This window comes from Pteropus vampyrus, unplaced genomic scaffold (genome assembly GCF_000151845.1).
Source record: "Pteropus vampyrus isolate Shadow unplaced genomic scaffold, Pvam_2.0 Scaffold82, whole genome shotgun sequence".
Lineage (NCBI taxonomy): Eukaryota > Metazoa > Chordata > Mammalia > Chiroptera > Pteropodidae > Pteropus > Pteropus vampyrus.
Genome location: NW_011888863.1, coordinates 2,987,946 through 3,060,034, shown reverse-complemented (window position 1 = coordinate 3,060,034; position 72,089 = coordinate 2,987,946). Strand labels below are relative to the sequence as shown.

General features: G+C 32.9%; 3 protein-coding genes across 7 annotated transcripts in view; 2 read left to right on the top strand and 1 right to left on the bottom strand.

Moving 5' to 3' along the window:
- The window catches only part of TM7SF3 (transmembrane 7 superfamily member 3), a 30,179-nt gene extending 19,043 nt beyond the window's left edge, over positions 1–11,136 (top strand). For both annotated transcript variants that reach the window (XM_011363085.2, XM_011363086.2), the window contains exons 6-12: positions 528–705; positions 3,099–3,185; positions 4,508–4,588; positions 5,227–5,379; positions 8,462–8,559; positions 9,152–9,314; positions 10,528–11,136. In XM_011363085.2, the coding sequence (XP_011361387.1) occupies positions 528–705; positions 3,099–3,185; positions 4,508–4,588; positions 5,227–5,379; positions 8,462–8,559; positions 9,152–9,314; positions 10,528–10,790 (1,023 nt within the window). In that variant the 3' untranslated portion in view covers positions 10,791–11,136. The remainder of the gene's footprint in view (positions 1–527; positions 706–3,098; positions 3,186–4,507; positions 4,589–5,226; positions 5,380–8,461; positions 8,560–9,151; positions 9,315–10,527) is intronic.
- Positions 11,137–17,426: 6,290 nt separating this feature from the next.
- Positions 17,427–42,502, bottom strand: FGFR1OP2 (FGFR1 oncogene partner 2). Of its 3 annotated transcripts, XM_011363083.2 has the most exons (7): positions 42,235–42,502; positions 29,883–30,031; positions 27,497–27,614; positions 26,153–26,295; positions 23,452–23,565; positions 20,830–20,943; positions 17,427–19,458 (listed from the first exon to the last, which is right to left on the bottom strand). In XM_011363083.2, exons 2-7 carry the CDS (start codon positions 30,015–30,017, stop codon positions 19,321–19,323), a joined length of 762 nt encoding a protein of 253 aa, XP_011361385.1. In that variant the 5' UTR covers positions 30,018–30,031; positions 42,235–42,502; the 3' UTR covers positions 17,427–19,320. The 3 variants fall into 3 exon arrangements, with proteins under 3 accessions (XP_011361385.1, XP_011361386.1, XP_023388137.1); XM_011363084.2 differs by lacking the exon at positions 23,452–23,565; XM_023532369.1 differs by lacking the exon at positions 17,427–19,458 and having other exon boundaries at positions 23,422–23,565.
- A 136-nt stretch (positions 42,503–42,638) lies between these two features.
- On the top strand, positions 42,639–71,226 carry INTS13 (integrator complex subunit 13). Of its 2 annotated transcripts, none has more exons than XM_011363082.1 (17): positions 42,639–43,186; positions 44,133–44,368; positions 46,386–46,460; positions 51,902–52,104; positions 52,482–52,562; positions 53,713–53,803; positions 55,160–55,288; positions 56,809–56,893; positions 60,118–60,207; positions 60,403–60,492; positions 61,587–61,765; positions 62,856–63,026; positions 63,381–63,535; positions 63,843–64,073; positions 65,638–65,777; positions 70,004–70,139; positions 70,871–71,226. In XM_011363082.1, exons 2-17 carry the CDS (start codon positions 44,144–44,146, stop codon positions 70,908–70,910), a joined length of 2,121 nt encoding a protein of 706 aa, XP_011361384.1. In that variant the 5' UTR covers positions 42,639–43,186; positions 44,133–44,143; the 3' UTR covers positions 70,911–71,226. The 2 variants fall into 2 exon arrangements, with proteins under 2 accessions (XP_011361384.1, XP_011361383.1); XM_011363081.2 differs by having other exon boundaries at positions 42,674–43,186; positions 60,385–60,492.
- The last annotated feature ends 863 nt before the right edge of the window (positions 71,227–72,089 follow it).

Genomic DNA, 72,089 nt, shown 5'->3' with positions numbered 1-72,089 from the left:
ACAGCGTAACACAACTAAATGTAATATTTTCTGATTTCAGAGCCTGTTAAACAAATCAGTGGGTACTTTCTATGAGGTGTTAACACTTTGTCTATACCAGTTCTGTAGTTATTAGTAATAGCTACTACACACTGTGCCGGGCACTGTGTGCTGGGCATTGTGCTGACTACTGGGCAAGATAAATATGGTTCCTGCCCTTATGTTGTTTATAATCTAGCAAATAAAAACATTTTTTTTTTTTTGCTTTGTCCTAACTAGTCTTTACATATTATTTATATCTTATTTGACTTAATTATTAATATTTAATCCTATATAAAAGCTTTAGAAGCGTTTTGTGTAAGAGCTTATTTATATTAGTACATACAAACTGTGTGGGACAATCTTTAGACAAAGATAAATAGATTAGTGTATATTTTAAATAAGAATTACATTTTAATATTATTTAATATCACATGTAAGTGTCATTATGATAGAATAGCTTTTAGAAAAAAACCTAAACACTAATTACGCATTACTTTTGGCTTCAGGTGGTTACCCTGACAGCTAATGATAAGACAAGTGTTTCCTTCTCTTCCCTCCGGGGACAAGGTGTCATTTATAATGTCATTGTTTGGGACCCATTTCTAAACACATCTGCTGCTTATGTTCCTGTTCACACATATGCCTGCAGCTTTGAGGCAGCGGAGAGTAACTGTTCTTCTCTTGGTGAGTATACAGATTTAAATTTTGCAAATTCTTCTTTGGCTTTGAAGATCTATATCAACTAATACAGAACTTAAGACTATTAAAAGTGCTTTTGTATTCATTCATTCATTCAACAAATGCTTTTTAAACCCCTATGTTATTCCACTCTCTATTCTCAGCACTGGGATGTGTCATTGAACAAAACACAAAATACCTGCCCTCCTGGAGCTTATATTTTAGTGTGCGAGATGAGACAGACAAGATATATTTGTAAATACATGAGAAAGTGATGAGCACTGAGAAGCAAAAATGAAGTAGAAAAGGGAAATAACAAGTAGCAGTGAGAGAAGAATCTGAGAAAGCATGGCTAGGGAAGTCCTTGCTAGGAACGACCCAAGGTGAGGCAGGGAGCCATTTGTCTGGGGGTACCTGCCAGGCAGAGGGAACAGCCAGTGTGGGGGTCCTCAATTGGGAGCTTACTGGTGTGTTTGAAGAACTGCCTTGTGTACGGTGGCTGGAGGAGACTGAGGAGGGTGAGAGGTACAAGGGCAGGCAAGCTGTGTGGCCTTGTAGGTCATAGTATGGGCTTTAGCTTTTGTTGGGAGTGAAATGGAAAGGCATTGAAGGGTTTGAGCAGATAGTGCCATGATCGGACTCATATTTTAATGAGATCACTCTGGCTCTTTTTTTGAGAAAAATCAGGGGCAAGAGCAGACACATTGATTAGCAGGCCATTGTATTAATCCAAGTGAGAGATGGTGGTAGTTTAGATAGAATGGTGGCAGTGGAGATGTGGAAAGAGCATTCTGTGTGTGTGTTTAATATTTTATTTTGAAATAGTTTCACAGAAAAGATGCAGAAGTAGTATACAGAATTCTGCATCTGTTCACCCAGATACGTCATATGCTAGTTAACATATTATGCTGTTTTCATTTTATTCTATTTATAGCTATATAAAACTTTTTTTTTTTTTAATAAAGAAGAGCTTTATCTCATCAACTGGGGATGAATTACAGTTCTTTCTTTTAAAAAGGAAAGGTAAATTCCTTCCATTTATCAATTTTCAGCCACTGTCTGAATTAAGCAGAATGTGACATATCTTTCGTTTCCTTTTTCTTTTGGGCTCTTCGGTCTTAGAAAAGCTGATAGGTGGGTATATATTATGCCCTGAAAATTCTGGTCTTTTATCTTGTGTTTCTTTTTTAAATGTAGATCTTCATAGTGTTTCCATTTGAGTACTCTTAAATATTTTATGTTTTTTGATTGGTGGTGGGTTTGTAATGTTTTTCACATGAGTTTGTATAGGTGTTTTGTTTTGGTTTTAGTTCAGGGATCACTTTCTTGTGTTTATCTCAAAGGAGTCATGATGGTGGTGAATTTAGTGAGCATATTTTATTCTTCACTAAGCCCTTTCAAATCATGGTTTTGTTTTTAAGTTTGTGCCTACCAAGGATCACAGGATTTGGATTTTTTGGCATTATGAAGCATGTTGTGCTTTATTGTTAGTTATAACACTATCTTTTTTTTTTCCAAAGCAATACGTATGTTTAATAAGATTGGCAGTAAATCATGTGTCTTATAGTGCAGTATATGTTCTTTTATTTTAATGCGAATTTTGGTTAAATTTTTTTGTTATGAGAAACTTCATTCAGTCTTCATATACGATTATTCAGCCTTAATAATTTTGATTCATGACATTATCTTGTTTCAGCTATATACCCACCTGTGTGTCTGCCTCCTTACCCTCTTTTTATCACTGGATTCTTTTAGAACAAATCCCTGATTATCATTTTGCTCACAAGATTTCAGTCTGTGTATCTTAAAGATAAGCTCTGTCTTTAAAAAATATAGCCACACATATCATTAACACAAGTTTCAATCTAAAATATTGAAGATAACTTCTTAATGGCATAAAACAGGCAATGTTTACATTTCCCCAGTCATCCCAATTGCTTTTCACAGGTTTTTTTGTTGTTGTCATTTGAATCAGGTTTCAGATGAGATCTGAACATTTTGTTTAGTTTGATGTGCCTCTTAAATCTCTTTTAATCCAGTTCTTCCTCCTGCTCCTCCCTCTCCTTTTTTCTTGTAGTTTATTTGTGAAGAAACAATTATTTATTTTAGGCACTTTCTCTTTTTCCTCCTTTCCCATTTCCTCCCCATCCACCCCCTTACCCAAGAATATGTTACATATTTCTATCAGGAAGCATATAGTTTTTAATTTCTCTTTCTGTTATACTAGCAGCCATTGCCTATGGAGAAGAATTTGTTAGGAATGGCAGGGATATTTTAAAAATAAATTATATGTATATGGAATAAAGTATTGTCACTTTGCTTTTTTCATGAAGTTTTGTTCTGTTAAATAGTAAGTATCAAATTGGGTATATTATGCACTAAATTGTTATTATTTTTAGGAAGAGTATCAACCAAAGTGTTTTTCACTCTTTTTGCCGTGCTTGGTCTCTTCATCTGTTTCTTCGGACACAGATTCTGGAAAACAGGTATTATGTCTGATATAGTTGCTATTTACATGCCTCATGGTCTTTAATCTTAAATGCTGCTGGAGGAATTTCTGTCCTGTAAAAAGAGAAAGCAACTGCTTATCTCCACTATCTTCATAGATTTGTGTTTAGGTTCTTTTTAGTGAGGATTCTACTGAGTTTCTCTGCATTTTTATTTTTTCTCTTTTCTCATTAATGGGGTACAAGCTCCTTTTATTAAGAGAGGAATAAAATTTGATTTGTGCACCAACCTTGTCAGTTGCTAGATTGGCTAGTTGACTAAAGATAAGTTAGAAATCAGGACGTCAGTATAAAAATGTGTGGATTTGATGATGGCGATCAACATGGTTTTGTATAAATCAGGCTGTAGGCTCCATGTATTTGTTCAGTTCTGGGAGGTTCAGACAGCAAATGGGAGGTCCGCTCATTGAAACCTAGTGCAGGGAGTAGAATATAAATATGCTCATGAAAATGATTTGGATTCTTTGAGTTGCCTTTTATGTAACTAATGTTTACAATTACTTTAAAAAATCCTTATTTAGTTCATTAACAAAGTATAATGGAGTATAATGGAGCATCAGGGGAGAGTGAACATAATCTTGATCTCATAAAAGTCTTTAAACTTGCTTTAATAAATTGTTTGAAGTAGCAGCTCCTTTCTCTCCATTGCCAAATTTTTTTTCCTTGATTGAGAAGAGAATATTGTGAAGACTATTTAATTTCTCAAAGTGTAGAATGATTCTGTAACAAGGAATTTAATAGCTAAGCTGTATGCAAGGTTCCAAAGCTTTTACTAGGTATTTTAATGGATGAAGAAAATAGTTGCTTGCTCATCCTAAACAGGAAAGGATGAATTGAAAGAAGATATAAAAGTCATATTTTGCTTTGGAATATTTTGTTATATTTTTTTACCTTTCACATTTTATTTTTGCTCCTGTAACAAATTGAGACTTCGTCTGTAATTTCAGATCAGATACAATGGCAAAAGTACTATTTTTGTTTTAAGAAGGAAATATAAATATATGAAAATGAGCTATGAAATTAATAATTAACAACCTAGCAATTGAAACTGACTTGTACACAAGAAAGTGTTAATACTTTAATATTGTATGCATTTCAAAGTATTATTTGCTCCCAGTGAATTCTAAATTTATATTTATACCAATGAATTCTAAATTTTCCTGCCTTTGGATAGTTATTTCTCTTCTGTGAATGCCCTAATATATAAGCATGTATTTGAAGATGAGATATTTAAATTGCATTGTAAAATGAATACCTAACCATAGCTTGTGTTATTTTCCTTTCTGGTGGTTTGCTGCTAGAATTATTCTTCATAGGCTTTATCTTCATGGGATTCTTCTTTTATATCATGATTACAAGACTGACACCTATTGAATATGATGGTAAGTAAAAATAACATCGTTTAATTGGATGTTAAAAAAGGAAGATGCCATATTTACAGAGACCTTTCTTTCTATAGTTCGACTGGCATTATATGTAATATGATGTGTGTAAAGTAATGGGCCACCTATGTTCTAAACATCTTTTCTAAATTACTTATTCAGACCTTCTCTTCCAAGTTTTTAATCTGCATGGTGAATTCCTTGGTATTTAGGGAAATGAAAGGTCATATTGACTATAAACCTGTGTTCCAACTATGTGGTATATTGAACTATGAGATTTACAACAATCAAAATGTTAAGATTTTCTTTACCTTAAATATAACCACTCTTTTCTTGTCATGTTTAACAGAATACTTGTCACCGCTTCTTCTTCAGCCCCAAATTATGGGTTGTGCCAAGCCACTCCCGTGACCACTACTGGGAGGTTTAGCTCCCTGGCTAGTTTCCAGGGCTCAGACTGGCCCCTCCCTAGAGGGAGCCTGTGCTGGTTTCATGGCGCCACTAAAGACTTCACCAACCTTCTGTTGGTGCTTGAGCAACAGAAAAGCTAAGGATGACTCTGGCAATGGTATATTGTGTCTAAAGCATGCAGTTGGACAAGCTACCTCTGGTCAAACAGTTCATCTTCCTTTGTGCAGTTCGTCTGATTCTAACAGCCATCGCTGGAAGCATTGGTGGGATTTTCTTAGTAGCTGCTTGGTGGCGATTTGGAATCCTCATGCTCTGTATGCTGTGTGTTGGACTAGTACTGGGCTTCTTCATCTCATCAGTGACTTTCTTCACTCCACTGGGTAACGAATGTATAGCTAATGTTTTCTGTCTTTAGTTCATTGTTTGAAAAGTCTTATTTGGGCTCTGTAGGTACAAATACATGCCATCAAGGACTTGGGACCTTCTATAGAATTCTGCAAATTTGCATTAGAAGGCCAATACAAATAAGAATCTCTCTTTCCTCAAAGGCATCCTCTACTAGATGACTTACAGAATGTCTTTAGGGGTAGCTTTGTAATTATTTGTTGTGATGTGTGTGTGTGTGTGTGTGTGTGTGTGTGTGTGTGTGTGTGTGTGAGAGAGAGAGAGAGAGAGAGAGAGAGAGAGAGAGAGAGAGAGAGAGAGATTTAATGGAGGTAAAGGATTTTCTTAATATATGACAGAACGGTGGTTTTTGCTTATTTTTTTAAACCCTGCAATCCTTATTCAGTGAATCTTAAGCAGAAGCCGAATATCCCACAGATAAAATTGGCACTGTTCTGATGGCAGCTGAATTGGGCAACCTGGTGCTTTGTTTTTAGTCTTCTTTGGTACACCCAACCTTTTTTTTTAAATGATTTTAACTTTCTTTGCAGTTTTGCAATAACTTACATTTCCCGATTATTGCAAAAATGCAGAAAGAGTATCTACATTCCAAGGTACTCTATTAGGCTGTTTGCTTCTTGTGATAATGCTTATGTTACAACATCAGATTAAAGTTGATGGAAATGTTAGATATAAGTATAGCTGTCTCTTCAAGCTATCAGTTCTTGAGAAAATAGTATAACAGAATGCAGTTGGCTCTCTCTAAAGATTTTTTTTAAGGTCAGAGAGAATTGATAACCTGTATGTGTACCGACTGTTCTGAGGCCCTTGAGGCCCTTTGTCTGATTTTAGCAAACCTATAGCCAAGTTTATTTCCACAGCACCACCTGCAGGTAGCTTTTTATCTAGTCTTATGCTTGGAGAGTGGAGGGATGATAGTTTAGAATTTTTAGTAGTTAATGTGCTTTTGATGAGTAGAAATAACATAAATTTTGAAGTAAGGAAAAAAACCCAAAAACCTGTGTATGTATTCTAACTCTGTCGCTAATGTGTTACTAGCTTATAACCTTGGATAAGATACTGAAGCTTTGTTTCATCTTTTGTAAAACTATCTCAGGGTAGAAGTGTGGAGTAAATGGATAATACAAATAAGGAGAAAGGCCTTAGAATTTTCTTCTTATAAAAGTAACCTGAAGTAGTTGTCTCTATAAACTTTTTGACAAGATATTCCTACTGGTAAAAATAATTTTAGCATATACCATTTATATATATATATATGTTTCTTTATGTCATTGCTCAAAGACAGGGTGTTTCCTTAATGATAGTGGATGCAAACATTAACATTTGCAAATATTAAATTTGAAAAATATTTGGCCAACTTCATTAAATTACTGCTGTTTTCACATTATGTGGCCAGCAAAGAGTTTATACTCTGGAAGCGTCTGCCTTCACATGCCTGCATAACTACTATTTTTACACACACACACACACACACACACACTTATGGTTATACACTTTATTTTTTTTTATTAAGTTTATTGGGGTAACATTGGTTAATACAATTATATAATTTTCAGTTAAACTTTATAGTTTGACATCCTTATATTCTATTGTGTCATTACCACCCAAAGTCCAGTTTCCTTTAGCTACCATATATTTGATCCCCTTTACCCACTTCACTCTCCCTCTACCCCCCTATATTTGACCCCCTTTACTCCGTCTACCTCTCCCCTCCTCCCCCACTCCCTACCCTCTGGTAACCACTAGTCCATTGTCCATGTCCCTATGTCTCTGTTTGTCCTGTTCATTTGTTGCTTTTAGATTTATAACCCACATATAAGCGATATCATGTGATTTTCAACTTTTTCAGTCTTATTTCGCTTAGCATGATTATCTCAAGGTCCATCCATGTTGTCACAAATGGCAGTATTTCATCTCTTCTTATGGCTAAAATTCTAAACTATCATCCCTCCACTCTCCAAGTAATATTCCATTGTATATTTGGAATATACAAAGTTTCTTTAGCCAATCATCTATCGTAGGACACTTCGGTTGCTTCCATGTCCTGGCCACTGTGAATAATGCTGTTACGAACATTGGTATGCAAAAATCTTTTTGGATATGGGTTTATAACTACTATTTTTAATCCCTGATTCCTTGAAAGACTTTTTTTTAAAAACCATGTTTATATCGTGAAGGTTAGGATAATTAGAGAATGTGATCCATAAATTCACTCTAGCATGTTGTGGTTCACTTTCTGAGAATGTGGGTTCCAAGGTCAGATCCTCACTACAGAACTCCCACTCTTCCAGGATACATGGGTCTCAAGATATTGGACCGCCTCCGGTTGGACTGAGTGATGGTGCCAGTGTCAGTATAAATGATTGTCGGGCTTAGATCCTTGCTATTTAAAATTAACTTTTAAATAGGAGTTCTAATATATTTGTTCTGGGTTAACCCAAGGTGTGCCACATTTTGGAGAAAGTTTAGTAGGAGAAGTAAGCAGCTACTGTTATTTCCTGATGCATTAGGAAATCACATCTTCCAGGACAAAGTGGCTGGGCAGGAAATGCATTGATGCCAAAAATCTTTTAAATATATTTTGCTGCTTATATTGGGTGAGAGTTCATATGGTTAACTCTGAATGCCATTTACTTATATTTTTTACTCTACACTACAAAATCTTGGAATCATAGAAATTTAGAGCTAAAATGGATGATTTGGAGCTTGGAGATGAAGTGGTTCAATCTTCCAATATTAGGGGTTAGGGAATTGAGGCCCAGCATCACAGCTGGTGAATGGAAGAGCTTGGACTAGTCCACCTTCTAAATTATTCTAGTAATAAATGTAGAGCCTTTACCTTCTTGATTTTCCTCCCACCCTTGTACCTTCTAGGACACATCCTTCAAAGGTGATTGTGTTGACACTTAGATGACTAAAATCGTAATTTCTAATAGCCAGCATACTCCCTGGTTCTCATGTTAAACCTTTGGTGTCTGTCTGTGTTCAGATGTTGAGAAAATGAAATTTAACTTAGTGAACCTGTCTTTTACTCTTGATTTCTTTTTGCTTTTTCAGGAAACCTAACAGTATTTCGTAACGATGATGTGTTCTGGGTAACCTTCTCTTGTATAGCTATTCTCATTCCGGTAATTTTCATGGGCTGCCTAAGAATAGTAAGTGTTTCATCAGAAGTTAGATTTATTCATTATATTGTCCTGAGCCTTCAGTTTTTCACTTATCGCATCAGTTTGTGTGTTTTATTCACTAGGGAGAACTTTATGATAATCTGTATCAGATGATTGATTTTAAATAGCCTTGTTACTATGAAAGCAAGAGAAGTTGTAATTACGATTACATACAGTGTTTTTTTTTTAATTAAGTGGAGCATCTTATCACTGTTCATATGCTTTTAACAATGGGAGGCGAGACGATAGGGCTCACGATAATGCAACAACCTGATGGATCATTTGCTATCTCTGCAGAAGAATGGTTCTTCATCTAATTAAACTTTATTGTTGAAGTTCTTACACAGGGAAGATATTTTTCTATAAGGTAAACTGTGTTTTAAGAACTCACTATGGGTGTTGAAGGTTATTTTCAGTTTATATTTTTAGGTAAGCTTTTTCAGCTCTAAGACTTGATCCCTTGTCATGTACCCTGAAGAACAGAAGTGATTCCCTGTAATTGAGGCCAGTCATGAGAGTTAGAAACTATTCTTGTTCTACCAGAGGTGAAGCCTAAACTCTCTCTCTCTCTCTTCCACAGCTGAACATACTGACTTGTGGATTCATTGGCTCCTATTCGGTGGTTTTGGCCGTTGACAGTTACTTGTACACAAGCCTTTCTTATATCACTTTGAATGTACTCAAGAGAGCACTCAGCACTCATTTCCGTGGAGCTTTCACAAATGTGCCTTTTCAAACTAATGGTAAGACTCTGAATCCAAGATTAAGAATGATAGTCAACTAGGAATATTGGCCCACCTGTGCTAACTAGAGCACTAGGTAACTAGATTGAAAGAAGGTTAACTGGTTGGAAAGAAAGTTAACTGGATACAAGGAAAACTCACACCCTACAAATGCTATTAGAGTCCCCTGTTAATGATAACTTATGATCAGAGAAAGAATTTAAATTTGTAAAGTGGTTGAAGTTTATATTTCTAAAAATCTATTAATTAACTTTGTTAAGAAATTTGTAAACCAAGATTACTTAGGTGTACCTGGTTGTGAGAAAAATGCTGAGAATAAAGCTTGCCACCTCATGGGATGGAGTGGGATGAGGAATAAGAATGGCAACCTGATTTTTTAAACTTATTCTTGTTTCCCTCCCTTTAAAAAGCATGTAATTTACTAATTGGAAGTGAAAATGATTTTCAGTTAGTATTTTCTCATTTGTAACATTTCTACCCATTAAAGATTTTTCATTAACTTTTCAAAGGGAAAAAAATACTATAAATGTTCAAAAAGATTGTAAGATATGTTAGTTTCAGAAATGTTAAAATATTGAGGATAGTAAAGCATGTCTTAGAATTGAAGATGTGTAAGCACAATCGTCATTGTTATAAATATTTAAGCTAAATCTTTTCCTCTGCTATCCTGAGCCTGCCCTCATTGGATAAGAGGTTGATGGTAGAGATCTTGAAACCCATGTGTCTTGTTTTACATACAAGATAGTATTTTGCCAAGCCTTTACTCAAAGCTCAGTGTAAGTTGTTGAATCTTCTCGTGCATTTCTATACCCAGTCTATAGGTGTAGGGGGGTGGGGGAAGATAGCATACTGGTGTCTAATGTTCCGTGATATATATTTGTAAGGTATACCTAGAATGCTGCCTGCTGCTCACCCCCATCTATGCCTGTGGGCACTGGTTATAAAATATTGGAATGACAAAGATCCAGACAACTAGTTCCTTTACAACCAGTCTGGATTTTCAAGTGCCTATAATAGAAAATTCCTGTTTTGAAACGTAAGACTGCAGCTTCCTCATTCATTCCTTGATTTGCAAATGAGGAAATAACATATGTTTAGACAAAGTTAACAGAGAGTCTAATATTACTAAGAAAGGATGACACAGATTTAGTCTGTGAAAGGTTTTTTTTTTTAAAATGCAGAAGTTCAAACTGTGTTTTTTACTGTTTTTTAGACTTTATTATCCTGGCAGTATGGGGGATGCTGGCTGTAAGTGGAATTACATTACAAATGCGAAGAGAAGGAGGGCGACCACTTTTCCCTCCCCACCCATACAAACTATGGAAACGAGAGAGGGAGCGCAGAGTAACCAACATCTTGGATCCTAGCTACCACATCCCTCCATTGAGAGAGAGGCTGTATGGCCAGTTAACCCAGATCAGAGAGCTCTTCCAGAAGGAACAGCCAGCTGGAGAGAGAACACCCCTACTTCTATAAATGTCGAAGGGGGCCTTGGTCAGTGTGATCCTGAAGTACAAGGCAGGCACTGCCTCAGCTTTGGTGTTTATGCACAGCCTGCTTCAGCAGTCTCCAATGCAGGTCGTAAGAAAGCAGGTTTATGTGTCTGCTTTGTATGATATTGCGGTGTCCTCATTGATGTATGTATGGTACAGGTGTGCCAAGATTATGATAGTTCTGTTAGAGTGAGAAAGATGACCAAAAAAGTGGTGGTAGGGATGCATTTCCTTTTTTGAAATACTTAATAATTAATTACCTTTTGGTTTGTATGGTCAAGTTATTATATATACACAAAAAAATAAAAAATAAACGATTATTCTCTAAAGCTCTTGGTGTTTCTTTTTATAACTCCTTGAACAATTCTCTCGCCTCAGTCTGTCTAAACCTAGGTGGTGGGGAATGGAAGGTGGTTTGATTTCAGTGTTAGACTGAATCTTTATTGGCCATTATTTGAAGGTTTAGGGATTTGATACTGGGCCTTTGAACTTTAGAGTACAAAAGATGGAGAACTAATTTTCTTACTAAAAGCAGTCTGATATTTAGTTGCATCTTTTGTAGTGTATTAGGCACCCTTTTGCTTATTTTTAATTGTGATAAAATGTTTACCGTTTCAATCATTTTTAAGTGTATAGTTCAGTAGGTATTGTTTTTGCCTTTTATTGCTTAAAATGGTAAATATCAAAATTATTTCAGTTACTTGAAAATAGGTCAATTTATATAGATAATAGAACTTTTACATGGATGATTTATTTATATTCCAAATAATGGCCCGTTATTTTTTGTTTTTTCTTTTAAGGCTCTTTAAAATAGTTTGACAGCTGATCACTAATTTAAATTGCATTAGATGACGTGAATTGTTTTGTTTTTAGGATACAAATGGCTCCTACCTTAATTAATCTATAGTCCAATTAATAAGGTAACCTTTCAGAAATTTGCATTTTGTAATTCTTTTGGCTAAATTGTTATTAGCATCAATGTGAAATATAATCTCAGAAAATTTCTACATGAAGCTTTTGTACCTTCTGTTTTATTAAAGTGATGAGGGACTCAAAAAGGATTCAAGTATTTAATGGAGCTGCTTTTTAAAATTAGAACCTTGAAATCTAAGGAGTCCCTTCAGTTTTAACACTTTTTCTACCCCAAGAAAGTAACTGGATGCCTTGGGCTGCATACATATCTACTCCTAATGGTATTTTCTCTTAATTGTCAGAGCCTCTGCTACTGGCACTAACTTGGATTTTAAGTTGGTGACTTTAACATACCTGAGTGACAGTGTGGTTGTGGTGGTTGCATGCACATTTGTGAGTTAACCACTATTGAAATGATGCTGCTTTTAAGAGTTTTCAAAGTGTAATAGATTTTTGAAATTTCAAATAACTAGAAAATTTTTAACTTTTGCTTTTAAAAGTGTTTTGGAAAGGCCGAAACAAAATGAAAAGTATAAAACTAATCATTTGGTTTTGAAAAATACAAAACTTCATTTACTCTTCTGTAATCCTCACTGTTTAACTGCAGTAACACTTGAATAAAAATTTTTTCATAATTGTAGGAATTCTGGCTAATACTCTATCTTTGTACATTCGAACAAAGTGATATGGAATGTTTGTGAGTTATTTTCTATACCATCAAAAATCTGCCAGTGAAGACTGTAAAGACGGAATACACTTTTTTCGAGGATACAAATTGTTTAAAATTTTATAATTGGGGTGAGTAATAACAAGTTTGTACAATTTTTTAATAATAAATACCTATTTTGAAAAAAATGCTTAAAAGTCTCATTATAAAATTCATTATAAAATTTTTGGTTTATGTTCATATAACAACATAGCAACAAGACATAAGAGGACAGTTTCTTAGCTATAAAAGTAATTAGGATATTTTAACATTTTAAGCATAAATGAAATAGGAAATGAAATCTGGGGCAAGCTAATGTCTTTAATGCATTAATTTCTGTTGATGTCAGCACTTCAAGTGTGTCAAACTGAAGAATAGTAAGTGAAAAATTAGTTATATTGTTCTTTAAATGTTTTGGTTCTGATAACCTTTTAAAAGCTAGGTACCAGGTTCTAAAACCACAGCAGCTAGCTAATCAGTGCTGTAGAAGTGTTTTCTGTAGAAGATAGAAAACTGATTCTAACAAATTGTTAGAATATTAGACTAGGAATGGACTTTAGAGATTGTGTCACTTAACCTCTTTATTTTATACCTGAGGAGATTCTTGGTCAAGGAGTCAATTATATGAAGTCACAGTTATAAAATAGTGTCTGATCCAAAATTTGGGATGCCTGACTCCCTAACCAAATGTGCTTTAACATTCAACGTAATGAAAATGTAAATCTGAATATTTTCAGTTTTCCTGGGAGAAATTGGTAGGAAGCTCCTAATGTTAATATCGCCACAATCTCTTCTTTGGGGGGAATTATTTTTGCAGTGAAAACATGTTTTTCCAAGTTAATTCTCTGATGTCATGGGCCATTTCTCATTCGTTTCAAAGTACATAATGGTTACTCAAAATTTTCAATATCCATACATATTTCACAGCAGCATTCGTATGGAACTTTTTGGCATAAAGTTTACTCCTTGATTATGTATTTGATACATTAACTTTCATTAAAGCCCAAGTATTCTTGAATCTAATTTCCCAAGAACTAGGCCTCCCCCTCCAGAGTTTCCCTATGTGCTTTTTGTTAGGCACTGAATTGTGTCCCCCTTCAAATTCATGTTGAAACCCTACCCCCGCCCCTACTTCGAAATGTGACTGTGGAGAGAGGGCTTTAAAGAGGTAAATTAAGTTAAAATGAGGGCATTAGGATGGGCCCTAATCTAATCTAAGTGTCTTTATAAAAAGAGATTAAAACATACAGAACCCCCCGTGGAATCTCATACACCTAGCCAGTCATCACAGCCCTTTATTTTGGTACCCATTGGGATCAGTTATTCCATTCTCAGCTTTCAGCATTTTGAGCAGCTAATCCAGACAGGATGTTCAGTCTTCTTTTTCAAGTTGAGATATAATTGACATATAACATTTGTAAGTTTAAGGTATACATATGTTCATTTAATAGTTATAACAATATGACCACCATAACATTAGCTAACATGCCGATCGTATTTGTCATATAATTATTTCATTTTTGTGGCAAGAACAATTAAGATCTAGTCTCTTGGTGACTTTGAAGTTTCTAACAGTATTGTTGACTATAATCCTTATGGCTTAAAAGGTTTATTCTGTCTCACATAAATTCATGGCTCCTGCTAATGAATTCTCTACCGCCCACACTAATTTGAATGTGCTATGGCCTGCCTGAACTCATGGTGGGCACACAGGGAAGAGCATGGATGCCTATATCTGGGAGCTGTGAGGAAAGGGGTAGAAGATCAGAAAATGAATGAGCTGGAAGAAGCTAGACCCACTAAGTGTGCCTTTGCTCCCTAGTTCTCTATGGACTATGTTTTCAGCGACTGAACCAGACCTCAACTTTTTAAAAAACTTTAAAATAAATGAGCTGTCTCACTGGGAGCAGGAGACCACGTATAAGATTCCTTAAAATGACTAATATGTATTGTTAGGGCCAGACCTAGGATTCTGGAGGACTAATTTCAGGGACAAGATTGAAGGCTCCTTCTCTTGGAAAAAAAAAAAAAACTCATCTTGCTTAATGCCTGAAGGTTTTCAATGGAGTAGAGCTACAAAATTTTTCTTCCAAACCAGCTCTCCCACTGAATTCTTTCAATGATGTATACCAGTGATTTTACTGAATAAAGATGATGCTTTTAACCTCTTGTATGCTATATATGTCTACAGTCTACGTGCACTTGGAACAAAAACCTTATAATCATTGAGATAGGTCTTAAAATGAACATTCTAAGGGGAAGTTAACATTTGAGAAATTCATTCACTTGATCTCACATCAGCCTTTGATTTGGTAGGACTGAGCACTTGACCACTGAGTGATGCTGAAATTTGAGATGCAAGTGACAAATCCTCAGCATTTTAAAGTAGTCAAAGGCCAGTCCTATTCATCTTCAACTGCATGTACAAACAAGCAAGGTACTGAGGCTTGGGGGGTTACATACAGCCATGACAGAGACAAGATTTTGAGGAACACATTCTAACCAGCTTTGTTTTATAGAAAGCTCAAATGAAGCTTACCTATCAATGTCTGATACTCAAGAAATATATCCTGTGTTTCAAGATTCTACTTATTGATACTGATTTCAACATAGTTTTCTGAAAGCTTTGGTTACTCCAAAACAGAGAGTTTACTTTTTCCTTTTGCTCATATGGGGGGAAAAATAACTTGCAATGGATATCGTTAACTGAAAAAAAAAAAAAAAATCAAGGAACCAAGGTGTATGCTAAGATTCCAATTGCGCACATGTGTGTGTATGCTGAATTCTTAACCATGTACATTTATTTCTTCTGTATGTAAAGGATAAATTATAATAAAAATGAACATAACCAAACTTCTGGGAATTTATACACCAGAAATTAAAAGTACAGTGCATAAACTATGTATTATGGATATTTAATGCAGCACTATTTGGGGTTTTAAAAAAACTGCAAACAATCTGAAATATCCATCAATAGGGGAAATAGTTGAATAAATTATCATACATTTATGCAATGATAGTTAAAAAACTGGTTTGCAGGCAACAGAAACTTGCTAGTGTATACAAACAGAATTGGTTGGAAGTACAGCTGACTTTGAGCAATGAAGAGGTGAGGGGTGCCGACACCCATGCAGTCAAAAATCCACATGTAACTTTTCACTCCCCTAAGACTTTACAGTTGTGCCTCGGTATCGATAGGGGATTGGTTCCAGTACCCTCACAGGTACCATATTTTGTAGATGCTCCAATCCTCTACATATAGCTGATCCTCCACATCCTTGGACTCTGAAGCATGGATGAAAAAAACAGTACAGGTATCTATTGACAAAAATCCATGCATAAGTAGACCTGTGCAACTCACACCAATGTTTTTCAAGAGTCAAGTGTATACTGATGCTATTTGCTTCTGGACATTTCTCCTTATGCATTCGATTTTTACATAGTGTAATTATATATGCAATTTAGTATTGTTTTTATTATCCAAATTTAGTTATATTTAGTTATAAATTTTTCTTCTGTTGCTAGAATCAAGCCATAGCATATAAAAACTGCACTGAGTACATAATGATAATTTACTTTTAGACTATTAGCTTTAATTAAATTTACTATTTCCCTATTTGAGGATATTTAGGTTGAATCCAATCTGTTCCCTCTACACTATTATGTGGCTTTAACCAGGGGAAGCAGTGGAGATGGTGAGAAATAGTAGGATTCTGATATATTTAGAAAGGAGAGTCAACAATATTTGCTGATGAACTGGGTACGAGATATAAGAGGAAGTGGAGTCAGAGATATCACCAAGGTTTTTAGCCCTAGCAGGTGGAAAGATGGAGTTGTTATCAACTGAGATGCGGGAAAACATAGAGGGTTCTGGGAGTAAGATTGGGAGTTCAGCTTTGGATATCTTAAGTTTGAGGTATCTCTCGATAGTCACAGTTGGATGAGTCTGGAGTTAATGAAAAATCTAATGATAGCTGTAAATTTGGGAGTCATCCAGCATACAGGTGGTATTTAGAGTCATGAGACTGGGTGAGATCACCAAGGAAGTGAGTGTAGATACGTAATAGGAATAAGAACTGAGCCCTGTGGCTCTCTAATGTTAAGAAGTTAGAGAAAAGAAAGGAAGAAGTTGAGGGACAGCGAATGAGGTGAAAGAAAATGTGTAATTATATATGCAATTTAGTATTTCAATTAGAAATTATTCTTTTCTGATAGTTAAAAAAGATAGTGGTCACCGAAAATTAAATTCTTGGTCTACGATATTCTTTTCATCATTGAGGCAGACAAAATTTTAGAAGTCACCTTGATATTAAAGAATATCAATTTGAATAAAAACATTTTATCCTCAAGGTTGTATATAATTGGTTTTTTAGAATTGCATTCTCTATATAAGATTAAAAAATACAGTGCATAGATGATAAATAATAGATGTATTGGTTTCCTAGGGTTGCTACAAATTATCAAAGGCTGGGTAGCTTAACAGAAATTTATTCTCTCACAGTTCTGAAAATCAAGAAGTTCAGAAGTCTGAAATCAATCAGGGTGGTCCTTTCTGGAGGCTCCATGCCTCTCCCAGCTTCTGGTGGCCCCTCATATCCTTAGGGGTTCTTTGGCTTGCTTTACTCTCTGCATCTGTCTTCATATGTCCCTCTCTGTTTCAAATCTCCTCTCTTATAAGGACACAGTCATTGGATTTAGGGCTCAGATGAAAACCAGGACGATCTTATCTGAGATCTTTAAATCTACAAAGATTATATTTGCAAATATGGTCACATTTATAGCTATACTAGGTTAGGACCTGGATACACCTTTGGCGGGGACACTCTTAAGCCCACTACAGATAATAAAAAGGGTTGCAAGATTAGCAATAAATTTCTTGCCAATTCTTAAAATATACAGATAGAAGTTGTTGCTAAGTCCTAGTTTTGTGGTAAGAAGAGATAAAAAGCTCTAAAAATAAATGTAAGAAAGTATTTTTTTCAAATTAACTTGGAGAGCGTACCAATTTTATCACTCATTTTTATTGATAAAGTAGGCTCCTTTGCACTACATACTTTCAGACATAAATTTAAGGTTCTGCTTAAAAGTATGGGATGAAAAACTGTTGCTATATAATAAAGTAAATGTCTTTAAACACCAAGATCTTAAAATTATATCCAAGTAGGAAGACTATGAATAAATTAACTTATTTACAAAAATAATTATTTACCAAGTAATGTTTTATAATAGAGCTGCCTCAGTTAACTACCTCAGACTTAATCTCAACTGTATAGCTTATTTTCTTTAATTCTAACTTGGGATAAAAACTATATGAATGAATGTGCCATCAAATTAAGGGATACTTTCTGAAAAAAAAAAAAAAACAATAGAAAAGTTAAAAAATAAAAACTGCCATTTATTTATAAGATATTAAGGCCTCTGAATGAGAAAAAAAATTAACATAATGTTTGGGCCAATAGCCCTGTTCTATTTAATCAGCCCTATAAACCCCACTTACCCCAAACTTAAGATAGAAAAATTCTGAAAAGTAGTTCTGAATTTTACCAATACACAAAATTATACACAAAAATTTCCTTGTACATATTCAACAAATTATATATTCAAAAGTAAATTTTCTGTTGTGCTAATTTTAATCTGTATTTAATATAAATGAGTATATTTAATCATATGTGACACTCTTCTTTTAATCCTTCTATACTATAATCACAAAATAAGAAAAAATTAGATTTCAATTGATATTAAAGCACATTTCTATTTCTGGTGGCTTTAAAAAATTTACATACTGGATTTACATATTTTATAAAAAAATAAAACAAATACTTCTAACTCCATAGGCTTTTTTTATCCTGCTTTTGACTGAGAGGTTATAAGAAAAACCTTACAGGTTATGAGGACCAGATAGTGCTTAAGAATAGATCTAGAAAATTTTTTTGAAATTTTAATTTACTTTTTGTATCCCTTAAGAGTATGAGGGTCCTATGAGGCAGAGAATTTCCCAATTTATTTTGAAATAACCATACCTAGCTTGCTATATCAAACATTTCTACTGTTAGCTAAAGGATCTATATAATATCCTTAAAGATCAACCAGAGAAGAGAAAAATCTCATCTTCATTATTGATTTAGAACCAAAACTTATTTTTTCAAAGGAGTAGTTTAACCTACTAAATATGTCTCTTATAAGATCTTCTTTCTCAGAAAGTAGTATTCTTTCTCTTTCATTCCTGAAATGATATTTCATATATTTAGCAAGTTATAGACAATTGTTAGCTGAGTAGTAATTATGGTAAATCAGCTAAACTTACCTCTTTTTTTTTATGGTGCTTATAAAACATTTCTACAGCCTTTCAAACTGAATCTTCTTTGACAAAAATTTAAATTAATGGGAAGGCAGATAGGCAATCATTAAAGCTGAAGTCTCCTGGTACATAAGTTGTTTGCTAACTTTGACATCAAACAGGGAGGATAAAATTTAGTATGATGATCTTCCATTCACCAAACTGTGGCAAAATCTATATTTTAAAATTGAGATAATTTTATGAATTCCCAAACATTTATTGGGAATCACATTTATCCAAGTATCATCCAGAAAGGCAACAATACTACTGAAAGCTCTTAATATGTTCAGCAGTCACTGTGAAAATCTTCAATTTGTTCACCAATTAACAAAGGCTTAGTTTTTACCTTTCGATTACATTTTGGAACAAAGTCGTTAACCATGAACTATGCATTTTGGTTCCTATCTCTTAAAAATATCATTGCCAGTGCCCTGTATATGTTACAAAAAAATGGGGGAGGGAGTAGCTTTAGATTGATCTTTCTGTTAATTCATTCACTTTAGCAGTTCAGTCCCAGCAATGGGTTTGGAGCCTTGTAAAGAAGCTCACAGAAGCTCTTCAGTTCTTCCTCAGACTCAGGTCACTATTGGTCACTAATGCTGACAAAGATGTACTTTCTGACACATCGTCTTTTCTAAGGTTCAAAAATGATTCTCGAGTTATTTGAAGGATCTCTCTCAAGCCTTTGTTTTCTTGCTATAAAAAGGCAAACAAAAACAAAGATGCAGTCATCAAAGTAGGGACAAGAGTACAAACATACCTTAAGAAAAACCAAACATATGACAAAAACAAAGCAAGTTCTATAACCAGCAGAAATGGACTAAGTAATATATACAGTTGAAGTTTACAACTTGAATCCAGGAAACACTTTTTTAAAGAGGTAGGAATTGTGTTCAATTGTGGTCTTCCACCACTGCAAACCTTATTCTAAATTCACAGTATAGATGAAGAAAATAACATCTAGATTTATATTTTTATAAACTCAGAAAGTTTATGAATAATACCCTGGGACTAGAACTTCTTAGTTCTTTAGTACTTTTATTATTTAGTGTGGAATGCAGGACAAGCCATCTGGTTTGCTTCCCTCACTGGAATTTGACAGCAGCAGGGCTGGCTGAGTAGATGGTGATATTTTTCAAGAAGGAAAGTAAGTGAACAAATCTAGCACTGGTAAACAACTTTGCCTTTTTCTTCCCCCTAGATTAGTTACTGTAAGAAATTTGCAGACATTTAAAAATAACTTTCGTAATTTATTCTCTACTACTTTGTTTTTGGTCTTACTTTCTAAGTTTCAATGGTATAAAAAACAGGGATTAGCAAACTACGGCCTGGCTTGAGGTTTGTTATTGTAAATTAAATTTTACTGGAACATAGTTAAATCTACTTTTTTGTGTGTATGTCTTCTTTTGCATTACAATGGCAGAGTTGAGTAGCTGCAACAGAGACTACCTGGTTTGCAAAGCCTAGAAGATTTACTATCTAGCCCTTTAAAAATTTGCTTACTTCTGTTATAAAGAATGAAAGAACTCTGTACACTTAGAGAAACAATTTTTGGCCCTCTATAACTAATTTCTCCACCATGATTTCAAAATGAAGCTTTTAAAGCATAAAGGTCTATTCTACTGATTTGGATTATTATTCTTCTTGTGTGTTCACTACCACAAAATAAAGGATGGATGAGACAAAGATTTATATTCCTCAGAAAAATACTAGTGCTCAAAGAATATTATTTGTGGATTAAAAAAATTTTCCCTGCATTATTGTGATCTCTAATAGAATGAAGAAATTTTAAACATTACTAAATTGAAGAAGTATTTCACCTAAAAACAGAAGCAACATAGGATCAAATTTTCTCAAATACTGGTATAATTTACTGCTGATCCTGGACTCTGGCATTAGTATATAAATGGTCTTGTGTTATATAACCATATAACCAGTATCCAGATCAAGAAAAAGAACATTACCAGTATCCCGAAAAGTGCACATGCACACGTGCGCATGCACACACTTTAAAACAGGGTATAAATCTTTGGGCAATTTTCACCTAATTTGCAATTTTATACTTACTTCAAGTTGAAATATTCTTTCCTGTTCCTTGCAACCCTGTTGCTCATCAATTTCAATGGCTTTCTTCATTACTGCTGCCATTTCAGTTATCTGGTCAACATGAGCTTGTAATTCCTGAAAAAAAGAGATGGGAGTTGCAAATCAGTGAAATACTTTTTTTTTTTTTAAATTTTTGGATTGTCTCCTTTTTATAAAACCTGCATTGACACTTAATATGAATGTAATATTCTTACACTGTATTTAACATGACTGAAATATATCAAACAGATATTTACAAGAAAGCTGACTGACCATGAATGTGCTTTTGAAAGCAAATTTCTGTTAGGACTAGAATTAGAGAAAAGCAGCAAAGTGTTACTAAACCCACTAGCAGGAAGAGTAGTCATATTTCATATTCCTCTCACCACAAATAATCAGCAACTTTTTCTTTTTTGTATCTACATATACTATTGATCAAAGTAATGGGAAATATAAAAATTGTTGACATATTCAATCTCTTTTCCCCTCAAATTTAGAAATCTTTTTTGTATTTACCACACCTAAAAATTGATCTCAATTCAATCTAGGACATTTTCTGTCTTATAATCCTCTTTGAGAGCAGGAACTGTACCTTGTTTATATTTCTCTATTAGTGTTCAGTACAAAATAGATAGTAAATATTGAGTAAAATGAACAGTTCTGCTTTTAAGAATTAAAATATTAAATGATCTTCTTTGCAAACTGTTCAAATATAATTTCGGTATAAAATAGATATCCATTTTTTTTTTTTTTGCTTAACAAGTAATATAAATTTCTTCCAATCTCATTCTTTTTTTTTTTTTTTTTTTGGAATACCAACAGTGTGCCAGACATTGTGCTAGGCAATAGGAATATGAATCCTGTTAAGACATGTTCCCTGATTTCAAGGAGCTTACAGTAAAGTGAAAGAGACAGACAAAAGGTTTAAAATCAACAGAAACTTGAGAATAATTATTTTTTACTTTGCTTATAAAGACCATCATTCACTGGCAATCAAGGGTTATTTTATTATAGTAAGGACAAAAATTAAATGTAAGTTAATAACTCCGCAAATAAATATTGTCTCTTAAATAGCTGTATTCCCTATTTGTAAAAAGGATTTGAATGAGACACCAAAAAACCTATAAAACTAGTTAACTGTTAGAAATAAAGATGGAGAACAAAGGAATATCTTTAGCAAACACAAACTTAGCATCTTTCTAACCAATAAAAATGCAGGATCTTATATTATTTAATGAGGAAATTTATATAATGCTAGTATACAGGAAGAAGGCAAAATAAAGGACTAATTGACACTGTTGAATATGGTGCTATTTAAATTTATATTAATTAAAATCAAATACATTTAAAAACATTAAGAATTCAGTTCCTCAGTTGCACTAATGATACTTCAAGTACTCAATAGCCACATGTGGCTGGTAGCTTCCATATTGAACAGCACAGATTTAAAAAAATTTCCACCATTTCAGAAAGTTCTATTGGACAGCCTCGGATTAGATTATGGTAGCAAGAATGTTATCAAGACAAACATCTGTCATATTCAGCAATAGTTAATGACTAAATCCCTCCCAATATAAAGGGAGTATAATGTTTAAAAGTAAGTAAAGTACAGATTAAGTGCAGCAGCAAACTGAATAAGGGTATTGAGTAAAAATTTTGAATTACAACAGTTTTCTCAGTTTACAATTTGGTATCCTAGGGCACTGACCTAGGTTAAAAGACTACACAGGAAGCAAATAATTTTTTGCTTTTAAAATAGAAGAAAACAAGATACTACTAATTTTTTGAGTTCACAGTGTGTTCTAATAAAATCATCATGAGGAAAAAAACCCACAATTCTTCAAACAAAACAGTATTTTTATAGGCCCAGTACATGGACAGTTCACTTATTACAATATTACTTTGGGGGAAGTATCACAGATCTTTACTGGGCATAAGAGGCCAAGTTCTGTGCTTTCAAAACTGTCTTAAAGGTACGAAGGGTTAGCAACATAATCCTTGAACTGTGTTAAAATGCTTTTCATTTGTAACTTTTGTTTTAGGTTTATTTCAACTTTGCTCAATAAAGACCTGCCACAAGTTAGGGGGGAAAAAAAGACAGCTATGAAACAATAGAATGTACTATTATACTAAATCATAACACCTGAACAAATTTAATTTTATTGTAAACTCACAAACTATCAAAAATCTGAATTAAAATAGTTCACTTAACAGTGTGATTGAACAAAATTAGTATGAAATCAGATTAAAAGTACTGCCCAGAAAACATCTTTGATGTCCAGAAAGAGGATAACTGTTTAAAGCTTACTAAAATTTTGCAGCAACAGCTGAAAAGAGCCACAAAATGAAAAGCTGGCCTGAATAACCTTTAAAGCCTGCCATTATCTAACAAGATGTGTGTGATACAATGCACAGAGAATTAATGACAGATTTAACATTTCTAAACAGAATATTTCTGCACGGGTATCGAAAGCACAGCATTTAAAAGAGTAATTTCATTTATTTGCTGATTTAATCTGGCGGAAAAATGCAATGTAAAGAAACTTTTTAAATGGACCCCCCTTCCATCCACACCCCAAAAGTTGACTGCTTTATTTAGTGTACATTCTGATTTGCTTCCAAGTGTCTCCTCTCCAGTCCATGTTGAGGTGCTTCAAGGATGCGTCGAGATGCATCAAGGAAGAATCCTTCGGAGTTGTTACGATGTACCATGTCAATCTGTAGTACAGAGTCATTATAATGTTAATACGGACATTATCCGTAATTTAAAAACTGAATGAGTGTTAGTTCATGCGTGTTAGCCAACTGGTTGAAATGTTTGCTTTTTTAAGATTTCCAAAAAGGCATCTGTTCAAAAATAATGTAAAATGAGTACTTTCATGAAAATTAGTACTTCTTAAACTTTTTTTTAAATGTGTTCAAAAATTTTCAGATTATTGAAAATTCTTTATTACAGTAGTTTCTTATTTCTTAGTAGGGTCTCTTATTCCAAAATGTTATTATGTATGACTCTGTTTGTCACTCCTAAATGTGTCATAAAATTATTTTTGTGTTTAGGCATAACAGAGCACTAGTACCTAAACACGTCCTTGAATCTCATATTTCTGTGCCTTTATCATATAAGTTTCTCTGTTCACCTACTTCTGTTTGTTGACATGATTTCCCAATAATTAATTCAAAGCTGGATTTAGATGGATTTCTTCCTTTGCTTGGCATCTTCTCAAATTCTCTTTATCCTCTAATCTTGTTTCCTCTAGTATTCCAGTAATAATTCACATCTCTATTTTAGGATTCATCACATCCTACCTTATATCAATACTTATATTTTTATCTGTATCTCCCATTACACTGTAAGCTCCTATGATAGAGTAATAAAACTTATTCATTCATTCATCTTATTATTAATAATAACTAAGCCAGTATAAATGTTAATAAATGTTTGTTTAACTGAGTCAAAGTGTCTCCTTTTTGGGAAAAATCAAAATCACAAACATTAATATGTATTAGTTAGAATTAATAACAAGTAACTGAATAGTCATTTTATGGAAGGCAAGGATCAGCACTTACAATGATGAAATTCAATTTACAGAATGAAAAAAGATGGTTTATAGCTACCTTAAGAAATGCTTAACTTTGCTAATTAATAAAACAGCTGTGGTGAGTGGTAAGATCTAATGTGTTTTAGAAAATGTTGGCTTCTGTCATAGCTACTTCCAGATGGAACTAACAAGCTGCAGTATCTTATTCTAAGCAGTTTTTTGTCATACTAGTCTTCTCTTTAGATCTTAAAAAATTAATTTCTTAGGTTTTTAAACATAAGAACATTTGGAATTCTCAAGATTTATTTTTACCAATAATTTTAGTCAATTCATTTTTGTAACCTTTAAAAATACCAAAAGTTATACATTTATTTTCATTTATTTATTTGTTTGTTTGTTTATTTTAGGCAAAGCAACCCTTGGTTGATCTCACAGATTGCAAGGACCTTGTCAGCTTACAATCCCTTATTTTTTATTTTTTATGCCTACAGTACCTGGTCTTCCTAGGTGGTTTCCCATCCAAGTACTAATCAGGCATGACCTTGTTAGCTTCGAGATCAGACGGGATCAGGCTAGTTCAGGGTGGCATGGCCATAGACCCAAAAGTTATACATTTAAATTTAAATGTTTTTATAATAATCTCATTTAATAATAGGCACATTTTATATTAAAAAAAATTTCACTTAAACATCCAAGCTTTTCCTTTTGGTTAGGAGATGAATAGCATAATTAGCTAATATTAAACTCATTTATTAATTAATTATTTTACTATTTGACACAAGAGGTATCTGTTACTAACTTCCCAAATATGTAGTTATCACATAAAGATTAAGTAGGTATTTAATTTTAATAGAATTAATCTTAATTTTAAAATACCTACAATCATCAACATGGAAGAAATATTTTAAAGAATCTACAATGTGTTTCAGTAATTGAGAAAGATAAAAATGTCTTATTACAATCAATATTTCTTAAAAAATATTAGTTATAACTAATAATAAGCTCACCAGCCTAGTAATCATAATCTATTCTAATATTTTTATTTCACATCAGCAGTTAAAATTCAGTTTAAAACAAAAGGTAAATAGTAAATAATTGTCTTTGTAGAAGTTGTTAGCAAACACCGGGACATACACAAAGGCAACAAACACAGGGATGACAAGAAGTAAGATGGCAGGAAAAACATTAATTTCTAACCAGTTCAGCTCTGTCTCTAAAAATGATGCTCCCGATAATATGACATGAGGGGAGGGGAGTAAATTTTTAATATATTGGTTCGCTTCCTCTCTCTGACCCTATAGTTTTTCCATTATAATCAGGTTTATTTTATAGCCTGAACGAAATAGCCTCATTTCAAAAATAGTTTTAAGAAAAACAAATCTACCTTTGGCTGCTTTCAGATTTTTAAAAAGTTCTTAGCATTTCAGTTTTTGTTTGTGCAAGAGATAGCAATAAAGAAATCTATTAGGATATTTCTTAAAAGTACATAACCTTATAAAAATAATTTTGAATTGAATACTTACCTTTATTTTCCAAATAAAGGTTTTTTTTAATATATATTAAAGCTGCTAGGAAAAATGGGATTTAGAAGAGTAAATCAAACAAAATGATACATAACAAGAAATGAAAAACATAAGAAAAAGTAGCAAATGTCAAAAAGATGAAGTATTCAACATCATGATAGAGACCAGTGATTTAAAAAAAATGTGAACTCAAGTTAACTGTCTTTCTTTTTCATTTCAAATTATATTTATAGAATAAATTACCTTGGAGTGCTGCTCTTTCAACTTCATTATTATACCTGGATCATCTTTTTTGCTAGCCATTAGCAATCTGAACATTTGCTCACGATATTTGCTCATTATAAGTTCTAAGGCAGACTGATGTTCTTCCAGGGATGTACGTAATTCTATCAAGGATAACAGTGTATTTTATTCAAACATTCTCTTCCATATTTATCTTACATTCTATTACATTTATCAAAAAAACAACTTATAAAGAGGATATTTTAAAAAGAAAACATGATGTATAGAAATCTATCTATATAGAAATAAAGCATACCAAATGAAGTCCTTTGTTAGTTTTTTAAATGATCACTTTAAATTCAGTTTTTGAGAATTATTTCAACAAATATTTACTGAACAATTACATATCAGATGATGATCTATATTAGGAATACCAAAAGGCCATAGAGCTCAGAGTCTAGTGGAGAAAACAAATATATAAATAATTATAATACGACATGGTTAGAGTGGAGCTCTACTCAAATATATATGAGAAGTCTGTGGGGAGAAACTGGTGAAAGCTTCACAGTAGTATTGAGATGAACTTGCACTTTTTAAGGTGAAAAATATAGGAAAGGGTATTCTAAGCAGGGAGGTGTGAAAGTGGATGATATGTTCAGAAACTAGTTCGGGATGGCAAGACCAAGGGTTTCATGGAGAAGAGAGGTATGGGAAGAAGACAAAAAAGAAGGCTGGAATTGACTTTTGAGGCCATTGGATAAAGAAATAAGTATACAATAAGTCCTCACTTAACATTACTGATTGCAACTTTAAGCAAATTGATGTTTAACAAAATTGATTTTACCATAGGCTAACTGACATAAATAAGAGTTAAGTTCCTATGGTATCTCATCAACATTATAATGAAACAAAATGTTGTTAACTGAGGACCAGATATACAATGAAGGTTCTTAAACAAAAGAATAATATGATCAGATATGTTTTTGAAAAATTAATGTGATGCCTGTGTTGAAAATGGATTGCAGGGGAAAAAGAAAATAGAGTCAGAGAAACCAATTAGAACAGTTCAAGCAAGAGACTATGAACACCTAAGCTGGAGACCAAAGCAGTGGTACAAACTAATATTTATAATGAGAATCTAAGATGACTACAAGCAAAGTAGACATTCAAATGTAGGGCGGGATAAAGAACAATAAATATGATTTAGACATATGAACTAGAAATGAGATTAATGTCAAAAAGTAAATTTAGTTTACTGTTTTCCCATTTTTGAAAATATTAAAATATTAATTGATCCCAACTTGATAGTATAATTGCAGATTAAAGTTCTCTTGATTTGCTATACATAGTGATACTATATCTTGCCTTTGTTCTCTTGCTGCAGTTCTCTGATTTGTCTGTTTTCTTGCTGTATTCCCATAACTAATGTGGACCGTGGCCGATGTCTCGCAACTTCATTAAGTTCTTGAATTTCTTCCTGATACTAATGAAAATATTAAAAAAAAAAAAAAAACACACACACATGTGGGAAGAAAATACTTGAAAATATCTGAGACATATATCTGATAAGGAGATAGTATCCAGAATATATAAAGAACTCTCACAACTTGATGATAATAAGAAAAATAATTCGATTAAAAGGTGAGCAAATTAAATAATAAGTTCTGGAGATCTAATATAAAGTATGAATAACAATACTGTATTGTGTACCTGAAAATTGCTAAGACAGTGGATCTTAAATGTTCTCATCACACACACCCGAAAGGTAATTATGTGAGGTGAAGGAGGTATTATTGCAGTAATACTTCGTTATATATAAGTGTATGAAATTATATTGTATACCTTGAACTTATACAATGTTATATGTCAATTATATCTCAGTAAAGCTGAGAAAAAAATTGAAAAGGAATTTGAAGAGACATTGCTCTAAAGAAGATATACAAATGGCCAGTAAGAACATGAAAAGATGTTTAACATCATTAGTCATTAGTGAAATGCAATTCAGCAAGAGATATACTTCATAACTGCTAGGATGACTTTAATAAAAAAGACAAATAATAACAAGTGTTGAAAAGAATGTGTAGAAACTATAACCCTCATATATTGTTGATGGAATGTAAAACGATGTAGCCACTCTGAAAAATTCTGGAAGATTGTCAAAATGTTAAACAGAGCTATTATATGATCCATTCATTCCACTCTCAGGAATATACCTAAGATAACTGAAAATATGTCCACATAGAAACCTGTATATAAGTATTCATACCAGTATTATTTATAATAGCTAAAACACAGAATCAATCCAAATGTCCAACTGATAAATGGATACACAGAATGTAATGTGTCCTTACAATGGAATATTATTAGGCAATAAAAAGGAATGAAGTACTGATACATGCTATAATATGGATGAACATTTAAAATATGTTAAGAAATCAGTCACTAAAAGCCACAGACTGTATGATTCCGTACATATGAAATGTCCAAAATACACAAATCCATAGATATAGAAAGATTATTGGTTGCCAGGAGCTTGGAGAAGGGAGGCACTGGCTTTTGCGGTGATAAGAATATTCTGGAATTAGTGAATATGCTTGCACAACCTGTGAATATACTAAAATCCAATGAACTATGCCCTTCGAAGAGGTAAATTTTATAGTATGTGAATTATATGTCAATAACATATGCAAAAGAAATGCAAAATTATTGTTTCTTTTAATTTTTAATAAGTAGGAATATAACTTTAAAATTGCACTCCTTTATTTTCAAGACATTTTGATGAGCCACTTAGTAACATATTCATTATAATATTCCTGGTTCTAAATTTGGTCAAACTTCTTTTTTTACAACTAAATACCAGATATATGTCTACTGGAACGCATGAGGCAAGCTGGACAGTTAGGGAGGTTTGTAATCTGTTTAGGGACGCAGAGTTACAAAATAAAATAAGTAAATTTGCCATTATTACCAGTAGCTTTGATAAAAGTGGTATCTCGGGGTTCCTTCCTTCTACAAAATAGAAGAGTTTCATGCGAGTAGGCTATAAATATGCATTCCCCCCCCACACACACTGATTTCCATTATAATACCAGAGATTCTATAATTCTGTTAGAGTTGAAAATTTTTATAAGAGGGCTTAAAATGGTAGCTAAACTCCCATGGTCCACTGGAAAGTTCTTATATACACAGTTAAGGATAACAAGAACTGAAGCTCTTTTCATTTCTTCTTTAATTGGCAGCATTAAATAAAAAATAAGGTAGCAAGTACAAATGCAATAACTATATTAAGTTATAGAATACGTATTGTCCTGCATCACTAACATTTTTTGTTATTGTTAAAAAACAGCACATGAGTACTTTTATAAAGAAAAATAGAAACATTTCTACATTATAAAATATGAGACAGAATATGTGTCCATGTTAGTAAAAGATATTATCTGGTCTTTGTCAAAAGTATCTAGACATAATAATTTCATATATTTTCTTAATTCAAATGTACATCTCTGTAAGAAAAAAGTGATTAAGTCTACAGGTTTTAGAATATATATATATACATACACATGTCACCTGAAGTTGACAAAACTATATTCTAGTCTAAAGTAAAACTGAAATACTAGTCAAGCTACTTTTAAATTTTAGAGAGCATTAAAAAAATAACAATTAGGCAGAAGTTTATAATTCAAGCAATATGTAAATGTCAATAACTGCTTTTTTAAAAAATGGAATCAACAAGAAAGAAAAAAAATCAAACCTGCTTCATTGCTTCTACTCGCTTGTTGAGAGCTGTGGTTTGCTCAATCAGAGATTCTGCTGCATCGTCATGATCTCGCAATCTTTCAACAAGAGCTTTGGCATCAGCAAGTGCCTTCTCAATTGTGCAACTCATTTCTAAAGGAATACCTACAATTAAAATTAAAATCAAGACTTAAAACAAAGCCAGTATATCATCTTATTTGTTTCATGTTAACACAGACATGCTTCTGAAGCTACATTCGTTACAGGATTGTTGTCTGGGAAGAGAAAGCATCTAAGAATGCCTGGGATTTTGCTTCTGTTAGGATGGCACAAGCTTGAAAGTGAATTTATAATGTTCTAAAAAATTAGAACATATATAAACAATTTGCAGACATAATCAGAATGTATTTAAAATACCTTGAATTTATGGTGAGAAAAGTACACATCTAATGAGTACATTTTATATTGTATAAACACTGTGCTCTTCATGAGGGCACTATCTTTTCATCTGTGGAAAACGTCACTTTATTAATCTCTATTCTGTAGTTAATGAGTGTCTTTCTCTAACTATAAGAAGATCCTCAGCCTTTGCCTGATCAGGCAATCTGAGATGATGTTCACAAACACATACTATCAACCAACCAAAGTGGCTTCTATGCGTCATGCTATATCAAAGTATCAACCTTCTTCTGGAGGAACTTCTGCCACTTATATGAAGTTGCAGTATAATCCTAACTCTTGCACTTTCCTTAGCAAATGGCAAAAAAAAAAAAAAAGTTTTGACTTCGAACAACACTGGCTATCATAGGAAACTGTTTTTTTAAATTCCCACCTCTTACTCTCCTCCCCTTTGGCAACCATCAACTTGATCTCTGTATTTATGGGTCTGTTTCTGTTTTCATTTGTTTCATTTTTTTTAGACTCCACATTAGATCTATGGTATTTCTTTCTCTGACTTATTTCATTTAGAAAAATACCCTCTACATCCATCTATCTTGTCACAAATGGCAAGATATCACTTTTTTTTATTGCTGAATAATATTTCATTGAATATAAATACCACTTCTTTATCCATTCATTTATTGATAGACATCTAAGTTGCTTCCGTATCTTGGCTATTTCTAGTAAAGCTGCAATGAACATATGGGTGAGTATCTTTTCAAATTAATGTTTTTGTTTTCTTTGGATAAATACCCAGAAGGAGAATTGCTGGGTTGTACAGCAGCTCTATTTTTAATTTTTGAGGAACCTCCATACTGTTTTCCATAGTGGCTGCACTAAGTTACAATCCCAACAGTGTATGAGAGTTCCCTTTCTCCGCATCCTCACCAGCACTTATTTGTTGGTTTTTTAATGATAGTCATTCTGACAGGTGTGAAGTGTTATCTTGTTTTAATTTGCATTTCCTTGATTAGTGATGTTGAGCATCTTTTCATACATCTGTTGGCCATCTGTATGTCTTCTTTGGAGAAATATCTATCCAAGATTTCATATTTTATTTAAGTAGATTTTTTGGGGTGTTAAGTTGTATGAGTTTCTTATATATTTTGAATATTAACCCCTACCGGATATATCATTTGTGAATATCTTCTTCCATTCATCAGGTTGTCTTTTTGTTTTGTTGATGGTATCCTTTGCTGTACAAAACCTTTTCAGTTTGATACAGTCCCATTTGTTTATTTTGTTGTTGTTGTTGCCCTTGCCTGAGGAGACATATCCAGAAAGACATTGCTAAGAGCAATGCTGAAGAGTTTACTGCCTATGTTTTATTCTAGGAGTTTTATGGTTTCAGGTCTTAATATTTAAGTCTTTCACCGTTTTGAGTTTATTTTTGTATATGGTGGTCCAACTTCATTATTTTGCATGTGTCTGTCCAGTTTTCCCAACACTACTTATTGAATAGGTTGACTTTCCCCATTATATATTCTTGCCTCCTTTGTCATAGATTAAATGAACATATAGGTCTGGGTTTATTTACGGGCTTTCTATTCTGTTCCTTTGATATATGTGTCTGTTTTTATGTGAGTATCGTCTTGTTTTGATAACCATAGCACTGTAATATAGCTTGATATCAGGGAGTGTGAAACCTTCCACTTTGTTATTTTTCAAGATTTTGGGGGGCTATTTGGGGTTTTCTGTGGTTCCATATAAATTTTAGGATTTGTCGTTCTATTAGAAACTTTTGATGTTAAAATCAATAACTAATATGTTTAAGAGGAGCTCAAAAAATTAGAAGACAAAACATGAAATAGTCAATAGTTAGCTTCTTCAATTGGTATGCTGAGATCTTGAGTTAATAGAACTTAAGTACGAGGAATCTCTAACAACCCCAAGTCCCAATCTGTAAATGGTATTATTGGGGCCACTATCAGAAGAATACTCCTTTATGCTCTGTTACGCAACATCTACAAATTTAAAATAGGATCTCCTTCCAAATAAAATACGCTAAGGTGCCTACATAGAATCAGTTGATAGGTGATTTGACATAATACCTATACTGTGTGAAATTCAGTAAGTTGCCAAAAAGAAAAACAAAAACAAACAAACTATGCTCCCAGAATCTCCTGGGCAAAAGAATCCATAGGCATAGACTAATTGGAACAGAGCCCTGAATCTAGATGGAGTCATTCTAGATCATCCTAAATCTTTCCTTTTGAAATATGAAGAGGTTATGCTGTGTTGTGGGGATATTAATTCAGCAATATGGCAGTAAGGACCCACTGCCTATTAAATCCTATGCCATAATTCAGTAGCTAAGGCTTAGTATCCTTGCCTCAGAACAATCACAGGCCTCAACTAAATTAGTCAAAGCATCTTCAGAGCTTGCACTAGGTCTTTAAGCCTAATGTCACCATATGTAGCAAATCCCTATTGTTAAAGGAAATCCTAAAATTTCTACTAGTTGAATAATTATGAAATATTGTTATTTTTTCCTTTTCATATTACCAGCCAGTGGTGTAACAGTCTTATCACAATGACTATACCTGTTGAAGGAAAATTTCATGACTATGTTTCCATAAATCAAGAAGTGTCCAAAACCAAAACAAAACTTTTGAATTCTCTATACCAAATCTTGATTTTACTGTTTGTCAATGGCTTAAAAATTTTTTTTGGTCATTGGCCCCTTTAATTGGTTAAGAGCACAAAATGTAACAGGCAGGTCTGTTTAAAACAAATTTAAAAGCTCTGTTCTTCCCCAATTCTCCCCTAGTCAGATATATATACATCCATAAAAACGTTATGTGAAGATGTCATACGCAAGAAATTTAACAGGTTTTTATTAAACACAAAAAGTGACAATGCCAGGCTTGATATACATAGGTACTTCAGTCACTGTGGTAAAATTCAATTTCTTACCAGAAGCCAAACTGATCAAATGACTTAACTGTGGCCCTGCAAGACAGAGTGTCTAAAATAAAAGAGTAAATTTATATACTGATACCTAGATTGTTTTTGGAATAATTCATATCTTTGAAATTCTGCAAAGAAAAAAAGTTCCTCGGATATGCCTTAAGAATAACAAATACATTAACTACTTGATGGCTTGATGCTACCTAAAATAATAAAAGTAGAGATACTATACAAGCTAGAATAATATACTATAGATACTACGTAACAATATTAAAGTACTCTATAAACAGTCTGCTTTGGCTAAATGTCCTTATGCAAGGGACTCATATAAACAACAAAATCATAACAAATTAATGGAGAAGTTCAAAGATTCTACCAAAGACACACAAAATCTGGCCTGATAAATTCCAAAAAGAAACATAATGATCAAGTTGTAAAAACCATGAGATAAGAGCCGCCACTATCAGAACGGCTACCTGATAACACCAGATAAAATTTCAAATGGCAACTGGAAACTAAAGAAACATTTCGTATAATAGGAAAAAAAAAACTAGCCACAATATTAAATAGAAAATTTCTTGGATAGCAAATGATGTGACCCAGTGCATGCCTTACTTATAAATAAACTAATCTGGAAAAACTGTAAGGGTGAAACAAGCACTAAAACCATTCCTAAAGGATTTTCCGAACATCTCCCAGTGGATTTTATAGGGTTACCTCTCTCCATTGTTTAGGAATTTGTAACATTCCTGAATGTACTAGTAGTAGACTAGTATGTTTGTGTTATGGATAGGTTTAAAAAGTCCCCTGTTGAAAAGCCATAATATTTATAATGGTTAAAATACTATTATAGTTTGTGTGTCCTAACAAGGACATTCTAATTTGTCAATCAAGTAATATGGAAACATATTTAACTAGAACAGTTATTTATGAATTTAAATTATGGTACATTTTGCCTCCTTCTAAGGAATCTTCCTGTTTTCATCATTCCCAGTACTCAGCAACTCCCAAAAGGATAAATCCAAGAAGGTCCAAGTTCAGACATATTGTAAGAAAAATCTTAAAAGGCCAGTAGAGAGTGGAACACTTAAAGTGCTAAAAGAACAGAACTGTTAGCCCTGAATTCTAATCTGAAATAAGAATCATTCTCAGATGAAGAAGAAAAGAATTCATTTCTAGTAGATCTGTTCTAAAAGAAATTCTTCAGAGAGAAGCAAAATATCAAAAGGAAACTTAGAGTATTTGCAATAAAGAGTAACAGAAATCAAATATCCAGGAAAATATAATAAACTATTTTTTGTCAGTGCCTTAAAGTATCTGATGTTTGAAAACAAGGACTATAACTTTTGTCTGAACTATAAGACAGGTGGAATTTTCCATTTACGTAGATGTAATATGTAATATAACTATAGCTGTAACATAATAGACCCATATATTGAGAAAGTTTCAACATTTAACTTGAAATGATAAAATGTCAATTGCAAGTAGGCTGTGAAAAAGTTATATACATACATAGTAATTCCTTGAGAAACACCTAGAAAAGTTATATAGAGATAATGGTTTAAACCACAATAGATGAATTAAAAAATTAAAAATGCTCAATAATCCAAAAGGCGGCAAAAAAGAGAAACAAAGGAACAAAATACTGAAGGAACAAGCAGAAAACAAATGATAAGACAATGCATCTTAATTTAAAAATATTAATAATTACACTAGATATAAATGTTCTAAACACACGAATTAAAAGATAAATTAAAAGATTTAATTTAAAAAAGAACAGATTACCAGGATGAATTAAAACAACAGAACCCAACTATAAGCTGTCTATAGGAAACTCACTTCAAACATGATATAGGTAGGTTAAAGAATGGAAAAAGATACACTATATAAATGCCAATCAAAACGAAGCTGGAGTGTTAATAAGCACATGAAAAGATGCTCAACGTGATTAGCTATCAGGAAAATGCAAATCAAAACCACAATGAGACACTTCACAGCTACTGTGATGGCTATAAAAAAGGACAGAAGATAGTGCTGGCTAGGATATAGAGAATTTGGAACTTTCATAAACTACTGGATGGAAAATGCAGACACTTTGGAAAAGAATCTGGCAGTTCTTCAAAAGGTTAAACATATGACCCAGCAATTCCACTCCTAGGTACACACCAAAAATGTAAACATGTCCATGTCAAAAACTGTACATGAATGTTCATAGGAACATTATTCATAATAGTCAAAAAGAACTAACCCAAATGTCTATCAACTGATAAATAAATGTGATATATCCATAAAGTGGAATATTTTTAGCAAAAAAAAAAAAAATGATGTATTAGTACATGCTGCAACATGAATGAAAATTGAAAAAAATATGCTAAGTGAAAGAAGCCAGTCACAAAAAAACCATACATTTTATGATTCCATTTATAGGATGTCCAGAAGAGGAAAATCCATAGAGACAGAAAGTAAATTAGTGGTTATCTAGCATGGTAGGAAGATGGGAAGGTTGGGGTAAGTAGCGGAGAATGGCGAGTGATCGTTAATGGACACAGGATTTCTTTCTGGACTGATGAAAATATTCTAAAATTGATTGTGGTAATGGGTTGCACAATTCTGTAAATATAAAAAACCTCATCAAATTGTATGCTTTAACTGGCTACTCACTCGTTTAAACGGTATGTGAATTACAGCTCAATGAAGGTGTATGATGTGTGAATTATATCTCAATAAAGGTGTTATTAAAAAAAAAAGAAGAGCTGAAGTGGTTATATTAATATGTAGATGAAGTAGACTTTAGAGAAAAAAAAATTACCAGGGACAAAGAGTACGTTACATAATGATAAAAGGGTCAATTCACCAAGAAGACATAAGAATACTACATGTGTATATACCTAACTAGAGAGCTTCTAAATACATAGAACAAAAATTGAAAGAACCAAAAGGGTAAGTAGACATATCACTTACTTCTGAAAACTTCTGCACTTTTCTTAGTAAATGATAGAACTTGTACACATAATATCAGCAAGAATACAGATGAAATAAACAGACACAATCAACTAAATAAACAGAAGAAATAAACAGACACAATCAACTAAATGGGCTGAATTGATATTTATAAAAAGCTACAATCAACAACAGCAGAATACACATTAAGTGCACATGGGACCTTCACTAGGATAGATCATATCATGGATCACAAAAAAATCTTAAGAAATTTAAAAGAATTGCAATCATACAAATTATGTTCTCTGACCATAATGGAATTAAGAAAATCTCCAAACATCATTTATAAATAATACACAAGTCAAAAAAAAAGTATTTTTGAAAATTAGAGAATATTTTGATCTAAACAGACACAAAACACAAGATATCAAAATTTTGGCATGCATGTAAAACAGTACTTTGAAAGAAATCTATAGCATTAACTTATTAGAAAATGAGAAAGATCTCAAATCAATTATCTAAGCCTCAACCTTATGAAATCTGAAAAAGTAGAGTAAAATAAAGTAAATAGAAAGGAGGAAATAATCAAAAAGCAGAAATCAATGAATTGAATACAGGAAAGCAACAGAGAAAGACTAATGAAACCAAAAGGTAGTTCTTTGAAAAAAAAACAAGTAAAGTAGGTCAACCTCCAGCAAAACTGATCAAGAAAAAAGAAACAGAGAAGCTACAAATCACTGTCAGGAATGAAAGAAGCCGTATCACTGCAGACTCCTAATTCATTAAAAGTGTAAGTGAATACAATAAATTCCATACACATGAATTGGATACTTTAGATGAAATAGACTAATTCCTTCAAAACCACAAATCAAATAAAGTTGCACAAGAGTAAAGAGATAATGATAGTTCTATAACTATTAGGCATAATTATAGTTGTAATGATTAAAGTCCTATATAAACTATTCTATATACTATAACTATTAAAGAAATTGAATTTGTAGTTAAAAATATGCAAAAAAATCTCAATTTGGTTTCAATGGCAAATTTTACCAAACATATAAAGAAGAAATAATAACAATCTTACACAACTTGAGAAAATAGTCTTTTTAACAGATAGTGTTGGAAGACAGGACATCTACATGCCAAAAATTAACTGACATAATTGTTACATTTTATACAAAAATTTGCTCAAAATGGACCACAGATCTAAATGTAAAATGAAAAGCAGAGAAAATCTTTGTGACTTGGGGTTAGGCAAAGATTTTTTAGACATGATACCAAAAGTTTGATTCATAAAAGAAAATTTTAATAAGCCGGCTTTCCTTAAAATTAGCAACTTGAAAAGCACTGTTAAGAGAGTCAAAAAACGAACTGTAGACTGGGAAAAATATTTGCAAATATCTGACAAAGGACTTTTTATCTAGAAGACATATATAACTCTCTAAACTAAAAAAAAAAAAAATGATCCATTTTTTCAAATGAGCAAAAGATTTTAACACTGAACCAAAAAGATATATGGATGACAAGCATATGAAAATATGTTCATCATCATTGGCTATTAAAGAAATGTAATTGAAACCATGATGAAATCCACTATAGCCCTATTAAAATGGCTAAAATGACAAACCGAGTGCTGACAAGGATGCAGAGCAAATGGAACTCTCATACAATGCTGGTGAGAATGCAAAATGATCTGGGTATTTTGGAAAATGGTTTGGCAATTTCTTACAAAGTTAAATATACAGCTACCATGTAACTCAGCAATACCACTTCTGGATATGTTCTGCAGAGAAATGAGTGGATAAATGAATTGCAGTACATATAATCCATACAATGGAATGAGTCAGCAATATAAAACAAACTACTGATATAGGCAACAACTTAGATGAATCTCAAAGGCATTATGCTGAGAGAAGATAGTCTCAAAAGGTTACATACTGTTTTCATTGACCTGCACTACCAAAAGGATAAAACTATAATGATGGATAAGAAATCAGTGGCTGTCAGGAGTTAGGGGTGGGAAGAGAGTGTGGCACAAGGGAGTATTCTGGGATGATGGATAGTTCTACACCCTGATTGCAGTGGTGATTACATGATCCTGTATACATGTTAAAATGAGAACTGTAATCTAAAATAAGACTATATGTTAATTTTAAAATTTAAAAAAACAATACCACTCCATCCCCAAGGTTTTGCCTTTGTCTTTAATGCATCTGGTGTTCATTTGCATGTATGGTATAAGGAAGGCATCTAGTTTTTTTTATTATGGGGCAACTAGTTGCCCCAGTCTCATTTATTGGATAGTACATTCTTCCCCAACTGAGTTTTTTTAATTGAAATACACTTGACATATAACATTATGTAATTTTAAGGTGTACAACATGTTGATTTGATACATTTATATATTGTAATAAGATTGCCATCTTAGTGATAATTAGCAACTCTATCATGTCACACAATTATATTTTTTGTGGTTGGAATAATCCCATGGAATATTAATGACAAACCTGTTTGTTTTCAATAAATGTTATGGGTACATTTCTGAGCTCCCTAGTCTATCTGGGTCTATTTATCTATCAATATATCAGTACCATGCTGCCTCAACTGTTAATAGTTGTAAAATAAACTTACTGATACGGCGAGTCATCTTTTTCTTCTTCAAAATTGCTTTACCTATTTTTAGCCTTCTTTCCAACCTAATTCAATCCAATAGACCTCTATAGCACTGTAGAATAAAATTAAACTGCTAGGTAATAATTTTAATTAATTTGAATTTTTGGTAGCTTTCTGAACCTTAGAACAACTACCTTATATTGTCTTTTGGTCAACATGACAAGCGTTATTCCCATTTTATCAATGAGAAAATAGAGATTCCAAATGAAAGGAGCTGAATGGCAAGGAAGGAGCCAAGCCAGATAAAAAGAATTTCTGATTCCCAATCTAGTGCTCTACTCAGGAGCCAAGGTGGAACCTCAGGGCCCTGTTTGCTTTTACCTATGTTAAAATTATCTTGGAAAAAAATAAAATAAAATAAAATTATCTTGGTTTCCCTCACTGGAAAAACAGCAAATTTCCCTGACCCTACCCCATTAATGAGACTTCCAAGATAGTATAAAAATTGCATTTCAAGCCAGAAAGAGAAAATAAATGGGAGTATAAATGAAAATGAATAAAAACAATAAAATTTCAAATATTTTCCCTTATAACTAATAAAAAACCAGCATCCATTTTAACTGGCATTATAGTATAAGACCAATAAATGTTTACTAACATGCTTTTTGAAATTACAATTAATAACCATTTAAAATAACATTCACTAGATTGCATAATGAAATACTACTATAAAAATAAACTATATAAACTACTATAAAAAAACAAATTTAAAATTTATTTTGTAACTATAAAAATATAGCTATTCAGAGAAATAAATTATAAACATCAGGTAATTCAAAGCATAATTTTATTAGCACTTCAGAAAAACAGTGACACAGCGTTTCTAAGAATCTGCATGTTCATTTCCTGTATGTAAAACCACAGAAAAGTTCAAAATATTTTATAATGTGCATTTACTTTGCCACCTTTTATGAAAAATATTCTGCTTTCCTTCTTTTTTGGTTGGTAAGTGGAGTGGGAGGAAGGTTGTTTTCCAAACTCTCTCACAAGCTTTAAATTTTAAAAAAGAGATTCCCATAAAAAAAAAGAAATATTCTCATTTTATCTATTTTTATAGTGCTTATCTTACTAGTCATAGTGTACTTGCTTACATTATCTTCTATAGGTAGGCTCAAATTACAGGTGAAATTTTTCTAAAGCAGGGTTTTTCCTTTTGCATTAGTTACATTAGTTACTCGCCCACTTTACCACCCAAAGGCATTCATAGTCAGACTCCTGGCACACGGTTCAGAACATTCTGCTGCTGATAAAAGAGAAAACACCACCCACCCATGACAGCAACTGACAGTTGTTTAGTTTTAAATTTGGCTAAGAAAATTTTAAAGAAATTCAAGCCACTCTTCCTTCTCTTTTATGCACAAATCCAACCATTCTATAGCTGGATCTACAGAAATATTGTGGCTACTGATATGCCACTGAAGTGACTTCAAATGTCAACAATCTAGTTTAGTTAAAAATTTTTATTGGATTGTTCAGGTAGGTACTTCTAATGTTAATAAGTAGATAACATTAACAGACACATATGTAAACAGAAAAATAAAATGGCATAGTATGGCTTTCTTATAAACTTATATAAGACATATCTATGGAGATCAAGAAAGAATGCATGCAAACTACATATAAAAATAAGCATCTTGAGACATATCACTGCATTTGAAAGCACAGAACATTTTTCAGGCCCTGCAAATGATGGAATGAACACGTTTCAAGTATATGAAGCAGCTTTATGATGCAGATGAGTTTTTAAAGTTGGAAGGAACAGAATCTGAAAGGACACAGAAATTTTTTCTAAATTACATACATTACCTTAGAATTGTAGCTAAATATACATTGCATATACATAGATGTTCAAACAAATATGACAATTCAAATCTAAATCAATTATTTCTAACCTATGGGCCAAGGAGTCACTGGAAGAGTTGTATAGATGTACATACATCAAGGATGGCCTACAGTCTAAAACATTTCTCTTACACATATATTCCATTATTTTCCAAATAGACACATACTAGTATGATAAAATACAAAATCATTTAAAAGCATTTTTTTTTCACCATTATGCATAATTTCAATCAACAAATACTAACACTATAATTACTGTGTGTTAAGAGGTACAGGGTTTTTCATATTCGAAACAGGTCAGTGTCCACTTAATACAGGTTCCTTCTGCCTGTAAAAAATTCTGTGCTCTTAAGGGCACTCAGAACTTCTATGGTGAATCTTTAGAATTATTACATTATATTTATACACATATATGTAAATGTCTGCTATGTGCCAAACATTGGACAAGCTTTTGTTACAAAGATGAATAAGACATCATTCCAGACTCAAGCTTAAACTAGCACAAGACAGATACATGAACAAATATTATAACCTAAACCTGATAAATACTGCAGAACTGTTTCAAGTGCTTTGAGAGCACAGTGGTTTTACCAACGTCAACTGGGGGAGTTTCAGGTGACAATGATCTACGAATCGGGTTTTGACAGGTGGTAAAAAAATAAATAAATAAAAAAGGAAGAGTAAGCACTCTGGACAGATGGCACAGCACATACAAAGGCACAGAGCTGTGAAAGTGCACGACATGTTTGGAGAAACAGCCTGATATGGTTGGGTAATAAGGTATTTATTTGGAGAAGCAAGATGAGACTAACAAGGTAAAATGGATTGGGACAGATAGGAAAAGGTCATGAATGATAATGGTTAACCATGAGAAGATAATTCTGTCAGCAATACAGTTATCGAAATGTTTAAGGAAAGGAGTGATAATAAACAGATGTGTATTTCAGAATGATAACTGTATAGGAAGGATAATGGTGGGAAAACTTAGTTGAAGGAGGGCAAATGTAAGAATTCTGGCGAAAGAATAAATAATATACTGCTGTGCGAGTGGAAATGCAGAATCAAAGACGAAGGTTTCTAGTCTGGACAGCAGAATGTACACTGATACCATTATCAAAAATGGGATACAGAAGAAAAGCAAGAAGAAAACATAGAAAAGAGTAATATTCTCTGAAGGGCAGTTTCAAGAAAAAGGGAATAGTTATCCATGTTATGTGCTGTAAAGAGGTAAACTGAGACCCGAAAAGGGCCCCTCTTCCCTCCCCTCAATGTTGAGCTCACAGGTGGGTTAGGCAGGAAGAAAACAGATAGGGAAGGTGTGTCCACAGAATTAGGGGCAAGGCTTTTCCTTAAACTTTCCGCACCTCAGTCCCGGAAAGACGAGCTCAGAGCAGAGGCCGGGGAGGGAAAGTACCACTCCCAGGAGCCGGCAACCAGCAGGGGAAAACGACCAGGATCGGGCGGCCAGTAGTTCAACTGGTGCAAAGCACTAGAGCGGCCCAGGGGAAGGAAGCTTCCGGCTCCCTACGTCTGTTCTCGACCCTTGGGTTTATTCCACTTACTCTGGTTTCAATCCCTCGCAGCCGTCAGCTGTGGCGACTAGGGCTCAAAGCCTCTGCCAACAGGGGACCTATTCACCCAAGGGAAGAGACTCCTCTCGCCTGTTCAGTTTCTTCAGCAAGCGGACGCAGAACCGGATAGCGACAGTCGGGGAACGGCTAGAGGATAAGCGGGGCTCATACCCATCACTAGCTCGGGGTAAACCTCCGCCAACCGCCTCCGGCAAGGGCTGCCACAGTACCACAAACTCGCGAGATTTCCTTCCTTGCGTCACTGTTGTGGGGCAGGGCGAGAGATTTATTGCAGCTTCTCGCTGACATGCGCGTGAGGTGAGGGCGTGTCCATCGTAAGTCCCTCCCCATTAATCTACTCATAGGTTTTTGCTTGGCCTCTCACAAAGTCTCGCGAGTTTTGTCAGGGAAACCGGCAGGGGTGAAGAGACCCAGAAGGGGAGGCCGGGTGGGAGGGCCTTATGCTTAAGGGGCCGTAGCTGGTTTAGCCGGTGCCGTGGTTGGTACTTCGCTGTTGGGGAGGCTCTCAGGTCGCCCAGTACAAACTTCCCAATGGGTCATTGGGAAAATTAGCGGGTAGAAAATCTTAAGGGTCGGAGGCATTATTTTTCCCTTGGCTCCGCCCTCTTCCTCTTCAGCAACCTGGGCGTCTGGCCCACCGAGGGGGAAGGGCGGCTTGGCGGGGCCGTCGAAGAGTGCTTTGAGCACGCGCGAGTCCCAGTGTGTGAGTGTGTGTGTTCGCGCGCACGCGCGCGCTCCTGCATTTAGGAAGCTTGGGAAGAATCGGTGTACTAGGAGATGAGCGGGGAAATCATAGTACCCTGTCTTTGGTACCAGACACTCCTGACTGTGCGCTGACCCTCCCCACCCAGCCAGCAGCCTTTGCCAGAGAGGCTGTGGTCCATAGCCTCTGTTCGTTTTCACTGCAGGACCAGGCACGAAAGTAAGCTAACCTCAATCCTGAGGTCTTCCTTATCCACTCACCTTGTACTTTCCACCCTCGCACCTTCCAGCAGAGTGTGTTTAGATTTCTCAAAGAAAAGTTCTGCATGAAGGGGAAATGCTTTTGAAAGCAAGAGAAGAAAATAGCTGGATCGTAAAAAGTCAGTTCGTTTTGATGAACACTTGCTCTGCTTACCATGTGCTTTTTGAATGTGGTTTGTCTATTCAGTCTATTTTATTAGCGAGAGTTGTTACAAGAAGTTTTAAAAGTTTCTGCTCCCCACCAATGTGATAGTAGCAACTAAGTTTCTGTTCTACATGATAAATTACTGTGATGTTTCAAAAGCTAAGGGGGAAAGTGTGAATTTGGGCTCCTTGTCCTAATACGAAGACCCAATATAGTTATATTCGGGGATGTCTGTTATGCTTTGGTCTTTCCTTTTGCTGTCACTCCTCTTTCCTGTTAATTCTCCCCCCAACCCCTTTTTCAGAAGTCTTGAGACTTTTTGGAGGGAAGCTCAAAACTGGTGACTTTGGTCTGAAGATTTATATGTGATTGATATCAACTAGCAAGGATTATCGAAAGTATATTTGAAGAGTATTTGTCATTTATAATGTTTGGTATTATGTAAAGGAATCAAGTACAATTTGTAAAAATATTTTTTTATGACTATTTTAAGTTCAAAAAGCAAAAAAAAAATATGTAGACTGTAATTTTGCCTGTGACTGATAGAGTGACAGCTTAATGTGGTGTAGCTCAGCCCTTGAATTGGTAGTTACTTTCTGATCATGACCTCATTAAATCTTGTCCTTTATTGGATGAATTTCTTTGGGTGCTGATTATTCATGTTCCCTATCAAATCTTGAAGAAAAGACACATTAATTAGGAATAATTTAAAATAGTGTTATGTATAAGCCATTTGGCTAATATATTTTATCCCTTACAGGTTAAAAGAAAATGAAGATTTTTTCTGAATCTCATAAAACAGTATTTGTTGTGGATCATTGCCCTTACATGGCAGAATCATGCAGACAGCATGTCGAGTTTGATATGCTGGTGAAGAATAGGACTCAAGGAATTATCCCTTTGGCCCCCATTTCTAAATCATTGTGGACTTGCTCAGTAGAATCTTCTATGGAATATTGTAGAATAATGTATGATATATTTCCTTTCAAAAAGCTGGTGAGTGTGAAGTATGAGCAAATCATGATTTTGGAGATGCACTTAACTGCCTATTACATTATATATATGAATTTGCTGTAGATTTGACTTAGAACTGTTTGTTTACTAACTTTAAAAATGTGATATGTAGAACTCTCCTTTGGGATTAAATGTTATGTGTATTTAATTGGGACCAACAATAACAGCTAATAATTATAGAGCACTTAACATGTGCCAAGCATGTTCCAAAGTGCTTCATATGTATTAACTCCTCCAATTCTCACAAAAATCCTATGAGGTAGCTACTATAATTACTGGGATAATATTTAAAGTATATAATAACCAGAATGGAACAGGCACTGACCATTGATTGTTGCCAGCCTAAGCAGAAGGGAGATGTTGGCTATAAGCAATTTGTTTGACTCTGCTGTTATGTACCATCTGAATATCAGCCTTGTTTATTACTGCCGTGTTGGAGATGCAGAAACTGAGGTTAAGAAGAAACTTAAGCTGAGTCACGTAGCTAGTTAGAGGCAGAACCAGAATTTGAACCTAAGGTTGGCTGCTAATACATAGTCCTCATGACTATGTGCTAAACTGTTACAGGATTTGGCCATATTAGAGAAATGCTCTTAAGAATGCTAAGCAGAAATTGGTTTTACTAATAATAAGCAAAGTTGCATATTGATAGAAATTTTCAAGTATAAAAATTATCTTCGGGTTTCAGAATCTCAACTGTTTTATTTTGGGAAAGTCATTTGGTTAGCCATAAGTGGGTGATTTGCTTTCTGTCTCATTTTGGAGCATCCTAGGCTGCGACCTAATCAATTCTTAGACTGGCACAGACAGGGCGATAACAGTAACGCTGAACATAGAGTCTAATAGTATAATATACATTCATATATATTCCAAATTAAAATGTAAGTTTTAGTTCCTTTGCAAATTGTGCATTATATAGGGTAAAAAAATAGAAAGATAATGTAGCGATTTATGACACAGGCTTTGGCTCAGATCCTGGCATTATTAGCTATTAGCAGAGTGACCTCAATCATATTAATCTCTCCAAGCCTCAGTTTCCTCCCATGGAAGCATAATACTTACTTCCTACAATTGTTGTAAGATTTTAATGAGATAACGTAAGTAAAGTGACTAGTGAAATATGTCCCTGTCATATAAGCCTTGTGATAGAAGGCTACTTATCAAACTTATTGGGGAAGCAAAACTAGTATTTCATATTATTAGGAAAGATAATGGATTATTTTATATAGTTCAGTGGAAAGAAATATCACACTTCTCCAAAAAGGGAACATAGTCATCATTTGATATATTTCTAATATATCCTTACTGTCATTGTCATCTTACTTGATAGTATTTTTTTGTTTTCATTTTACTTTAAAATTTAGAATAAAGTCCATATCCATTATTTTAGTGTTCAGTACCCTAGGTGATATGGCTACTGCCTACTTTTCTGAGCTTATCACCTGCCCTTCTGCCTGCTCTAACCTTCACTTGTTTGAAGGTACCCACTTAGAGGCCTCTGCGTTTGCTATTCACTGTACCAGGAATTCTCTACCCCCAGCTCATTCTGTGGCTGGTTTCTTTTGGTCATTTTGAATTCCCCTCAATTGCCACTTCTACAGAGAGTCCTTCTTTGTCTAGCCAACCTTAATTAGCTAACCAACTTCTTTATCTTCACATTTATCACTCTCTGAAATTATCTTGTTCATTTATTTGTTTGTATTCTCCCTGCACTGCTCTCTATCTTAGCACACTCCTGGCTTTCCCCACATTGTGAGTGTCAGAAATGTTTTATTCATCACTATATTCCCATATACCCAGTGTCAAGAATAGCACCCAGTGCATACTAGGCATTCTATACCTATAAAATGAATGACTCAATCAACAAATCAGTACTAGAGACTATTATTTTATTTTAAATTATTTTTACTATTAACTAGTAACAAACTTTACATTTTAATTATGATGTAATCGGGTGGAATTGGAATTGAATACTAATTATTTCTTTGAAATCTATTAGGTGAATTTCATTGTGAGTGACTCTGGAGCACATGTTTTAAATTCTTGGACTCAAGAAGACCAAAATTTGCAGGAGGTATGGTTAGGTTTTAAGCTGTGGCCTTTTTGAAAATTATCAGAGTGTGGTAATACTTTATTAAAAAACGATTGATTTTTTTTTTTTGTCAATATAGTATTTGCAGTTTTAAAACACCAACTAATACTAAAAGAAAAATAGCTATCCATTCCAGTCTTTCCCCACTTCCTAGAAGCAAACTTTCATCTCGCTCATTTAGTATTTATTTGCATATTTCTAAATAACAATTTTTACTGCCATTTATAGAGTTCTCAGTTTAAACTTTATCATTATTGTTGATGAGGATTTACCTTTTATGTTCCCTTTCACCCATGCCACTATGCCTGCCCTCTTCTTTTCCCTCATTTTCTCAATATTGTTATATCAGAATTTTTGGTTAATTTAAAAATCCATATTTGCTTTATAGTATCTAAATATAATAAAGTGTTGTTGACTGTTAAGCCAAGTAATATATATGATTATTTCCTTTCTTTTTTAAAGGTTTTATTGAGATATAGTTGACATACAGTATATATGGTGACATACAGCACTGTATAAGATATATAGCATAATGATTTGACTGACATATTATTTCCTTGTCCAACTTTTTGTTCCTGGAATTTATCATTTCTCTTTTTTTCTTGATTTGCTTCGTTTTCTGTGTATCTTGCTGCTTTTCCTCATGTCTCTACAAAACTGCACATTTTTTTTTATTATAAATGTATTAGAAATTTAGAGTTTGATTTTTTTTTTCTTTGAAAATCTTTTTGGAGAGCAATTTTCTCTCCAGTTTGAACTGGCTGCTTTCTAGGCCCAGTGCACTGCTATCATTCTCCTCTCAATTTTTCAGATCCCAATTTTTTCCTCTGTGTGTGTGTGTGTGTGTGTGTGTGTGTGTGTGTGTGTGTGTGTGATCTTTTGTTTTCGTAGAGTATAACCTCCAGAATTTCTAATTCTTGGGTTGTAGACATTTAAGATTGGAAATAACTTTCTCAAAATTCTGAGGGCATTACTTCACCGTTTTATAACTTCTAATGTTGTTCGGAAGTCCAGTGCCATTCTTCATAATTTCTCTCTGAAATCCTTTAGAATTTTTTTTCCCTATTATGTTCTGAAATTTCTCAACAATGTGCCTTAGTGTTATTCTTTTGTCATTCATGTGCAAGGCCTTATATTCTTCAGGAAAATTTCCCTATATTGTTTCTTTGATAATGTTCTTGTCTCTATGTTCTGTGTCTTTCTGGAGTCCCTGTTAGTGAGATGTTGGACCTCCTGGATTAAATTCCTTATTCTTTTTCTCATTGATCCTTTTATTATTGTTCTGCTTTCTGAGCCTTTTACCTATTTCCTTTTAACCCTTACCTGGAACTTTTTATTTGATTGTATTTTTAATTTCCAAGAACTTTTACTTATGCTTTAATTATGTCCATTTTTGACATATCCTTTCCCTTTATGGGTGTAATTTTTTAATGTGAGAGTATTAATAGTTTATTTGAAGTTTTCTTTTGACTTCTCTATGTTCTCAGAGTTCTTTTCATGTTGAGACTTTTCTTAAATGCAACCTTATTTAAAGGCAAGTTACTAAAGAGCAGATTAGAAGATTTGCTTGTTGTAGAGTAGATATTATTGATGAGGCTTCACTGTGGTTTAATTGTTTTCACTGGGTGATCTCCAGATGTGAGAATGAACAGATCATCTATCTTCCTGGGACTATTCAGGGTTTCCAGAGAAAATTTTCCATTGTTCTGCCTGTATGCTATAAACCTGGTTGCCAGCCTTCTGGGAGCCAGGGAAGAGGGGAGATTTTACCATCCAGGCAGGCTTTCACTCAATCTTTGTTTTTGGTCTAGTATTGTGCTATCCGATATAGGAGCCACTAGCTATATATAGCAACCATTAGCTATTAAATAGCTACTATTTAAATTTACATAAAATAAAAAATTCAGTTTCTCTTTAGCACTAGCCATGTTTTAACTGTTCGGTAAGCTACATGTGGATGGTGACTACTGTGTTGGACATCACAAATATAGAACATTTCTATCATCACAAGAAGTTCTTTTGGGCAGCACTGGTCTAATATCTTACCCTTATACTCTATTATGCTTTGTGGAATTCATCCTTGGTATCTTTCTGGTTCAGTTCCTCCAAGGAATGCCATCCTATACCTGGGAAGATCAGGAAAAGGTAGTCACTTACAGGGGTAGGGTTTGAGTAAGATTTGGGATTCAAGTTGCTCCTTATACTGACTTTAAGCCATTCATTGTTTTAAATATCTTGCCTTACCCCTGCTCTGTGTGGTACTTGATGTCTCCAGTTCCTGAACTTCTGGATTTTGAAGGTCATGTCATGTTGTCTTTTTTCCTCTGTAAACATTTAGATTTCAGCTTATTCAGTCATATAAAGTCCATTACTGTTTCTGTATACATTTTGATATTCTTGTTGACATATCTTACATCTTGTTGTCTCTTCCATTCTCTTTATCTTTGTGAGTTTGTTTGTTTTCTTCCCCCCTTTGGTTTATGCTTTTTGAAATTAAATTCCTTTACTACAGTTTTAGTGCAGTTTTAGGAGGGAGCAGAAATAAACCCATGCTCAATCCAAGTTTATGCTTTTTAAACATTATTTCTCTAAGGATATTGAGTTTGTGGTTGATTACATTCTTTATTATTGTTTAATTGGATAGAAGACATCAGTCTACTGGGTTCTTCACTGATGAATATGAACATGAAGGACAGGCAATAGTGAAATATTTGAATACATTGTTTTAATTATTTCATGTTAAAATTTTTCTGTTAATGGATGTACTTCAATGGAAATAATCTCATCCAAATGTGTTTTAAGTGGAACACTTTTAAAGAAAGTGTGTTTATCACAGTTGTTGGTCTTAAAATGTTGTGATTAATATTATAATATGTAAACACATCTAACCTTTCATTCTTTTGAGGTAACTCACTCAAGGGGTAGGCTTTTATTGGCTTGGCTTTGCATTTATATCATTCTAGAATAGTCTTTATTCTTTCATTACTTGAAAAAAATAATATTAAGGATTTCATTCATTCTCCCTGAATTGTCTTTTTGAAATGGTGTGTATTCTGCTTTACTTCTTTTAAGAGGTATTGTGAAAAGCTTGAAGTCTCTCTAGTATGTGAATAAAAATAAGCACAAATTTGTACAGATTTTCCTTACTTCATCTCTGCAATGCAGTAAAAGATATGCATTTGATAATGGTAGGTATACTGATAAGAGAATTACTACTTGCCTCTGCTTTCTGAATTCATCAGAAGGTGAATACACATTATATCACATTCATTGCTTTTAAATTACAGAGTGGAAACTCCAGTTGTGAAGGCAACTACATAGCAAATCACTGGTGTTTCAGATGATATAAAGTAGTTAACATTTTATATAAATTATATATAATCTTGTCTATGTTAACACATTTAATGTTTAGCTTTGGTTATTCATACACACCTTTCTCTAGCTATTGTGAATAATCATGAGTAACAAGTGAAGTAGATTGTAGACTGTTTGATTTGGAAGGATTGTCTACATCTTTTGCTTTGACTCTTTCATGTGCAGGTGAAGGGACTGAAGCCCATAGGAGCCAGACGTTGTTTGACTGATACCTGGCTCCAGGGCTCTTTCTGGTATAGCACCAAATTCTATCCTATACATCTTAAATTTTATTACAAAAAATTTGTCAGAATCAGAAGTTTTGGTCTGGTTTTTGTTGCCTTGATTATAGTTTGGAAATGTCACACTATATAGGACAAGTTTTATTACTATTTTCACTTTCCGATTAGAAAAAGAGCCAGGAGAGATTGACCACGTTCACCCAATATTAAAAGGCGGAGCCAGAATTTCAATTCATTTCTGCTTTTAAAAGTTAAGCTTTCTTCCGCTACTTTCCCCAGGACCACAACGCCCCTTCCCTAAAAAGCTACTTTTAAATAAGCTACTCCTATGTACCTGGGGCTTTATGTAGTATTTTTAAATACGCTGTATTTTTTCTTTCCTTTTTGATTACTTTTTATGAATAGATAATACCTATGAAGTTTTAAAATAAAATTTACATATATACATATATGTGTGCATATGTACATATATATGTGTGTGTGCATGTGTAACCAAAAGGTAAACCTTGACAAGTTTCCCACTCATCCCTGTCTCGGTTAGTGGTATGCTAGAGCCAGCTCATACCAGTGTGTGTGAGTCTACCAACTTCATATTCAGTGAAACTTGAAGTTGATTATGGTCAGAATATTTAACCATAGATATTGGCAAACACTACAAATTAGGGCTTTTTTTTTTCTTTGGAGAGCTGGTTTACCAGCATATCACTCTTTATTCCTACCACTATTAGTTTTTCTTTTTAGAGCGTCTTTATGCATATACAAAGCAAAGTTTTCCTATTTTGTTCTTTTTCAAGATTATTTTTGCTATTCTGGGTCCCTTGCAATTCCATATGAATCTTGGGATCAACTTGTTAATTTCTACAGAGAATCTGCTGGATTCTGACAGGGATTTTGTTAATCTCTACTTCAGTTTGGGTAATTGCCATTTTAACAATGTTGTCTTCCAGTCCTTGGACATGGGATGTTTTCTATTCATTTAGATCTTTAATTTCTTTTAAAATGTTTTGTAGTCCTCAGAGTATAAGATTTGTACTTCTTTTATTAATTTATTCCTAAATAGTTTATTTTTGGTGCTATTATAAATAGAATTGTTTTCTTAATTTCATTATTGGGTGGTTCATTGCAAGTGTATAACAGCACAAATGTTTTTTTGTGTGTATGTATAATATATCCTCCAACCTTGCTGAACTTGCTTATTATTTTTAATAGTTTTTTAGTGGATTTTTAAAGATTTTCTACAGATAGGATCATATCATCTGCAACATAAAGATAGTTTTACTTCTTCCTTTCCAATGTGGATTCCTTTTATTTTTCTTTCCTTATTCCCCTGTGTAGAACCTTTAGCACAGTGTTGAATAGAGTTGTGAGAGTGGACATCTTTGTTTCTGATCTTAGGCAGAACATATCCAGTCTTCACCATTAAGCATGATGTTATCTGTAGGTGTTTTGTAGATGCTTTTTATCTACTTGAAGTTTCCTAGTTTGTTGAGTGTTTTTATCATGAAAAGGCTTTGGATTTTGTCGAATGCTTTTTCTTTTTTTTTTGCAGATGATAATGTGATTTAAATTTTTTTTTTCTATTGATACAATATATACATTAATTGAATTGCATGTGTTGAATCAACTTTGCATTCCTTGGATAAGCCCTACTTAGTCATGGTTTTTAATTGTTTTCATGTATTGCTGGATTCGGTTTGCCAGTACTTTGTTGAGGAAATTTGTGTCCATATTTATAAGATATACTGGTTTATAGTTTTCTTTTCTGGTGTTGTCTTTGTCTGACTTGTATTTACTTTTATCAACATAGTTGTTTTCCCTTTTACTTAGCTAATGGCAGCATTAGCTGCTGTTGGCCCTCCTAATCCACGGGCAGATCCAGAATGCTGCAGTATTCTGCATGGTCTCGTTGCAGCAGTGGAAACCCTCTGTAAAATTACAGAATACCAACATGAGGCCCGTACTCTACTAATGGAGAATGCAGAACGTGTTGGAAATAGAGGACGAATAATTTGCATTACTAATGCAAAAAGGTGAGACGTTAATCATGGTAATTCTTTCACAGAAGGAATTTTAATGTCTTGTTGCAGCTTTATTTAAAGGGCAACATGTTAGCATTTAAGCATATCACAAGTGGCCTTTATAATATTGAAGCTGTGTTTGTCCATTTCTAACACAAAGACTCATCTCAGTGAAAACTGCTTAGATTGTCATCATGTCAGTTAATTTGACTTTTTTTTCTCACTAGTTTTTCAGCTGGTTGTTTGGTATTGTGAATGAACACACTAGAGACAGTCCTTATTGAAGTAATTTTGAATGCCTATGACAAGATACTACAGCTAAGTAGTGTTTAATTTTATTTCTCACTGGTTATTCCTTTAAGTTTGTTATATCTTTTTTATGCCATTAGTGATAGTCATGTGCGAATGCTTGAGGACTGTGTCCAGGAAACGATTCACGAGCATAACAAGCTTGCTGCAAATTCAGATCAGTGAGTATAATCCATAAATGAAATAAATATTTCATTTTATAGTCATATGTATTTTATTATAATTATTCCAATAATTTTAATAATAATTGATTGAATTTTCTTGAATTCTCTACTGGTTTTACAAATTAGTCAGAAAATATATGTTTGATCAGACGCTTTTTTCCCCATTTTCTCTCTTACTTTAAAATTTTACTTTTTTTCCATAGGAAAGGTGATTAGAAAAATAATATTATATAAATTTATAATGCATATTTGTTTCGATGGCTTACTCTCATACTCTGTTTCAAATTTGTAAAATGAGTAAATTATTGGTGGCATTATTCGGTATGTACCAAATCAAAATATAACAACTAATTGCATTATATAAATTTTTTAAAAAGAAAAAAACTTAAAGATATGCTTTGGATAGTTGCAATATGGAGTCTATATTAGATTGAGCTATTATTAATTTTCTTAACTGAACTACTGGTATTGTTAATGAGTAGGATTATTTTCACTAGGAGAAGCATGCTGAGGTATTTAGGAATGAAATATCATTTCTTCTACAACTTATTCTCAGGTGGCTTAGGAAGAAAACGTGTATCTATTTAGATATGTATAGAGGAAACAAATAGAGCTAACATTTAGTGAATCTAAGTAAGGATATGTGGTATTCATTGAATAGTACTTTTCTTTCAACTGTTCTGTAGGTTTGGAAATTTCAAAATAAAAAGTTGAGGGAAACTTTAGCGTTACAAATCCTGTATTCTTGGAAATAACCAATTATAGGTAATAGTATTGCCTGATTAGTAAAACATTAGTAAAAGGTAAAATAATATGTAAAGGTAAAAATCAACACAATATGTTGATTTACTGTGTGGCAGTTATCTATTGAAAATTATACCTAATTATAAGAATTTTCCCTTTATTTTATCCTGCAAACACACAGAAAATTATCATTTTGCATTTGAATTTAATATAAATTATTCATTAAATGTTTGTACAAATACAACAATTTACAGTTTTTCTAAATATTTAGCTTTTGTGTTAACACTAGTATCGGATTATAGAGATACACTGTTTTAGTATATTAAACTCTCAGTGGTTTACCTGCCTAGACTCTTTATGTAGTATGTATTTTTATATTCTAAGTGAAAAGTTTCTCTTTAAGCCTTATGCAGATTCAGAAGTGTGAGCTGGTCTTGATTCATACCTACCCAGTGGGTGAAGACAGCCTTGTATCTGATCGTCCTAAAAAGGAGGTAAGTGCAGAAGTAATAGAAGAAAAGATCATTGTTCATTATTAATAATAAATGCTGAGAATACTTAGCATTATAATGACACATGGCCAACATTTTCTGCCAAGAAGATATTTAGAGTTTTCAAAGCAACCTGTATAGCAAAATACCTGGGTTGGTTTTTTATGTTATAATTGTAGATTTTTAAAGCGTTTTCCGTTTTGCTTGCCTGTTGAAGTTAATTAAATATGTTGCAAAACCATACACAGTTTGTATTGTTCCTAAATTTCAATTATTATAATAGATTTCAATTGCTTTAATGACTTTTTATTCAGTAAAAATATTTTTTTCCTTATTAGAAAAGCATTACGCTAACAAAATTACACTCCAATAACAAATTAATTTTACCCGTTCAGTTGGGGAAGAACCTTGGTTTTACTTTTTAAATAAAGATGAACAATTTTAAAGGAAAGATAAGTCTGTTGATTGTTGGAAAGATAAGTCTGTTGATTGTTAAAAAGATTTGCATCGCATAGTATTCTCTGTCAATGGTCTCTTTAGAAATACAGATATATGTATTTAAATAATTAAATGTGTGCATTCTTATGTTCTGGTTTTTCATTTAGCCTTATTTAACATAATCGTGAAGTATTACTTTAGTCTATGAATGTTTTATAGTTAAATGATGTTTTTAGGTCGTTAGCGTTACTGTGTTTTTAGGTGGTTTCCAATGTAAACCCCCCTTTTACTAACTTTTCTGCCTCTTGATAATGTGGCAATATGTTGACTTTACTTTGTGATAACTAAAAATAAAATTTGTTTACAATAAATATTGTTACCCTAGAATTATTAAAATTTTGTGTTACTTTGTTATAAGTAACTTTTGGCTGCCTTATCACATTTATTAGTAATAAAATATGTTTGTGATGATTTCCTCATTTTAAATAGTTTTATCTTCAGGGGTTTGTCCTTTCCACAAAATGAATTATTTTTTTCTATGATACTTTGGGCCACTTCAAATCCATTTTGTGTATAAATAAATAGAATTAAAATTATAAATTAAAATGTATATTTAAATCAAAGACTGTTTTACTCTAAGTTTCACGAGGACAGGGACTTTGCCTGTTTACTGCTGTATCCTCCAATAGCTCACACAGTTTCTGGCACATAATGTAAATTCTACTTAATAGCTACCTATCTGTTGAATGAAAGTATAAACATTTATTGCTAAAACAATGATCATGGTTAATTTATGGACCTTTTTATTTTTCCAAGTTTTAAAAAGTAAAACTTAATTTTTATGGGTTGAAGTAAAATAGTTAGCACTTGGTTACAATGTAGTAATGTTTTGTGGGGTTTTTTTTTCATACCTTTCTGTAGTTGTCCCCAGTTTTAACCAGTGAAGTTCATAGTGTTCGTGCAGGACGGCATCTTGCTACCAAATTAAATATTTTAGTACAGCAACATTTTGACTTGGCTTCAACTACTATTACAAATATCCCAATGAAGGTAAACAGTTCTTTTTTCCTGCTATTTCGAAAGCTTTGTTTTGCTTTTTAAATATTTGTTTGACATGTATTATTTATTTTAATTGAACCTTAATTTTTTCTCCCCATATCATGTTTTCTGTTTTGCTAGCCCACATTCAGTGTCTTTGACCAGGTCAGTAAATACTGAAAAGCAACAAGAAAGGATCACAGAACAAAATGCTATATTTTTCTTTGCAATAAGAAGTCTATCAGCTTTTTTGTTTTTAACTATATTCTCATTATTTTCATCAAAATATAATCTCTCTTAAATGATTACTTTTTCTGTGATTCTTTTTCTGACAGTTGTGTTATTAGATTTTACTTATATTGTGTATTCTAGTTGGATCTTTTATTTTCTGTATTTTTATTTTTTCCCGCCCAGTGTAAAGGTATTTGTAACTAATAAGTCTGACTAGGGAAAAATAGCTCATAGTTTTCAATAAGTTTATTACCCTAGCTGAGAAACCAAGAATGTGAGTCCTATGATTTTATTAATGGATTTTCTTAGGAACCTATTGTTACCTGTTCCTTTTCATCATATTATCATTAAGTTCTCTAGGACCAGCACACTGCCTGGCCTATAGTAAACTTTAAATGAATTTTTACTAAGTGGAGTTGATTTTAATTTTATTATGTTTACAAATAAAGTAACCAGTATATCTAAAAATGCTTGTAAGCTTACTTATAAGTTCCAGTTTCATTGTTTTTCCACCATATGATGAACACTAAATTGCATGAGAAATATTTCATTAGTAATTTCCTCCTTATACGATTGGCTGGCTCTTTAGTAGAAATTGTAGCTTTACCCAGTAGAATGGTTTGGATGCAGAAGCAATCAACAAGTAGAGTAGCATACTAGGTGCTCTTTAATATATAATTTCATGAATTATAAGAAACATACTCTGAAGGTGACAATACCTTGCTCTTAAAATTACATTTGTGTGCTACTGGTGTGACTTCAATCTCTGTCTTTTTCTTGTAAGTAGATAATATTGAAGTTTCTGTTTACTATTTAGTGAAAACAAGTTATTAAACTTGTTTATTAGTCTGTATTTGCTATTTTATGTAATTGGTGTTTGCTAATTTACTGTAGGTATTTAAAGATGCTATTTCCTTTCAATTTATATAAACTATTTCAGTTACATTATATTTGTATACAGACAATTTGTGTATATTTGTGCAAGACGATGCATTCAGAGTAAAAATATTTCTAAAATTTCTGGATTAATCATCTATGTTAATTCTGACATAATGTAAGAAAAATCATTAACTACTGTATTACTTATATATACCCACTGGTTTTTTGATAGAGTTCATATTGCAGTGGAAAACTGTTGCATCTTTAAATAGATTAATTACTGAGCAAACTATACCAGTATTGTAGCTAATTTTTATTGGGTGTATTTGATCTCATTTTAAGCAAAGAGAAAAATGAATAGTTAATAAGTAACTTCATTATTTCGAAAACAAGAACCAAGTCATTTTAAATTTTGCTTTAAGGAAGAACAACATGCTAACACATCTGCCAATTATGATGTAGAACTACTTCATCACAAAGACGCACATGTAGATTTCCTGAAAAGTGGTGAGTAAGAGATATTGGAAAGTCTTAATTTGTAAGATCTAACATATGAGAGAATACTAAGCTTTGAGAAGTTCTTTAGTAAACAAACCTGATTGGCTTTAGTTTACTCCTATCCAAACTTGTCTGACAATGTCACCAATTAGTGGCCATTTACTTTGTGAAAGACTAAGCTAATGGAACAATATTGAGAAAGAGAGCCATTACAGGCATATCATAGTTTCTTTTGTAGGCATACCACCTTGGGAAGGGAAAAGAACAGAATGATAAACTTATAGCTTATCTGGGTAAAAATCAGTTGTTTTGAAATTTAGTGTTATTTTTTCCTTTAAAAAGTATTTGAAACAGTAGATCTCTTTTCCAAAGCTGTGATTTCTGCAACTGTATCAGCATAATTTAGAATAGACGATTTTAGAGGTAGGAAATAAGAGCTTTAGCTAAAGCTTTGCCACCAGTTAGCAAGTCCCATGTATTTTTAGACTTCAGTTTGTATACTTATACGTTAAAAGTGCTGGATTAGATGAACTGTAATGTTCCATTCATTTCTGAAATTCGATGCAATTGCCTTTAAGATTTGACATTTTGTTAAAGCATTTAGGATGTTTTCTATGTAAATTGATGCTATCAGAGAATTAAATGGTTAACTTTCATCATCTTGTATATATTTTTTCTGAAGTTAGTACCATGACCCAGTCATAACATTGGTTACATGTATAAGGAATCTTGCAATGAGCATAACATAAATTTCTAGCAGGAATAAAACTATTAAGGCAAATACATATAGAATGTTTAACAAAGGAACGTAAAGAACTTGTTTTTGAAAATATAATATGTGGAAATTACTAAGAACCTGTGAGGTAACATCAGTTTTTTTAATTATTTATTTTTAAAACTTAGAAAAATGGTAAAAATCTTCTTTGAACACAACATATTTCTCTAAAATAGTTGATTGACCTGTAGTTCTATGTATTGCACATGGACACCACGTGCAAATGCTGTGGTAGCGATAGGAACACAGTGCTGTGGGATCACAAGGTTGTTGCATGTGATTATGCCTCTCTGAGTTATGCAAGCTTTATAGAATAGGTGACATTAGAGCTGGATTTTGATGAATAGGTTTACACTTTAGCCTAGATATCTTCTCTGAGCTCCAGATCTATGCAGATGGTTCCCAACTTACAATGATTTGACTCATATTTTTGATTTTTCCAATTCATGATTGTGTGAAAGCATTATGCATTCAGTAGAAACCATACTTCAAATTTTGAATTTTGATCTTTTCTCGGGCTAGAGATATGCAGTACAATAGTCTCTTATGACGCTGGGCGGTGGCAGCAAGTCACAGCTCCCAGTCAGGCACATGATCACAAGAGTTAAAAAACAATACATTACAGTGTACTGGGCTGCCCACGGTTTGGGGATATTGCGTTCTGCATATGTTTAAAGTAGGCTGGGCTAAGCTACGATGTTCAGTAGGTTAGGTGTATTAAGTGCATTTTTGCCTCATGATCCATCCTAAGTCGAGGAGCATCTGTATATTACTGCCTAATTATAGTAAGTCCTCATTTAATGTTGTTGATAGATTCTGTGACTTTAAATGAAACAATGTCTAACAAAATCAGTTTTACCTTTGGCTAGTTGATATAAATAAGAGTTAAAGTCCTGTGCCATCTCATCAGTGTTATAAAGAAATGACATTGAATGAAACATGTTATTCAGAGGCCTGTTGTATATCTCTGAGATGACTCTTAGCCTCCTAAAACTCAACATACCCAAAACAACTTATGAGCTTTGCCCCCGACCTGGTTTTCTAATGTTCAGTGAATGATCCTATTATCTATCCAGTTAGTTATATAAGTCAGAAACCTCAAAGTCATCTTTGAGACATTTGTCATTCTTTATATTTAATCATCACATTTTTTTATGTTATCTACCATCTCAAATACTTCTATATCTGCATCTCTACTACCTTTACCATCTCCCTAATCCAGCCTATTTTTTTCACACCTAGTATCCCATAGTAGACTCCTAAATGGTTGTTTGTCTGCTCTTGACCTGCCAACTAGAATAACTTTCAGAATGCTAATCATGACATATTCTCCTTATCTTAAAACCTTCTACTACTTTTCTGTTGCCCTTACAAGGCTCTGCACTGTCTGGCCCCTCTTCCTCTCCATTCTCATCTCACAGCATAACTCCTCTCCTCCATGTGTTTCAGCCACACAGACCTGAAACTCTTCATGCTCCCTCTGGCTACAGTATCTTAGTATCTGCTGTTGTCCTTGCCCAAATATTCTTTCCTTTTCTTTAGTTAATTTCTGTTTATCTTTTTAGAACTAAAACTAGTTTTCACTTCTTAAAGAAGCCTTCCCTGATGTCTCAGCATAGGTCAGATCTCTTTGTATAGATGCTCATAGCACTATATACATCTCCTTCAAAGCTTTGTCATCTTCAGTTTTTTATTTATTCATTATTATTTTATTAACATCTGCCTACTATAGACTGCATCAAGGCAAAAAATGCTCACTGTTTTTAATATATATATTTTATCGATATATATATATATATATATATATTTTTTTTTTTTTAGGTGAGGCAACCCTTGGTTGACCTCACAGATTGCAAGGACCTTGTCAGCTTACAATTCCTTATTTTTCATTTTTTATGCCTACAGCACCTGGTCTTCCTAGGTGGTCTTCCATCCAAGTACCAACCAGGCCCGACCCTGCTTAGCTTCTGAGATCAGAACGGATTGGGCTTGTTCAGGGTGGCATGGCCTCGCCGTTATATCTTATATATTTATTTTCTAGATTCCTCATTTTATGTTCCTTCTCATAAATTCATTAGGAGTCAGTATCATTAGTTGTGTATTTTAGATTCCTGTGGCTTTCTTTAAGTATTAAACCACATTATTATTTAATGGCGTCAAAGAGGAACAGTTGTAGATTCTCGAAATCAAAAAAAAATTGTGCCATTGACTTTCAGTGCAGTGACTGAGATGATTAAATTAATTAATAAGCAATTTGGGGGGAACGTAAATATTTATTTTACTCCTAGCTAATATCTAAACTCTATTTGGTATTTTTCTAGGAGATGTCATTAAAAAAATATTCTCCTAGAGGTATTTTCTCTTATAAAATTTAAACTCTTTAAGAAATCTTTGGTAAACAATTTTAAGTTTGTGGTCTATTTAGTAATATTACTGTTTCTCTGACTTATTTTTAAAGGTGATACCCACTTAGGTGGCAGCAGTAGAGAAGGCTCGTTTAAAGAAACAATAACATTAAAGTGGTGCACACCAAGGACAAATAACATTGGTAGGTATTTAAAAATGATTGAAAGAGAAAAGAAATAAAAGATTCTTGAAGTGTTATATAGGACTCATTAATTTGCTTCCTTTCGAATTTTTGTTTTTCATTGTTTTAGGGGTTCAGGAAACAAGTTTTTTTTTCCTTTTAATTGTGGAAATATTCCTTTATATTCTTTCAAATCAGTGTTTTCTTCTGTTTCAGAATTACACTATTGCACTGGCGCTTATCGAATTTCACCAGTAGATGTAAATAGTAGACCTTCCTCCTGCCTTACTAATTTTCTTCTAAATGGTAACTTTCATTGTTTAATAGTTGTTTGATTGAAATTATTACAAGTGAAGTCATTAGTGAGAATATGTGAAAATGTGAATTTTGGAATGCTATTTTCTTTAATATGATCATTTTATTTCCTAAAACTTTTTAAAGTTATATACTTATAAATACCCTTTAATAGTTTTGCTAATGTTTAAAAATAAGATGACTTTATGTCTTTAAATTATTGTATCTGAGTAACTTTTATTTAATATATTTTTTTAGTATTTTTAAGTTAAAAATATGTTAGAGTCTATGTTGATTTTTTTTGAGAGATAGAATAATACAGACAATTATCTTGGCCTATTGAATTTTAAATACAAAGTATATATGGACTTACATTTCTTTGAACACTACAGCTTTATCATAAATAAACATTATATTTTTAATATACCATATGATTCTTACACATATGGCCATCAATTTGTGGTTTCTTTATGTGAAAATTTAAAAAAAAAAACATGTTATTTGATTTCATTTACTAAATTTAAATTCTAATAGCTTCTCTAGTGATTCTTATCAAATCGCTTTTTAAACCATGGATATGATGAATTAGGTTGCCTTTATCATAAGATTAATTTCATTGTTATATTTCAATTTGATTATCAGATTATGTAAAATCCAGATTAAATAACATTTGGTCATGTGAAACAGAAAGTAGTAATGATAACAATGCTGATAATGAGGTATTGTGGAAGTGAATTGAAACTGCTTTCTCCTCCAAATGTTTTGTAGCTTTGATAACTTGAGGGTTATCCAACAATTGTCTCATGTTTCTTCCTGATGTCCAGGAGAAAAATTTTATATGAACTTGTAATTGAATGAAAATAACCAAACATTATACTACAGACCACTATATTTATTTTGGAAAACCATCTATTTAATTATGTAAGCTTGGAGTGACCAAGAGAATGCTAAGGCTAGAGTTTAGACTTTTTGGACTTGAAATACAGATAATACTAAATTAGCAGTGCTGGTTAAAATATGAGGATTAATAAGTAAAACAAAAAATCTAGATATAAATCTTAAGGGAGAAAAATAAGATCCAGTCTGAATTTCATTACTTTTGACAGGCCGTTCTGTTTTATTGGAACAACCACGAAAGTCAGGTTCCAAAGTCATCAGTCATATGCTTAGTAGCCATGGAGGAGAGATTTTTTTACATGTCCTTAGCAGTTCTCGATCCATTCTAGAAGATCCGCCTTCAATTAGTGAAGGATGTGGAGGAAGAGTTACAGACTACCGGATCACAGTAAGACTAATATCTATAAATTTTATGTTTTGAGTCTGTCATTATTTCATCAGGTAGTTACTGAGAGCCTGTTATATGCTAAGATCTGTGACAAAAGGGTTTTGGAGTTGATAATTTATTATTTTAATTAGGTAAATTTCCTTTAATGCTTGTTCAAAAGAACTATTTATCATTCTTCCTTATGTATTCAGTTATACTCAGAAGTATCTGAATAGCAGGGACACACTAGAATTATAGGAAATAATGAAAATTGATTTGAACTAATATTTTAGGTGGAACTTTATTTCTAATAACTTTAATGGCAAACAAAAACATTTCAATATTTGGATTGCTGCTACTTTTAAATAAAATAACACTTAATTTTTGTGTTATTTAAAGATACACATAAGGAAATTGTGTCTATTTTTGTTAGAAATTCTGTTGTTCTGATTTTAATTTTCACTCTCACTTATATTCAATATTTCGTGGCTACTTTTTGATGCGGTTGCGAAAATTACATGTGATTGATGTATATGAGTGTACTTTGTAAACCAAATTGTTATATATTGTAAGAAATTGTTTTTGATTAGGCTTTTCTTTATTGCTTTTACATCTTTTTTTTTAATAAGGAAAAAACTCATAAGTATTCATTGTGGAAAATTAAGAGAATGTAGATATCTTTAAAAAAAAGACTTTGTAAATTATCTATAATTCTATCATTCAAAGATAACCACTATTAAAATTTCAGTGTTAAGGTAGTTTCTTTAGTAAGCAGATTGGTACTCTAATGTGATTAATTCTTTTATCTGTACATGATATAAAAGTTAAATTATAGAAATGAAGAAAAATAAGTGTTCCTTGGTTTTTAAAAAGTGGAAAGAACCATGAATGCATTTATGTTTGAGGCTTTATTCACCTCCATTATAATAAAGGCTTATAGATTTCAAGTTTGAAAAGAAGGAAAAAGTAGTGGGGGAAGTGGAGCTGTTAGAGAAAATGCTTTGTTGCATATCACAGGACAGAAGACATCAGGGAAACATACTGTTACATGTAATCCATACTAAAACATTAGAAAATAGTTTCTAACTTTATCTTATTTGGTTATCATTAGGATTTTGGTGAATTTATGAGGGAAAACAGATTAACTCCTTTTCTAGACCCCAGATATAAAATCGATGGAAGTCTTGAGATCCCTTTGGAACGAGCAAAAGATCAGTTAGAAAAACACACCCGTTACTGGCCTATGATTATTTCACAAACCACCATTTTTAACATGCAAGCGGTAAGTGTTAAATATTTTATACTTTTCTTCTAGATTAGTTATATATTCTTTACAGTTACCATTTCTCAGGCAAAGAGTAAAATTTATGAGTTTGCTACAGTTAAAGAATTAGTAATAAAAAATTGAAGTTTATATGTTCTCTTGCTATGGTGATGTTTAAAATCAATTGAAGTTCTGTCTAGATACTTTGATTATTTGTTTTTCAAAACAGATTTTTTTTCTTTCTTTATTTCTTTCTTTCTTTCTTTCTTTCTTTCTTTCTTTCTTTCTTTCTTTCTTTCTTTCTTTCTTCTTTTCTCTCTTTCTTTCTTTCTTTTCTTTCTTTTTCTTTTCTTTCTTTCTTTCATATAACAGGTAGTTCCTTTAGCCAGTGTTATTGTGAAAGAATCTTTGACAGAAGAAGATGTGTTAAACTGTCAAAAAACAATATATAACTTGGTTGATATGGAAAGAAAAAATGATCCTTTACCTATTTCCACAGTTGGTACAAGAGGAAAAGGCCCTAAAAGGTAGTTTTTTCTTACCTTGTCTATATATCACATTTATTTGATACATACTGTTTTTAAGCTAACTTACTCTATATATGTAAATTATATGTTTGGAGGTCTGTATATATACATACATATGATTGAGATGAAATGAGATAGATCATAGAACAGTGAAATTGGATACATTATAACTTAGAATTGTACCATTAACTATCTAGAAAGAGAAAAGAAGTCCATGTTTAATTATTTTATTTTACTTTGCCAGTAGCAAGTGACACCTTAATGTTAAAGAATATGTCTAAGATTGTTATTTTAAATCATTATTCAGAGATGAACAATACCGTATCATGTGGAATGAATTGGAAACCCTTGTCAGAGCCCATATCAGTAACTCAGAGAAGCATCAAAGAGTCTTGGAATGTCTGATGGCCTGTAGGAGCAAACCCCCGGAAGAAGAAGAACGAAAGAAACGAGGAAGAAAGAGGGAGGACAAAGAGGACAAGTCAGAGAAAGCAGTGAAAGATTATGAACAAGAGAAGTCTTGGCAAGATTCAGAGAGGTGATTTGTTGACATTAATATAATACCATGATGCCTTTTGGCATACCGTATTCTGCATATAGAACATTCAAATCTCATTTAATAGAAGTTCATTTAATATGTGTTTATTTCATTTGTAACTGAGATTTTATCATTCTTAAAATCTAAAAGATCTTGGACTTAAAGAGTTACGATTTTTTTTTACTATTAGGAGCAAAGGTTATGTTTAGTTTTTTTTCCCAATTACCATCTGAAAATTGTAATTCATGATGTTTGGTATCAGTATTTCCCTTATATGTTATGAATATCAAAGACATAAAACAATGTTCTTTGTTCAATAAATATTATTGAATGCCTATGATGTGCTAGGCATTTGGCATAAGCTCCCCGCCCTGGAAGAACATACAGTGTTGTGGTAGAGATAGGTGAGTGAGTGAGTGATTACAGCAAAGTGCGGAAAATGTTGTTATAAACATAGGCACAGATGCTCTTGGGAGCACAGAGGAAGAGCATAGTTCAAATTCTGAAAACCTTGATCAATAGTACATCATTTTCCCTAGTTTGTAATTTATATAATGATGTTGAGGTTAAATTTCAAGAAACGTGAAAAGTAATAGAGGCTTATAAATAAAAGTATCATAACATATTAGCTGACTTTGTCTTCTATCTCCTTGCCAGAAATTCAGGTAAAAAACCAGGTAAATATTATAATGGCAAAGTAGTAAGTCCTTTAAAAATAAATCAGAACTTATGCAAAATTTCAAACATATAAACAGTAGAATAAATAGTTACTCATCATTTACTTTTAATAATTATCAATGCATGGCAGATCTCACATTATATATATCTACATCTAGTACCCTCACCACCATAACTATCCACCCTCCCCCATGGGAATATTTTGAAGCTAATTCTAAAAATCATGTCATTTCATCCAAAAATAAGTAGAATATAGAAACTTTTCATTCCCTTTGACCTTAGAATTTCATGTCTTCTTTAGGGCCACTTAACTTCTCAAACAGAATTGGCTCACTTTAAGAAGAGGAAAGAAAAAATATTCTCATTCAGAGCCACTGACATTAAAGTATATCTCTGTATATAATTTTGAAACTGTTTCTTTTCTCTGATGAAACAAAATAAGGTTGGGGTTAAGTTCCTCACTTGTGGGATATAAATACATTTCCACAGTACATAAACTGGGGAACAAATGACAGTAGATTTCTTAAACTTTTTTTTAATTTGAAATAGTATTTTGTCCATATCTTTAAAAATTAAAATGGTAGTGTTTCTTCCAAATATCACATTTCTGACCTTTTTAATTTTAGCTTCCTCCATTTTTTCATATTTTACAGCTAACTAAATTACTGAATTATTACATTATTATGTTGAAGGAAAAGGGAAAACATGTATTCATTAAGCTCTCACTGATTTTAGATTGACATTTAGCTTTTGATTAGTTTCTAGGTTTAGTTTGTGAGAGCAGCTATCTTTTATTAAGACTGATATGCAAAGTCTAGTTTAATTATTGAACCATTTAGATTTCTAAAAATTAAACTTTAAATTGTATTACTTGTCGCTTTAAAAGATTAAAAGGAATCTTGGAACGTGGAAAAGAAGAGTTGGCTGAAGCTGAGATTATAAAAGATTCACCTGATTCCCCAGAACCTCCGAACAAAAAACCCCTTGTTGAGATGGATGAAACCCCCCCAGTAGAAAAATCAAAAGGTAAGGCAGAACTGTGGTAACTATGTTTGTAAAAAGTTTTTCATTTTAGTTCTGTTTGTACAATGTCATTTACTGTTGCATATATCGGGAAGCTACTAACTGTTCCTGTTGTTTAGAAGATTCTTTGTTTACAGCCTTTGAAAATATAGGCAGTAAATATATTTATCAGCATTAAAGAAAAAGTAGTGTCATACCTTCATTCATGAAGCCTTTGGAAAATAAATGCTTGTACTATAAAGTCTGTGTTTTAAGAAATTTTAATTATGTAAATTTAAATCCATTTATGTTCTTGACACTGTACTAAGTGCTACATTATTGAAGACAAACTATTTTCCCTAAACTCTTACTGAATTTAGAGAAAGATCTAATATCACCTATATATTGATAAATTAAAATGTGATATGAATGAATTTCAGTAAAAATATTATAAACAATATTTTCATAATAAAGTTTTTATCTCATATTTATTAGCCGAAATGTTTAATTTCCTCTTGAAGGAATTCTAGGCATCAAAGGTATGATTTAGGTTTGGGAGCTTCTGAAATCATTGTAGGCCTTAGTTATTTTAAAGGAAATTGGATTTAGTCTTTTAGGATAAATGAGAAATAGTATGACAAAAGACTGTCTGATTTCTTACCACTGTGCCTCTCTGAAGGCGATAAGACCTCAGGGCTGGTCAGATTATGATTATTGGCAGCTCATCCTAGAGAGAAGCTAGGCTTGTTTGTTATTTTTATATACTTCTACTATAGTATATAAATTGTGCCCATTTTACTGATTTCTTTGAAATCAGAGATAAGAGCAATCTTGTCATATTTGCCTCTCAGGCATTTGCCAGGGTGCCTGGAAAAATGATTAAATGTGTTAATAAATTATTCTACTTATCACATGCCAAAATATGTCACTGATTAGGATGAGAAATTAGGTTTAATTAAATAGTACTTCACCATTGCTTGGAAAATAGAACTATAAAAACTACTTATGATGGCAAAAAGTTGCAAGCAACCAAAACACATATTAGTAAGAAAATGACCTAATGATGGTGTGTCCATAGGATGGAATTTATATAGCCCCAAAATAATTATTGCCAAAAATGGCCACTCTTCCCTCTTGCTAATGTATTTTATTTAGACTTTAGCTTAACGAAGTGCTTTTTTCAGGAAAGACTTCCCTGACCTCCTTTCACAGTTAAGTCAGGTATTTCTTTGTGCTTCCACATTGCATCCCAGGATTACTACTGTGAGAGCACTTAGAGTACTGCATTGACATTGCTTATTGATATCTTTCCTCTACTATTAGTTTGAAACATTTAAAGGCAGGGCTTTTAAAGTTTTACTTTTATAGAGCTACCACTACCCAGTCTAGTTCCTGGCCCATAATAGAAATTGTTATTATTTGTTGAATACATGAATAAGTGAATGAATGGGTAAGTTTTTTTTTCTTTTTTTTTTTTTAAGCAGGCTGTAAAACCATCTTACTGTGATCTCCTTTTTTTTTTTTTTAAGTTTTTACATGCATATACACTAGCTTGTCACTTATAATTAAGTTAGATAAATCCTTGATGTCTTTCACCCTGGAAATACTATATAGAGGGGCCATTTAAGATGCGACTTGATTGCAAATCACTGTCTGTCCTTGTAACTTTCCATTGAAGGCTGATACTTGAAACTCGTTTTCTCTTGCGTTTTATTTTACACCTAAGTCTCATGTCTCTTCTGATCCTCAACTTGTATGGGCCTTTTATTGTACTTCAGTTTCATCTGCTTTGGAAAATGACCTCCTAGGACTCTCCAAAGCAAATATTGTGTCTGTTGCATACTCTGCATGTAAGATTGGGCTATTCCAAACATGAACTCTAGATTTTAGAAAATTTATTCAGCTCTCTTTGTATGATGCAGTAACAGAAAAACTAAAATGTAATTTTATAGATATAAGTTGACATTGAAAAAAGACCAAACTAGTTGTTAGAGCAGTGACATTATGGATGATTTTATTTTCTCCTTTTTATGTTGTTTTTAAAATTTCATCTGATGAACATTTATTAGTCTTATAATAAGAAAAAGAAAAGACTTATTTTTAAATTTATTTTTGAAAAATTTATATGCAGTGATATTAACTTTTTGATATAATGCATACAGTTGTGTAACAACCACTATCAGAACCAAAGTATAGAATAGTTTCATCACCCCAACAGTTCTCTTGTACTGCACCTTTGTAATCATCCTACACCTCCCCTAACTTCAGCCATTCATGACCATTGATGTGTTGTCTCCTCCTACAGTTGTGCCTTATAAATGAAATCATGAAGTATGCTACCTTTAGAGGTTGGCTTATTTCACATAGTATAATGCATTTGAGATTCATCTATTTTGTGTTTATCAGTAGATTTTTTTTTTTCTTTTTAAGGCGAGGCAACCTTGGTTGACCTCACAGATTGCAAAGACCTTGTCAGTTTACAATCCCTTATTTTTTTATTTTTTACGCCTACAGCACCTGGTCTTCCTTGGTAGTCTCCCATCCAAGTACTAAACAGGCCCAAACCTGCTTAGCTTCCAAGATCAGCCTTGTTTAGGGTAGCATGGCCCTAGACTTCAGTAGTCTTTTTATTCCATTATATATGACTAACTTTATTAGAAACTTCCAACTTATTTTTCCAAAATGCCTGTGCCATTGTACATTCAATTAATACCAGCAATTAATGAGAGTTCTGATTGTTCTGCACCCTCAACAGCACTTGCTATTGTCAGGATTTTTTTTCTCTTCTAATGGGTATGTGGTAATATTTCATTGTAGTTTCAATTTATAATTCTCTAATGACTGATGATGGTGAGCCTCTTTTCATTTGTTTGTTTACCATCTGTATGTCTTCTTTGATGAAGGGTTCATTCAGATATTTTGATCATTTTTAAATTGGGCTGTTTGTTTTTTTTATTTTTGAATTTTAGAGTATTTTATTTATTCTGGATACTAGTCTTTTGTTGGATATATGATTTGCAGATATTTTCTCCCAGTCTATGTGGCTCTTCCTCCTCCAAATAGTGACTTTTGAAGAGCACACATTTCTAATTTTGATAAAGTCCAATATATCATTTTTTTCTTTATGATTATGCTTTTCGTGTTCTGCGTAAGAAATCTTTGCATTACCCTAAGTCACAAATATTTATTTTTATGTATTCTTTTAGGAGTTCTATAATTTTAGATTTTACATTTAGGCCATGATCCATTCCTACTTTTTTTTATAAGTTGCAAGGTATGGGTCATTTTACTTTTTTTTATAAGTTGCAAGGTATGGGTCAGTGTTCATATTTTTGCACTAATATCCTAATTGTTTCAGCAGCATTTGTTGAAAAGATAACCCCTCCTCAATGAATTGCCTTTGTATCTTTATCAGAAATAAATTGATTTTATACATGAGAATATATTTCTGGATTTTCTTTTATGTTCCATTGGACTGCGTGTCTATCCTTTAACCCATACAATACTATCTCGCTACACACAGAGTCTTAAAATCATATAGTGAGTCTTCCAACTTATTTTACTTTTCAAAATTGTTTTGACCATTTTAATCCTTTTTCATTTAGAAGAAAGTTAACAGAGCAAGCCTAAGGCTATTAACATTAGAAGAGCCTGCTTGCAAGTTTGGCGCTTGGCTGGCATCAGGGCATATGGCTTTTAAAACATTCCCTAGATGATGAAGTTATTTTGCCTTATGTCTGAACTGAACACTCGCTTTCCTGCTGGGAGTCTGGAATTCTGGTGGTTGTAGTTTGGTAGAGAATGCCTATATGACCAGCCACTAATAAAAACTCTGGAGTTTGAGTCTCAAATGGGTTTTCCTGGCAGAAAGATTGTATGCACATGGCTGCATTTTTGCTGTTGGAGGGAGTAGGCACTTCTGTGAACCCTCACTGGAGGGAAAGAGTATGGAAAGCCTGCAAATAGATTCCTCTAGTTTTTTCCCTACTGATCTGGCTATGTATCCTTACTATTTTGCTGTAATTATTCTTAGTGACTATAACTTTGTTTAGTCATTTGAGTCCTTCCAGCGAATCACCAAACTAATAGGTGGTCTTGGGGACCCCTAAACACATACACTTTTGAATAAGGAGGAGATGATATTGCTTTAATTGTATAAAACAATAGAATTAAAGGTAAAATTTTAAAATTAGTAAAATTTAAATAATAAATTGTTCTACCTTTTTCTCTTCTTTCAAATACAACACCAGGGCCAGTGTCCTTATTATCCTTATGGAGTAATAGAATCAATACTGCCAATTCCAGAAAACATCAGGAGTTTGCTGGACGTTTGAACTCTGTTAATAACAGAGCTGAGTTATATCAACATCTTAAAGAGGAAAATGGGTTTGTATTATTTATTGTAGAAATTGCTTTTGTTAATTGCCTTGTTATAATAAGAAATAATAAGCATTGCTTGTTTGTTCTGTTTAGCAGTTTCTTATTACTAATAATATGAATTGATATATGTTACCAATAAAGAGAAAAAAATTAACTTCTTTGATTCTTTATACTTGTAAAAGACATGATTATATTGATTGTAACCCTGAAAGTATTTACTCCTTAGAGCATTTTTTCATTGCTCAGTAAACATCACAGAAGGAAAAAGCATAAAGAAAACTTAGTATGTAATACTGAATCTGTATAAAGTACCAAGGGAAAGTATTTTTCTATTAATATAGTATTAGGAATGTTGATTTTAGTTGAATAAATCTCAGGTCTCATTATTTTGATTTCTTTTTTAGAAGGCCTCTTGAAAATATATTGGTAAAGGAATTTCTTTAGTGGAAAAAGATATAAATCCTTGACTAAATGGCAAAGTTTTTACCCTTAGTTTTGCTTGGAACAGTATCATGAAAAAAAGGTCTTTGAAAGGAAACCTTAGGAAAGTCACTTGATCTCTCTGGGCCTCAATTTTCACTCATCTGCAAAATGAGAACGTTAAACTAGAGAAACCCTAACCTTAGTTCTTTTCTAAAGTGCTGACATTTAATTTCATGTGAAAGATAAGGAGAAAAATATGCATAGTTAATGAATGTTTTCTTTTACCAACTCATTTTTTTCCTCCTGTTTTTCAGAATGGAGACAACAGAAAATGGAAAAGCCAGCCGGCAGTGAAGGGTGACTTGAGGAACTAAATTTACTATATTGCCTAAATATTTTGGATGGAATTTGATATAAATACTTTTACAGCAAGATTGTATATGTTGCCTGGACTGGTTTTTACATTTTTAAAATATTTCAACTAACTTTATCTTTTTTGTATTAATTGTAAAATTGGCAGATATGTCAAAAAAAATACATTTGAGATTTGTCTTCCCAAATCACACAAATTTATTTTATGGTAAAGGGTTTTCCCTCTGGAAATGTTTTTTAAAAAATTCTTAGGCTTCTCTTTGCCAAATAAAAGTCTTAAAGTATCTGAAATGCAAAATATTGGAGTATTCCTTTTGGAAAATATATTCATTTAATGACTGACAACTTATAGAAATTACAAAGAAATTTTATCAACTTAGGTGAGATTTGCAATATTTAATATAAAATCTTGGCTGTTAATCTGCAGCATATACAGTGCTTTACTCAGAAGAACGTTTTTGTTTGCTTATTCTGTATTTTATTTTAAATATTTTTGTTTATGTGTTGCCATTTAAAAGCAGAATTTTCAGGTAGTTGGGTAAATTTGCATTTACCCATATTAGATAATGTTACATTTTTTTCCTGCTAAAAATTTACTTTACATTGACTTTTCATATTGGAAAAGAAGCATAAAGGAGATTACAGACTTAGAAGAAAGGAAAATCATTAGGTTATTTTTTTCCTTGAACGTAATCTTGTTCTCATCTCAGAAATGTCATGATTTTATGGTATACGTTTGGTGAATCTTCCTGTGCTTCTTCATTTGGAAGCTCATAACATATTGCAAGAAACATGTTTATATGGTAAATACTAATTCTAGGCTTGTCATTTTTCTTTGAGCATTTAGTAGGAGAGGGAAAAAGCTCTGTGTTTAAATATAGAGATTCATTATTTTCTATTAAAAAAATAACTAGTGTTTAAATAGAGGTTCGGCAGGCTCCCTTGTCAATCCAAGAAAATTTACATTGCTGTCTTTTATTAACTCCTGTCTCATTCTCAATCCTCATATCTCTCCTCTCCTCTAAGCTAGAGCCATTTTTATTCCTTATCACTGTGTTTAGATATACACCTACACAAATCACACATAAGCATGACCAGGCCTAATTAACATCTTAGACTTTCAAAATTTAATGAGCAATAACTTAGTCCTGGAATATTGCA

What these genes read in the sequence shown, in the direction of transcription:
- FGFR1OP2 (XM_011363083.2), bottom strand. Translation starts at nt 30,017, where the DNA reads ATGAGTTGCACAATTGAGAAGGCACTTGCTGATGCCAAAGCTCTTGTT. An exon ending in ACTGCAGCAAGAGAACAAAG is followed by an intron (nt 26,296 to 27,496) that starts GCAAGATATAGT and finishes TATCCTTGATAG; the next exon opens with AATTACGTACATCCCTGGAA. An exon ending in TGAAAGAGCAGCACTCCAAG is followed by an intron (nt 23,566 to 26,152) that starts GTAATTTATTCT and finishes TCTGTACTACAG; the next exon opens with ATTGACATGGTACATCGTAA.
- INTS13 (XM_011363081.2), top strand. Translation starts at nt 44,144, where the DNA reads ATGAAGATTTTTTCTGAATCTCATAAAACAGTATTTGTTGTGGATCAT. An exon ending in TGCATTACTAATGCAAAAAG is followed by an intron (nt 52,105 to 52,481) that starts GTGAGACGTTAA and finishes TTATGCCATTAG; the next exon opens with TGATAGTCATGTGCGAATGC. An exon ending in TACTAATTTTCTTCTAAATG is followed by an intron (nt 60,493 to 61,586) that starts GTAACTTTCATT and finishes TACTTTTGACAG; the next exon opens with GCCGTTCTGTTTTATTGGAA.